Source organism: Silurus aristotelis (genome assembly GCF_946808225.1).
Source record: "Silurus aristotelis genome assembly, chromosome: 19".
Classification (NCBI taxonomy): Eukaryota; Metazoa; Chordata; class Actinopteri; order Siluriformes; family Siluridae; genus Silurus; species Silurus aristotelis.
Window position 1 is genome coordinate 11,937,493 of NC_139592.1, and position 72,089 is coordinate 12,009,581.

Consider the following 72,089-nt stretch of genomic DNA (forward strand, 5'->3'; position numbering starts at 1 on the left):
TGCTGAATTTCTTTTTGGTAAATTCTTATTTTTTCAGATCATAATTATTGCAAATTATGACAAATCTTCACTCTACTAAATGTGTGAGACATTTGGCACTAATATAATGAGATTTACCCTCAAGTCCTGTTTGTCTGCTTAGTCAATTTTGTTTGCAGATTATAGATCAGGGGTGTCAAACTCAATTGCACCTGAACAAATAAATAAAAATTGTGCTTTCAAGTAAACGTTAAAATAACAACAAATCAAAACAATCAGATTTCTTTGCTCTTATGCCATTTTATAAAAAATAATCTTAAACTTTAAATAACTTAAAATATTTTGCTCTCCATAAAAATATCTCCAGTCAAACACCAGACGTCTCACAGCTTCATCATGCAGCTCTTCAGAAACTCTCCCTCAGTTAATAACCGGCTGATGTGACTCTGATTTCTCCTCTGTTTTCTGACCACCTTCACTTTCTGATTTTGCTCTGGTGAAAAACGTCTGCTGAAATGTCAGATGCTTCTTTAACTCTTCTACTTTCTGGATCTTCTGCTCTTAATTCAGGTTTTTCAGCTTCTCCTGATGTTTTGTCTCGTAGTGGCGTCTTAGATTCATTTTCTTAATTACAGCTACATTCGCTCCACTAATAAGACACACGTGTTTACCAGCAGTGTCAGTAAACATCTACTCAGAATCCCATCGGTTTTGAAAGGCTCTGTTTTCAGAATCCACTTTTCTCTTGGTCATTGTGAGGAGCTTCAAAATAACTTTACAATAGGGTTAAATACATCAACAGAAGCTCGACTTGATTGACGCTGGAATGTTCCCAGGTGGTCTAGCGTTCGGTAACGCTTCATATCGCCGGGACATTAAAAACAATAATAATAGCTCTTTATAAAATCATCTCACGGGCCTTGAGTTTGACACGTGTTATAGATAAAACACCAGGTATGTGTTTTTCCTGCCTAATTTCAATATGCTCCAATTTCAAGATGATTGGGCAAAAGTTTTTGGAGATTGGAGCGGAAGAAATTTAATTGCTGAATTTTAACTTGGTCTACTTTCTATTTCCTATTTGGCAGATCATTAATTCCTAATGATTAAGAAAAAGAAGAATCATGATTGTGGCTTTTGTGACTTTGTCCCCTGGGTAAATGTTATATTTACAGCCACAGCTATTCATTGTAAACCCAACTTTAGATTATTCTAACATTTAAACTTAAAGGCCTTAAAAACAAAGGTATGCTTTCCTATGCTTTTGTAGTGTCTGCATGCTCTATTCCTCTTTTTGAATCTGTTCTGTAGTCTCTGTATTTCATCTGGTTTTGTAGTTGTTTATTGTTGAATTATTGTTCTGAAATAAAAAAAAAATTATAATAAGGCAGTTCAAAAGTGTTTTTGGTACCAATCATGTAGCGACAATGATTGCAGCAGTCAGATTAACTGTAGTATTTACTATTGTGTGAATTGTAGTGCCACCTAGTGGGAAGTTAACCAAATACTTTAAGTCACTAAATGACAAAGTCTGTCACACTGTTGCCCTAATTTCCTGTTTGGTGCCATTTATGTATGCATAAGTCCATCATATGAAAATAAAATCCAGATTTTCTACTTCACATTACCTCACACTTTTATTTTATTTGACCAAATACTATTTGTTGCTTCAGATTCTGGTTTAATGAGCTACATAAATCTCAGCTGTGAAGAAAGTACACATATAAAACTTTATTATTACTACTTAATGTTCACTAAACAGCAGGCAAAAGTTCAGCCAAGAAATACAGTGAGACACATAATATTTCTGTGAATGGAACATGTTTAGAGAGCGCCCTCAACTGTAATCCAATGCTACTGCAGATCCACTAATAACGTCTAACTCACTAACATACTTTTTCAATTAATATAAATATGAGACCTCTGGTCCCTTTGACATATGCATATGAGAATTAAAATGAGTGTGTGTGTGTGTGTGTGTGTGTGTGTGAGAGAGAGAGAGAGAGAGAGAGAGAGAGAGAGAGAGAGAGAGAGAGAGAGAGAGAGAGAGAGAGAGAGAGAGAGCTTTAAACTGAGAACAGCAGAGAAAATGTTAGGCTCTAACAACAGTAACACACCAAATCGACCCATTCATTGATTGATTACTTGTGTTTATTTATTTTATACAGTTAACTGTCAATAGATGAAGAGAAAAACACACGCACAGAGAGACACATGTACTCTTCATATACTTGTATTCTCCAATTGAGAATTCTTATTAAAATTTTTTGCATGAATATACTTCTTCTCATTATTATTATTATTATTATTATTAATAGTATTATTATTAGTAGTAGTAGTAGTAGTAGTAGTAGTAGTATTATTATTAGTAGTAGTAGTAGTAGTAGTAGAAATAGTCAAAGTTTTTAACCATCAACATAATAAATCCAGTAGAGGTGGACACCAGGGGCCAAATGAGGGACTTTTATTAATGCTAAACAGGTTGTATTTAAGATACATTTACCATTTTTCCACCATAACATTATTAAAAGGGTAAATGCCAGTTCAATTTTATTTGTATATGACTTTTAACAATGGACATTGTCATTTATAAATGGCATATTATTTCTTCCTTATAAGTTCATCTCTATTGAGTGCGACAGTGAAATAAAAAAACTAAATAAGATTGTTTGAGGAAGAAACCTTAAGAGGAACTAGACTTGGAAGGGAACCTACAAAGGTTCTGGAGGCCTGACAATGGATCTCAGCAAAACAATGCAAAAAAATAATAAAAAATTATTAAATTAAAAGGAAAAAAGATTTCACATACCTTTATCATGTTTTTCTTTGTTTAAAAAAAGTATATAAAGCAATCTTTTGAATATTTGTACTTCTTTATTTTATATTTAAAAGCATCCATTTCTGTGTAAAAAAAAAATAGTTGTAGAAGTTGAATTCCTGTGAATAGTAAAGGATATCTGGTAAAATCTCTAAAACAGAAAGATGGTTTACTGGTCACCGGATACTGTGTTGTTAAATTGGTAGTGTTACCAGTTTTGGCTTGTTACAACTATTTAAAAGTCTCAGATATATTTGGATTAAAATAAACCCAAACTTTGTTCTTTTTTTTTTTTTACATTTATGGACAAAAGTTTATCCTAATTTATCACTTTGTTCAGATTCAGAGTTAAACACAATCTTAGCAATACACTTGATAAAATCTCCATGAGGAACGAATAGTAAAGAAATTATATAGCAGTTAATATATATATTTTTGGAACTTGCCTCATGTTTTGTTCTCTGACAAAAAAAATTGAAGACCTCGAAAAGCAGGAATATGACTTTTGGAAATGATCAGGAAGCTCTCTCAGCTGAGGTGAAGCATTACCATGGAGCACTGATTTTCCGGGCTCTTGTTCTACACACTATTCCAAGCAGAGGTTCCTCTCACACAGTTCCTCCAAGGTCTGTGTGGTCAATGAAAAAATATTCTAAAATATGCTGCACGCTTTTCACTAGGCTCATAAATGGGACCAATGATTTTATAAGAACTGTAAGAGATTGGTTTAGTAATGAGACATGGTAAAGTAGTGCCAAATAAAACTCTTCACTTCCAGTCCTGCAAATTAACAATATTGCACATCAGCTTTCATTTGATTATCTGGATTTGAGATTTACATGTCAAGGTGACCCAAATGTATGTTGAACTGTAAAACATATAAAAATGTAAATATTTGAATTTATATTTTTTAAAAGTAATAATTGAATTGTTTATTTTAATCTTTAAACTGGGAATTTCACATGATAAGCACTTACATTCCTGACACTATAACTAATGATTTCTTCTGAGTTTCAGATGTACAGTACATAAACTGGTAAATAGTTGAAATGAGTGTAATTTTGATCTACATGATAATCATCACTGTACATGCACAAAAGTCATATAGATGTTTTTTTTGTTTTGTTACACAAAATTACTCCAGCTTTTGATCACTGTAGTTTTTTTTTACATCCTCGAAATTCAATCTTTGTGAATCTTGTAATGGTGTTCTAGATGTTGGTGTAATGTCTACAAAGTGTGTAATTTTTAATATTGATTGTCTGATGTAGCATACATTTTCTCATCCAACAAAGGCTGAAACCAACAAAACTCTGCATCTGTTTTTATTAATATTTAATTGTTTTTACTAGGTATTAGCACCTTGCATTAAGTGGGCACATTATGCACTGTCCATACAGTTGCCCAGCATTATCTGACTCCTTACAATAGTATTTAAAAAAGCAGTAATTTTTTTTATTAAACAGGGTAACATGCTTGAGATAAATTAAACATTTTCATTCACGTTTTGAAATTTTGTTCAAAATACGTGACTATATATATATATATATATATATATATATATGAAATAAAAAAAATTTTGCCTTACAATTTACAGTGCTATTGTTAAAGAAAGTTTCTGCACGCTGATTGCAGTTGATCTGAACACTCTTGTGAAGCATAGTGCTTATATGACTCCCCTTTTGGTTCATGGTGATCTGTCTACGATCTTAGTTTTATTTTTTATATTTTTTTAAAGAAAACCAGACACTGCTGCTGGATGGTAAAGGAACACTGATTTATGACACCACATGGCATTAATTGGCCAATTTATTTCATGTAGACCACTGTACAGCAAACACAGGAAACCAAGCAGTAGGAATTACAGAGTACAATTGTAAATGCAAAAAGAGCAGATCATATGCAGAGATGCAGAGCTGTATTTATCAATGAGGTGCTCAGCCTCTGTCTGTTAACAGATTACCTCTATGGCACATGATTAATAATTATTAGAAAAGGTAGAATGAGGTTATGAACCCTGAACTGGCATCGGAAGCGGCATCTGCACAATAGATGCCACCGGCTCTTTACCAAATCAACTCACTTTGTTCTCATTAACCCATCCTCAGTACAGGAAATGGAAGAGAAAACTACTATAAAACTAACAAGCAGGATATCTTATAGATAGAGTTAGCACACTGCTAAATCATTCATAAGCTTATGTTAGAGGACTTGTTTTGAGATGAAAGTCCGGGTTACAAAGCTGATGAATGACTTGGAATGAAGTTAGCAGCTTTCCATGGCACTTTTGTACTCTTATGAAGAAAATCGGGGGGTGGTTTTCCAGCCATGACTTTTTTTTACTGTTTTTGTTTAGGGGGGGTTGGAAGTGGTCTGGGTGGGGGTTAAATGGCAATAAACATCCAAATTGCCGAATGTTAAAACTATAATTCAGTGTAGGCTGCAATGCCTAATGCTATTTTATTTATTTATTTATTTATTTATTTATTTATTTATTTATTTATTTTTTAATGAAATTAAAGACAATGCTCAGCAATTCAGAGAATTCAAGAAATCAGAACTATCTTGGTTAAAAAAAAAATAATGGTTTATTTTGGCTACTGTTTTCTAATTAAAATTTTAACATAATTAAAAAAAAGCTTTATTTAATTAGATCTAAATATAAAGATCTAAATCTAGGAAGTTGAATAGCAGGAAATCCCTCTTTTCTTCTTCTAGGATTATGACATTAACATTTTCACCTTATCTGGAAAACCACTCCACTTAAGTCTGTAAATGTACTGCCTAAATGTTTGAATGCTCTAATTCTACCCATGACATCTTCAAGTTGAGAAAGGTGTGCCTAGATAAAACATTCACATGGTACAGTTCTTTGTTAAAGGTCCATAACACAATCCTCTACAAATCACTTTCAGCTTTCTAATGAAAATCAGAGCATGATATCCGTTGTCCTTACACAGTATCCCCAAGTATCATTTTTAAAGCACAGTAATGCAGGTACCATTTAAGGCCCGTTCACCTATAAAACACTACAACAGACAAATCTGCATCCATTCTTTTGGCTGTTTCCAGCACTAGTGTTACAGAGGGAAGAATTTAAGGAGAATCACTGCACAAAACGTCCACTGAAAAAAAGTGAAAAGAACGCTCATGACATCCACCACAGAGTAACCAATCATTATACTGAAACACTGTAAAATGTGAAGATATTTCTTTGTTGGACATGGTCAATTAGCATGGACGTTTTTTCTTTTCTTTTTTTTTAAGTACAAAAAGAAAAAGAGTGAGAGTTAAGTTAAATTGAAAAAAGCTAAATATCTGTATTTTCTTTAGTTTTTTTCTTCTTCTTAAAAGTAGTGGAACTAGTAATTGGGCAGTTTCTCATGCATATGACACAATTGTTCAACACACATTCTGCTTTGCTAGCATTGGGTTCTATCTAGGCCTTGACATCTTTTTCTTTGTTTTAAATATCTATAGAAAACAAAATATCATTGGTTCTTCAGTTCTTGTGCAAAACCATCTGTATAAAGATGTTCATATTACATTATTACCAGATTGTGTAAAGCCTGATTAGAGAGAAGTGGTGGGAATTTCCTGATAGAAAATTTTGAATTTTTTTACCTTAGTCATTAGCACCATATTTGTAAAATGTACATTTTTGTAACTTGAATCAGAGAAGATTAATTAAGGGGGTTTCCAAATAGAGCCAAATAGAAATTACGTACAACATAACACTATCCATGAAAAAGACCCTATAGAGATTCTTATAGAGTGCTTATAGAGTGTAACAATGGTTATCTTCGTTTTATGTTGAGTATTTGTATCATGTTTCAAAGCTGTTTTTTTTTTTTTTTCTCTTGGCAGAGATCCATGGCTTCTCAGAAGCGTTTTAATTTAATAACTGGCACGTGTTGTTGTCCTTGTGTCCAGAAATCTGTCCATGCCCAGTCAACGCCATATGTGCCTATATGATGAGTGCACTGATCCTCTCTAGTTGGTCCGATGGTAGGCATCTTTCAGATTTGTTGACTTACATTTGACTATAGTCACATTGCTTATCCAATAGATTTCCTTACACCAAGAGAAATTGTTAGTTTCAAATAGTTAAGTAGTCCAGCATGGCATGCACAATGCCACTTTTGGTGCCTGTTGTATTTGAGAACCAAACTGAGAAAGGTTTTCTTATTCAGGATGACCATATTAAATGTCAAGAACAGACAGATGGGTCCACAGATGTGAGATTTGAATTGTGACAAGAAGGATGTATATCTGTATGCTATCATGGATGTGCTGGATCCTGTGGGTTAGGATTGATGGGTGCTGGATAGTGGGCGTCCATGATCCACTGTCAGTGGGTGGTTTAAAATACAGTACTTCTCCTGTGAACAGTTCTGACAGCCTTAGAGATCAGGACTAAAAAGGAAAAAATAATAATATATTATTATCAACTTACAACAACATCAAATGCAATGATTAAAGCCTTAACACAATTGCCAGCTTGCATGTGATCTTAGAATCTCTAAAATCCTGAGTTTGTGTTGCTAAATAATGTATCTTCTAACCTAATATGGCACAGAAATAATATGTGAACAGAAATGACCTGTCTAAGCGTAAGCTATATATTAAATTCATTACAACTTTATATGCTTCTGTGAGACCTGTCAAGCTCAGTTTGCTTGTATAATTATGGTGATTTGCATCTTGTGCTGGACATAAACCTTTTTTTTTTTTTTTTTTTACCTTTTGTTCTTAGGTGCTATTTTTGTGTTCAAAACAAGTCTTTGCTCATGTGGGTGGAGCAACACTGCAGAGGATGTGACAGTTAAAATCTGAAAGAGCTGTGGTATTTGTTTGGTCTATAATTATTAAGAGTACTGTTAAAAGGTATAGAATGAAATACACAAAATGAATAGATTGCAGAATATATAATATCTGGGTTTTGTCCAACCTGTTATTTGTTGATGTTTATTAATTTATTTAGTATTTACGTCAAGCGCTTATAATCACCAATATGCCTAAAGCTCTAGTTTTCTGATCAGAAAATAAGCCAGACAACACAATTTATTCAGTATGTAGGTAATTATCCATAATTCAAATGTTAAAATAAGGTGAACAACAGGGCAAGTTTTAAAAGCATGTTTTTACTTTAGGAAAAGTTGCACAATTTGGAAAGTCCCACTGTGCTGGCGGATTTTGGATGTCACAGATGTTACTGCATTGCTACCTTCTACTCAGAAGGCCAGAATTTCAGTTCTGACCTCGAAAATAGCATATGATTGCAAATGAAAGTATAATACAGCTAAACAAATTAACAGTATTCCAGCGTTTTACCAAAAAATGGTGCTTGTGTCGGCATGAAAGGAGCCCCACATGTGAAAAAACAGAATTAGAAATAATTTGATGTAAAACCCTAAGAATTGATTTTCACAGAGGAGAGGATTATTTGGGTTCTTAGGGACGGATTATGACAAATACCTTGAACTGCTCATGTGTATCTTGTGTGGAAGATTCTGTTTCCCTGACAACTATGGCCTTGGTTACCAACATGTCAGGATGCTGCTGCTTGGCTTCTTTTATTGCCATGGCAAGTGCCTGCAAAAAAAGAAACTCTAATTTCAACAGAATACAGAGATTAAACAACACTTATCTTGTTGTAAGCATCTTTCTGTTACAGCCGTTTGCTGAACTTACTTGATCTTGATCAACATCATCATCTCCAGTAATGATAATCCTCTTCTCAATCCTTGTCTCGGAGTATCCTCCTTTTACCGTCTATAAACAAACATTGTTAAATCAGAATACTCACTCATTATTGAAAAAAATCTATTTTAGTATCATATGTGATGTAAGATATGTGGGGCTTTTTTCTTTTTAGCTGTAGTGCTGTTACTTTGGTGACATGCGTTGTGGCTGATGTCACATTCTCTGTTACAAATATTGGAGATCCAGATCCCTCTCTGGCCAAAGATCCAAAACTCACCTGCAAAAGAAAAGAAAAGAAAAGAAAAGAAAAGAAAAGAAAAGAAAAGAAAAGAAAAGAAAAGAAAAGAAAAGAAAAGAAAAGAAAAGAAAAGAAAAGAAAAGAAAAGAAAAGAAAAGAAAAGCCAACGTTTGAAATGATCATACTTAGTAAAACATAACTCTATTTTTAAATATTTTGTCACAGATTTACAGGTTGTTGTTTTTTTAGACATTAGATATTTATTTTTTAAGCACAGCTGCTATTGTTGAGGTGAGAAATTAATGTACAGGTTTTTCTGAATAGGCAGAACAGAAGGTGATTAAATCTAATTAAATCCAGTATAGCAATGAGAATTGTTAATATACATGAAAAAGTATAAGAATAAATTACTGTGTTGTGCCAAAATTCAATGTTTTTACACACAGAACATGATAAAAAAAAAAGAATATAATTTTAAACACTGATAAATAGAAACTGTATATTTTTTCTTAGTAGTCATCGAATCAGTAAAAGAAAATGTATGAGAAATTGAGTTAACATAAATCATTAAAGCATATCTTTGTATTTAGTTAAAAAAAAATCTGAATGCATATCCTACTATATTGTTTTTAACCAAAGTTTTTTAACCAAACCACTTTTACCCAGATGACAAATTGACAAAAATATTAAAAAAAAAAAATATTTGCCACAACAAAAGACCTTAATACCATGTTCTTGCATTTTTAATTTTACATCACGGTTATGTAAAAGTCCTCGGTCATTCATTCCAAGCACAAATATAATTATAATAATTATAATAATCATAATTATATACTTACAGGAGAGACCCTCTCTGCCACTGAGAATTGGGCTTCAGGAAGACCGCTCATACCATGATCCTATAACAGCAAAACACCTAAATATTCCATCCTTGAAAATCTTACAAATATCAGTATTATATGCCAATTAGGGAACAATATTATATAATATAATCCTACAATTAAAAGTACATTACTCTATAGACCAAGAAAATAAAAGTAAACCTAAAAAGTGTTGCCAATGTTAGCACCTTGTATTAGCTGATAACATTGGCAACACTTTTTAGGTTTACTTTTATTTTCTTCACAGTACTGTTTACAAGAAACGACATTTTATATTCTGTACTTAATAGCCAAACCTCCTGGTGTTATCTTGTTACAATGTTTAAACTAGTGTTACAGTGTCATAGTGTTATATAAGAGTTAACACTTTTAAAAACCCTGTTTGCATTACATCATATAAAGTAATTGTACCTGGTCTGCTATCTCCATAATGGTTGTGGTAACCTCTGACCCATTCGGCTGTGTCTCAATCTTGACTTCTGTTTTTCTTAGAGCTTGAGAGGCAATGATGTCACTGCTCTCTCGGCTATGGAGAGGTAAAGATGCTGTTTCTGAACCGTCTTGTCTTATTGACTGCATATGAACAAACTCTGCAGATTCCTTTTTTAAAGCCTGGGCAGCCTTCACTGACCGTGGAGCTTTTTTTGGCACAAAAGGCTTGAAAGCGAAAACAAGAGACAGTAACAAAACGTCAAGTCCTCGCTAGGACCAAGGTAGAAGGTGAATGTCAGCCAAAGTTTACTTCGCAGCATAAAAATGAGGCATGGTTCAAAAGAAAAGAAGAAGAAGCCATGATAAACACAACTGAATTTCAAAATTAAAGATACCAGACCTGGACAGACTGATATTCGATTATGGAAGACAGCATCATATGGAACAGAATGAGAATCAATCATGAACTGAAATTCCCAAGTAAATTCATGCTTTGGTTTGATGCCCTGTAGGATGCAAAAGAAATTAAAATGAAGTGATCGAAGACATTACGGCATCTGTCTAACAGGCTGTGATGTAGCTCCTATGCTAGTAAAGAAAAAGGACTACCTACCTCAGGTTTACGATGCTCCACAGGCCTCTGTTCTATGATGGGTTTCGTTTCTTCCACCGATCTTAATAGTTCTGCCGGTTTCTCCTGGGGAATGATGATGGGTTCGGACCCTAGCATGAAAGCTGGATGTGCTGGCCGGTCTGAAACACAAAGTTCAGGTGAGAGGTCCCTCTCTCCTAACTCCGTCATTCCTCTGGAGAACTCCTCCATCCCTGTTTGAAGGTCCATGAGGACAGTGAAGTCCACCTCGGCCTCTAAACTGGAAGTGGAGCTAACCGTGATGCTGGAGCATTTGCGTTCAATGCCTAGGTGAGTCTCCTTGAGATACAGATTGTCTGGATCAGGGTCATCCTCAGAAACAGATCCCAGACGCCGCTCCCATGGCTCTCTCTATAAAACAGAGGAGAAGTAGAACTAGAACGTAGAAGTAGAAAGAAAAAGTAGATTCTATACTTATATATATGTCTCTAAAAGAGAGAACTGAGACAGATGTATGCATGCATTATTCCTTACTCCATTAACAGAATTTTATTTTTTTGCAGAAATCGTTAGATTTAGCATTGTCAGAGGTATCAATAGACTGAAAGGTCTTAGCTCATTGCTCATTCTGTAAAGCTTAGTAGCCGTTATTATGAAGGAACATGATTACATGCAGTAAAACAAAAGTTACTTGCCCCATAGTTTCATCAAAGATAATAGGACAAATTACATTTTGTGATTATGAAGGGACTTTTGGGAGCCATGGATGTGAATGCATGCTATTAATGACAACAAAAAATGGGCCCAAATAGCTTGACACTGAGCTTAAACGTATGGAATAGCATGATGCTGCAAATAGGTAAGATGAGTGGAAAAATGAGGCACCTGGATTTCCTCCTGAGGTTCCGCATGAATTGCTGGGGTGGGAAGGGTTTCCTGGTGAGATTAAATAATAGGAAAAGGAGTCCAAGTTAGAGCAATGAGGTTTCAGTCAAAAGGGCTAGACGGCATAATGGACCTGAATCAATTAATGTGTATAAGCATGTCCCAGCTATGCACAATTATTTGGTCAAGTTTAAAAAAATTGACCTGAATTAAAAAAATTTAACTGGATAATTTTATAACATTCATCATAATACGTTGGAAACTAAGCACTTCATTGATATTCCACTATTCAATAAAATCTGTTGTAATAGCTTATTTTAACTAATTATATGTAATTAGATTCTAAGATTTACCCAAGGTTGAAAAAATCTGCTTATACAAGATCTTTGGAAATAGACTATTCTGCATTATCAGTAAAGCAAAACAGAAAGGGAATTAAAAACTAAAACTTCCAGATGGATGTATTTTTTAATTTACAATGAAAAAAGGTTAATACATCAGCACCCTATGCTCTCAATAAATAGGGATCCACTATCACAAAATAAAATCATAAGTCTTTTCCTTTTGTAACAGTATATGATTCAGTCCAAGGTGCAAAACCTAGCGCAAAACTGCGCAAATTACTCTCTACTAAATCTACTATGCTAAAACACGATTAGACATTTTTGGAAGTCCCAAATTACGAAAGACCCTTCTTTTTCAAAAATGCCGTTCTAGCATAATGTATGCTGCAATTAATTCCTATCAACAACTATTCTCCTTCAAAAATGGTCAGAGAGAAAAGCTGTTGGTAGGAAAGGCCAAATGTATAGTGGTTGATTAAAGGAAAGCAAGTGTAAAGCTTAAGCAATGAAAATTACATGGAGGAACCTATGGGCTGTCTTATATGTGCAAGCAGATGTTGAGCTGTGGAGAGAAGGGAAAGAAGTGGATCCTTATCCAATCAGTCGGTGTATTGCATTTTTTTTATCAGCCAATGGTTAACGTTAGAAATGGGCATTTCACCCATCTCTCCTCAGATACAGGTGATTATGCTGTACAAATGTATGCAGTTGAAACGGTTAAAACTATAACATAAGAATGTGCAGACTCATGCGATGCCTATAGTTCCAGTAAAAGAGACAAGCAGATGCCAAGCAGTTGTTACCGATGGTTTCTTTTGAGCTGATTCTAAGCTGGAGCTCTTGAGAAGGCTGTGGCTGTAGTCTGTAGGAGAAGACTGTTTTTGTTGCAGCTCTCTTGACTTCTGGGACTTTACGTGAGAAAAGAAAGGAGTCATTTGCTCAAAGCCAGAAAATAAATGGTTTGATGGGAAATCAGACGGTGGGGAAGTATCTTCAAAGCACATCTGGTCATCATCTGCAATAAATCTCTGATCAGTATTGTCTTCTGTATCCTGATAATGTTTCCTGTATGCTTGTGGGGGATAGATGCACTTTCGGATTTCTTTCACATAGCCATTAGTTGTGTTGTCTGTCTTCGGCGCTGTTGCGGTACTGTCAGTGACTGGCGACACAGCTGCCTGTGAGAAAAAAGCTGGTATTTTTTCAATTCCAGATGATTCATCTGACCGGGTTTCTTTTGTCTCATCAAATAAATTAGAATAAATTGTGTCCTTTCCACATTGATCCTTGACTCCATGTTTTCCTTTTAGTTTTTTGGACCTCTCAGGTTTCAAGGGAACAACTCGTTTCGGCTCTGGTTCAGCAGCATCACTCTTAACTGAATCACTCCTTGGAACTAGCTTGTTTTCAGTTGTTTTGGTTTTACTAATGGATTTGTTTTTGTCATCTGTACTTTCCACAGATTGTCTGTCCCGTCTGGCTCCAGTATACTGATCTCTCATATATTTGTCTATTACTGGATTGGGAGAAACCTCACCCTGGTTTCTCCCCTCATTGTTCCAAAATTCAAGGTTTCCACAATCTTCTGCATGAGTTGTTCCAACATGTCTCCTTTCAGTCCAATGAGTCTCTGTTGGATATTTATCATAGCCATTTGAGTGAATATTGTTCTGCAAATATTTCTCATGTGCAAGTCCATTGTCATTTATGTTTTCGCCAGAAGAGTGTGTTTCATACATGTGTTCATTCTTTAAAGCATACATCTTGGATCTTTGAGGTTTCTCTGGGGATGGAATTGAGTTCTTATTTGATTTCCTGTAATGGCTGCCCATTGAGCCACCATGGGTCATATAGATTTTGCCACTAATCACTTCATCTCCTTCATGTTGAGTGAGTGGTGGATCAGTTCTAGCAGGGTTCTTGTTCTTTTCCTTTTTTGAACTGAGGGTCAGGTCTGTTTGACAACCGTCTTGCATCTCAAAAAATATGTGCTCCTCAGAGGCCTATATATCAATATAGAGTGAACAAATTCAATGGCTTTTGCAGGTCACTTATACACTCTCTATCACTACAAATAAGATGTGATGTAAAGTAAATCTGATGCATGTATGTGATACTATGAAAGGCCAAAAATTCATTTATGTCATTATTTAATGGAATGTGCTGAAAACACCATTTGTGTTTCAAACATATTTGACCCTCTAAACAGTATAAACCATAAGACAGAATTCATGTTGTGTTCGATTAACACTCTAGAAAGTTTTGATTACAATTTTAAGCAGTCATGGTTTTTTGCTGTATCATCTGCACATGCTTCTTAAACTCACAGTTTTTTTCTCTGGAGTGCTGCCAGAAGAAGTCACAGACAGGCGTTTCTCTCTGTGGACTAGCTTGCTGTTGGGCTCCCTCAGTGCTCTCTTCAGTTCGTTGATACTTGCCTGGTGTTTTTGCAATACATCTTCAGGTTTATCCAGGAACTGCTACAAAGCAAACATTTATATTAATGACATTTGGCAGTTGTCCTTATCCATATATTTTGGCCCAAGAGCCCAGTCATGGCAGCCTAGTAGTGCTTGGATTTGACCTCCCCACCTTCTGATCAGTAGTCCAATGTTTAACCACTGAGCCACCACTGACAAAACCAATCAAGAATGAAAGATAAGTGTGTAAATAATATGTAAATAATATGCTAAAACATACAGTATATGCACTGCAAATAAATAATATCTTATATTGTACACATTTTTTGGTTGTTATTACAAAGCAGCCTCTGTATTAAATCTATCTGTATTAAATCTATCATTAAATCTATCTATTTTATACACACAGTCAGGTCTTCAAATAAACAACATTAATAGTAAACACAACATATGAACATATGTCACATGCTTTGGGAGTTAATGGATTTCTAAATATGCCCAGAACCTGCATTGACACAAAAGCTGTCTTTAAAAAAAAAATCCTTTTAGACAGACAATAACTCAGGCAATGAATGTGCCAGAAGTAGTACCTCCTGTTTAGGGCGAGGGGCCAAGTCCTGGTCCGACTGGGCAAAGGGATGAGTGGGTGAGATATGGTGCAAGGAGAGGCAAGGCGAGGCACAGCAAGGTAGAGGTGAAGGGGAAACAGTTTTAGGAGTGAAGACAAGTAGGCAGAGCATGGGTGAATTTACAGGGAAGGCAAGCAGCCAAACAGAGAACAAATCTTATATAAATACACTAAATTCAGCCATGGAACTAAAGAGAGTGTACAGGGTTGTGTCATTGTTCCTAGATACTTTAAGGCAAATGTACTTTTTTAAAACATGATTGATTACAAATGTCAAAAGCTATGTTCTCAGACCAATGACACAAATGACTAGGACTCTCTTTTGAGACGCAGTCTAGTGTTTTTAAAGTGACACCCCTAAAAGCAAGAACAGGAGCTGACATGTCACCCTTAAATATGTTAAATGGAATTAAAGTAAGCAACATGTATTATACACTTTGTGTTTTCTAAGTCGAAAAGGCATTATGTAATTTAGCACTATATATATATATATATATATATATATATATATATATATATATATATATATATATATATATATATATATATATATATATATATATATTAATTAAAGCACTTGGCTCACACCAAGACAATAGGAAAGCATCAAACTGATGCAGTTGTACGAGCCTTGTTATATTAAGTTGGATCAAATATTAAGACATCCTGTATATTTTAAGGGTGAACCAATTATAATGTTGCAAACATTACAAAACACAAGACACATTATAAACACTGATTCCACTACACACATATAGACTGCTCTGAGAGGCATGAAAAGACATGTATGAACCTTTTGCTAAAAATCATACTGCTCTTCGGAATGGACTTCTTTTTCTGCATTATCTATGTTAACAAAAAATTACTTAGACAGACAAATGGTAGACACCATAAAATACCTCAGCCTTAGAGTCTAGAGGAGAGCCTGGCTCCTCCCCCTGCCAGCAAAAGAAAAGAGGAAAAAGCTATTAGTAGAAAACAAGGAGGAAGGACAATAAAGAGAGGGGAAGTCAGGGGGAAAAAAGAGAGAAAATTCTACTGTAATACAAGCAAAAGACACAGGGAAGCTATACTCAGAAATAGAGAAAATGAAAAAGTAGCTGAATATAGATACATATTTAGAGCAGCGGGAGAAAGAGGAACGAGCAAGAAAAAGGCAAAGAGTAAGGTGAATAGAGGGGGCTAAGGAAGAAACCGAATGGGACAGAGGCAAAGGCGTAAGAGGAGATGGATTACATTTTAATCAGAAGATAATGCAAGGCCAGAGATGAGTCATAGTCTGCTGTTAATATAATGTGGATTGAACACCTGGCGTTAAATGCAAATGTATGTCTTTTAGGTTTAAATAGAATATTCACATCTACCTAAAATGCACACAGCAAAGGTTTTAAACTACTGGTACTGCAAAGCCATAAAATTAATTAGCAATATAGCATATATGCTTTAGAAATAGATTTTTTTTCAGTTGTCAGTCAATTTTGCATGTATTACTTATCTTATGCATTACATTCCTCTGACAATCAAATTTTATTAACTTGAATGAGATAAAGGTCTGCCGATTATCAATCAAACTACTGTACCATGGTCTTTGATGGAGTAGTATCTCTCTTATCTAAAATTTGCTTCTGCAGCTCGTCCAGATCCTGCTCCAGACTGGGCTCCATGTAATCACGGTCAAGATCGTCTCGGGAGAGGCTGTGTGCAGGATCACTAGATGTGTGCTGAGAGAGTCTGTCCATCGTATCGCCCAGAGCAGATGCTGACAGCAACAAACAACCCAAATATTCATCAAATATTATTGCTAATAATATTTTATATATATTTGGATATTTTATATATATATATATATATATATATATATATATATATATATATATATATATATATATATATATATATATATATACAAATTATTTACAGCAAAAAAATATGTATATTATAACAAGTGCAATTATATATAAAATATATTAAATATATATCAAATATGTGCAAATATGAGCAAAGTGCTTATTGCACTCTAATTTTGTCTTCTTTCTCGAATTAAATGCTCAAAAAAATATATAAAAATGATCAATCTGCTGAAGAATCTGGTGAATTTCTCTTCTCTAACATAGAATTAAAAGCAATTAAATTGTATGATAAAAAAGAACTAAACGTACATTTAACTGTTATATATCTAATTCCTGGTATCTCTTTAGGTATCTTGTAATGATTAATGGTTGCTCAGAGATGCACTAACATGTAAAAATGTGAAATTTTAAAAGTTGGTATGTATCAATGTTTCCAAATGTTCCAAATGAAAATGAAAAATTATAGAGATCAATAAGACATACCTCCTTCTAGACTGCGTGAGAGTAAGTACCTCCGGCTAGCCGATCGCTCAAACTGAGGGGCCGGCCTGTCAATCAATGCACTTGCCTGACGAGTCTGGGCCTGGGTCCGCCCACTATAGCGGAACTTTGATCCAATCACCAAAAAACCTTTGGGTGGGGGTTCAGGAGAGACCAACCTATGAGAATAACAGGGCAGTTCAAGCTACATTTTTTTACACAGGCTTATACAGTAAAAGGATTCAAATAAACCATTAAATAGTGAAAATACACAACAACTCTCTGAAATGTAGTCTTACTAGAGTGAGATGCCAAACAGCCCACAGTAAAATGTTTGTGTAGCAGAGGTGAAGCAGGAAAAGCCTACCTGAAAAAGGTGTGGTGTTCAATGCAGACCTTCCACAAGCGTTTGGAAGCTCGATGGTTGGGCAGTTTAAAGCCAATGGTGCTCTCAAACTGTTCATACTGTTGCAGGGGAGTGTGTGTATGTGTGGGAGGGGGTGAGGGGAGAAGGGGCAGTGTGTTACTATAAATGAGTTTGTGGAATTGGTGGAAGTAAGACTACAACATGCACACATTTATGCCTTGCACAAAATAATACACAGATCATAATCTGCCTAAATACTTCGTAAATCATTCCTGTACACTACAGCAAGCACTTTTACATATGACTATAAAGAACTATCCTTTAATATTATATAAAAATTCAGTATGTATCTCAACAACAAGAAACACGAAGACTCTGAAATATTCAGGTTCCAATAGAGGAAGTGTAAAGAATGAAGCAGCTGCATTTGCTCATGGCATTGCTGAAGTACTGCTTAAGACAGTATAGAGTTCTACCAGTTTCTATATCACTGTATCATCAAATTAAGGATTTCTTTCTATATATTTCAAATAGATCAGAAATCATATGAAAATAGTATATAATCTTTGAACCAGTTGGAAAGTAAGGGAAGAGGTTTGTAATTTCTCACACTAATTTAGTCCTTATACTACCTGATGTCAACTGATATGGGAGACCACACAGATGAAGAAAAATCCTCGTTCCTTATTTAAAAACCATTCAAACATCAAACATACTTTATGATTTATATGCTTGCTGCCTAAGCTATGGAATTGAGAAATAAAAATAAAGATGTTTTCTTTATTAAAGGTGAGGCTACATGAGTAATTAGTGAGGTGAATGTGGAGGCTGGTTACTGTAAATCTTGGATCACAAGATAAAAGACAATTGTTTAATATGAATTATTATAGAAACAGAAGCCTGAATTGAGCCTGACTATGATTTAGATGGCCACAGCAACCTTAGCAGACAGTTTATTAAGGTCATACATTTTTCTGGGCGTCTAAGTGTAGAAAATGAAATGCCCACAATTCAATCACAATACTGGTTGACTTCAACTTCAACCCTAGCACATTTACAACATTGCCAAATAATAAAGTCTATACAACATGCATTTATAAAATGAATGTCTTTAAAAAAAAAAACATTAAAAGAAAAATCAAAAGACCTTTTTCTCTACCTCTCCAGGGCGGATTTTGATGTAAAAGTTGCTTCTCTTATAGGAGATTTTAAGAATCTTGGGCCAGGCAAATCGATTAATGCGCAAACGGTCTCTGTAGATTAACAGTCCACTTGAACACACACCTAGCATTATGTCAATGCCCTCAGAGTCCTGTAAAATAGCATACATGATAGATAGATAGATAGATAGATAGATAGATAGATAGATAGATAGATAGATAGATAGATAGATAGATAGATAGATAGATAGATAGATAGATAGATAGATAGATAGAGAAAGAGAGAGAGAGAGAGAGAGAGAGAGAGAGTAGACAAAAATGTTGGTAATGATTTTCAATAACAATTAAAATCATTACCAATTGATTTAAGCAAATTTAGATAACTGCATAAATTGTTCATGAGGACATTTTCAGATGATGCGGTATATATATATATATATATATATATATATATATATATATATATATATATATATATATATATATATATATATATATATATATAGTTATAGTTATAGTTATAGTTAATATATATATATATATATATATATATATATATATATATATATATATATATATATAGTTATAGTTAATATATATATAGTTATAGTTATAGTTATAGTTATAGTTATTTAGGACAATGTTAATAAAAGGTTATTTATGAGCGTTCCTGAGTCTGTGTAAATTAATCATAAAGGACACTTAGTAAGGTGAATCTTGATGAAATGTCTTCAGATGACATAACTTGCCTGAGTTATTTTATATACAAATTGCACTGTCAAGTTTCAATCACTCATTTATTGCCCCGACTGCATGTTAAAATTAATGACTGGATAGCAAGACTTGTCATGTAATTTAGACAAAAAAAATGGCACTCTATAAAAGTAGCAAGAGAAACGCTACATTCACAGAGGCAACGATTTTATTGCTGCAAATGATCAGCCATTGTACTATTAAGTCATCAGTGATGCATTTCTACACTTATAAGTGCATGGCACAGCCATCATTCCACAAATCAGCATCCAGAGATGAAGGGTAGATAATTGAGTGGGTTTTGGTCATTATTTTGCAGCAGTGAACCTGGCTGTGATGTGGCAATGCACAAATAATTTACTAAATCATTGATGAAAGCAGCCTAACTTTTGTACATTTTTGGTCACCCAATTAATCTAGTTATTGTTTAACTTATATTTGGTTTGGGTCTCCTAGTTCAAGTGAAGAGAAAGTTTATTACAATATAATACAAATGGAAAAGTCAGATGTGCCAATACTTTTGCCCATATAGTGTATATAAACAATTTATATATTAAAAGTAGCTGTAGATGTGCACCTTGGCATGATGAAGATCAACTCCATACATTGAGAGTTTTTTAGCATTCTCAAGAAAATTCATCTCAGCTTCCGCAGGACTCATGCCCCTGCAGCAGAACATGACAATTATCATTACCATCAGTTACATGAAAATGTAATCACAATTATCAGCATAGTGATTCTAATCGTGGTAATCCCAGTCATTCTACAGGAACATGTCAATTAACAAAAATTGTATAAATAAGTAAAATCCGATACACTGAAAGACGTCTGACATAAGTTGCCCCTCAACAGTACTGACCTATACATCTTAGGCTCAAATAAATTTTTGGTTTGTAAATTAATGCTACATTTAGAATAAAAATATTTGGTGATAATTAATTAATATAATTATCCATATAAATATGGATTTACTTTCATTTCTTTCCACCGCATACATTGTGCTATTAGAATATTGGGTTGTTAGTTTAAAATTTAAATCAATTAATTAAAAACTATTATTTTAATAATACTAAAAAAGGTAAATGGATTCTATGTGCACAATTTTTTTTATCTTATTTTTATAATTATATTTTATAACATTGTTTATATTGCCTGAAACTTCATTCATTCATTTATTCATCTTCAGTAGCTGCTGAGTCACAGTGAATGTGGAATCTATACAAGGAACACTGGGTGAGCCCTGATGACACACACGCATAGACAAAGACTCAGCTTTACACACACACACACACACACACACACACACACACACACACACACACACACACACACACACACACACACACACACACAGCTTTATTCACCAATCCATTCAAAACTGAAAATGCAGATATCTACTGACATATCTAAAAGGTTATATGTTTGATCTATTCTAAAAGGACATGCTGGGGTGAATGTGTGGGATGTATTCCCTTGCCTGTAGGTGCGATGGAGTTCCATAACCCTCTCTTCTAGTTCACGTGTCTGGTTGGGAGCAAAGCGGAAGTCACTGATGTAGTCCAGTCCATGTTCATCTGGGTCAAAATCTCCCATTTCAGCCTGCACAGCATATGAGCCTAGCAAAGCGTGTGTGACAAATGAACATGGCAAGCGCCCGGACAGCATGTCCTCTCTTAACTGAAGACACAGGTAATACCTAAACAGATAAAAAGGCACCAAAACATTCAGCAAACAACCAGGGCCCAGGCTTTTGCCTCATATCTACTGGGTTACTGATGCGCTAATAGCACAAATAATATTTGAAAATCTAAGTAAGACACAACATGTCAGGAATGTGGGGATGTGGTAAACAATAGGGGAGTTTACACTCCAGTCAGGATTTGCCTTGATTCATTCTATAGGGTTCAAGATTTTTGGTTTTTGGTTTAACCTGATTCCCAGGATATTTTTGAGAAAACAAAATATGACTAAAAAGACTTTCTGAATTGTAAACAATGCTAAACAAATTGTGCCTGTGTAAAACCAAGAGTTGTTCTTTAATTGAAATTGTGAACAATAATGCACTACAAAGTCTCCAAATCTTAAAGTAAACACATTTATGAATTCTTCCAAAAATAAATACATTTCCTCTGTAGCAGAAATAAAACTTGAATTATGACCTAAAATGCCAGAATTCTGCAGCCTTTGGGTTTTTTTAACACCTCTTTTCAACCGTTATTTAGCAGTTGTGGTGATAGACAGAATAATGCATGTGCCATTGCAATTTGGCAACTATCAGATTTCTCTCCATGAACAAATGCTTTGGGGGTCGAGCAGATTAAGACATAGTAGTGTTACACCCTTAAAAATAGTGTAGGTTACATGGTCATGTCTAGAAGTTCTTCTTGTTTGTAAAAGCACAAAACGTTGGATGTGGTTAAGAGTTTAAGAGCAAACGTAGTGCACTTACCGAGTAATGTCTTCTATCAGCTGCGAGGGGTCAGGAGGATAGAATTTGACAGCAAATGAAAACTGCCATGAGCCTACTGCAACGGACAGGCAAAAACCATAGGTTAAGGCAAGGTCTTCAAACCTAAAAATATCATCTACAGCAGGAATGTAACTTTTTCATAACACTCTTTAATATATATATATATATATATATATATATATATATATATATATATATATATATATATATATATATATATATATACTTATTTTTAACTCGTAGCTTTCAACATGTAGTTATATGTGAGCATTTTATATCCCCAGCATAAATACTTATGAGAGTGTCTGGACCACCTTGATGAGTACATACTTTTTCTGCTAGCTGCTGACAAACTAGGACAAATAATTGAATGACAAGAAAAAAAAATTGTAAGAAATTTCAATAATTAGGGATTTTAAGTGTTTTAATTTTTTTTTAATTAATGTATGTGAAATAAACTTGCAAATTTCACTATAACATTTAAAGAATTATAATTATTCTACACATAATTCTTGATCAATACTATCTGTGCTTTATAATAGTACACATTGTCATTGTATGTAATAACAAAGAAATGTATATTCCGTTTTATAATTTTTTGTACATTTTTAAACATTTATTCCAAAAGTATTTATTCCAAAAGTATTATTATTATTATTATTATTATTATTATTATTATTATTATTATTATTATTATTATTATAAACAACAACAACAACAATAATAATAATAATAATAATAATAATAATAATAATAATAATAATAATAATAATAATAATAATAATAATAATAGGTGGTAGCTCAGTGTTTAAGGGTCATGCGTTTCTAAATCCCAGCACTAGCAAGCTACCACTACTGGGCCCTTGTGCAAGGCCCATGCTAAAAATGTAAATTGATTATTGTTAGTAGTATTAGTAGTGTGTTTTTGCTTGATGAATACACAAAGCACAGACATTTTTATGAGGTAAAGATGTACGGGTATATGATGTCTTTAAGAGAACAAAGAGTATTTTAAACTTACCTCGAATTTGTTTCTTTATCTCTTTAGATGGGTCCAGCCAGTTCTGAAAGGAAGGGGGGGTAAAAAACTTCCCATGAGATTACTGAGCACTTTACATCGTAGAGAGGCTAGCAAACCTTTCATAATAGTGACAATGTTTTTCTACCATGTCAAGAGCAATACAGTAAAATATTTCACTACATGATCAGTGTATTAATATACAACAGCACCTCAAATCCATTTTGAGATTTCCTGAAAGGTTTTAAAGGTTGAAGTCTTTCTTTGTATTTTCTCTATGGTTCATGTCACATATAAATCATATGCCCTAGAAGTTTTATTTGCAATAACATTGATTGGAACCAGGGCCTATATTACAGAAATGATTAGAAATTATTAGGCATTTAGTTAAGATATGGCAATAGCAATATATGATTCTTCACTAACATTTACATAATTTATAAAAGGAGATCCAGCATACAGAATGAACTGTGCAGCAGAAGTCAGCTAACAGTGAAAGTGTCAATAGTTACTACTGAAATAGGGAGTATTTTACCTACATTTATTTTTTTTTCGTGTATTTCTTTGTAGGGGGAGTGTCTCTCTCTGTTTATAGCACTTGCTGTTGTAGAATGTGGATTTGTAAGTAAATACTTTGTAGGCATTGCAGACCAAAAGTCTTAAGCAGATGAATGTTTTAATGAAGAATGTTCATTAGTATATCGAAACCATGTCTAAACAGTTCTTAGATCAGACAGACTTGATCAGCTTTATCAAGTCATTGAGCAGTTTTATTTTATGTTGATCTACATTTTAGCTTTGTGCTTTGCAATTTCAGGAAAATGTCAATAATGTATGAGCAATTTGTTGTTGCCTAAATTCAAGATATATTATGGTCAGCATAGTCATCTCTGCTTAGCTCATTATGTATGCATGATATTTATAGTAATAAGCTTATAAGTATAAACCTATAGGGATGAATCTATTTATTTTTGTAAAACTGCTTTGTACAATGTTCAATGTCCATTGTAATAGGACTATACTGTACATATAAATTGAATAGAATTGTTTTGAATAGGATTCCACTGTTCTATAATAGTTTTACTTGTTAACATGTAATATGTCAAATCAGATCCTGGTCTCTTTACTTGGAGGCAGAATTAGTGCAGAGGCGGTTCAAATCTCTGCCAGTTAAAGACATGCTTCATGTCATCAGCCTTTTTTACAATGCCTTCCATCTGTCATAGCTGTGAAAGTACTTTGGATGTGGAAGCAGCACTGTGTCAAAGATGTCTCAAAGATGTTCCATGCGCTGAGTCTTCTGACTTTGTCCCTAGATAAGTAAAACTGTTGTGTAAACTGTTAAAAAAGCTGAATATCATGCTGACAAACCTTAATCTAAAGCATTTTTGTAAAGGCAAATGTTTCGAGGTCAGCCAAACCAGATAGGCCCTGTTTGCTCTAGTTTTAACTTTAGAATGTCACCCAGTTTAACAGATATCTTCTCTTCGAGAAGCATGGTGAGAAAATGGCATCTGGAAATCGAGACATTGAGAAATGCTTGTTCTACCCGTGCTATAACCAATTTACTGCATTGTACTTACTTGGATTAAAACAATCATGGTCTCCATTTTCAGTAGGCACTGCCATAAATATAACTTCAGCAGATCTATTATTGAAGGATGTCATTTGACACTATAAAAGTCCTACCATCCAGTCTAAAGTGCTTTTCAACCACTATTATGGCTGTCCATTAAACAACCTCAGTATACCCTCAAAGTGTACAGGCCATTCACCAATAATCTGAAGTAATGCTATAAGTCATCTCAGGGGTAACAGGTGGACCAGACAAACCGGAAAATATGGATGGTTCTTCACAGATGGTGTAGTGAATAATCCACTAAATAGGCTCATTCTCTTGATAAGTCACAGCATGTACAAATTTGTTGCATCAATTTTCCACAGGCACACTTCAGCAGAGAGATAAACACCTTGCCTTTCCCACAGAATGATTCTCAAACTGCAGCTGCTAAAATTCATGAATGATTTCTGAATGAGGATAGAGTATCAAATGTGCCTACATGAAGAAACAGTATAAAACTGTCTACTGCAAAATACTTTATAGTGGGGCCAATATTCACTTAATGGCTGCTCACACTCATGAGCACAGCCCTATGTGCCAGTCCTGCAATCTTTAATAAAACACACACACAATTATACATTTTTGGGGCTGAATCTTAAAAGGTTTTTCTACTCTATTGAAGAGGAACTTTAGGTAGGGCATTATATTCCATGTAGGGCAGAATGAAAGAAGCATTTGGAATATGCCCCAACTAGAAGGCAGCAGACAAGAAGAAGAAGAAGAAGAAGAAGAAGAAGAAGAAGAAGAAGAAAAAGAAGAAGGAGAGGAAGAAGAAGAAGGTTAGGATTTTAAACTTCTGATCACACGGTTGTGAGTTCAAATCCCAGCATGACTAAGCTGCCACTGTTGGCCCCTATAGCAAGGCTCTTAACTCTTAGCTGCGTTAAAAATCTATAAATGACTGGATAAACGATCTGGATTAGGGCATCTGCAAAATGGCAGAAATGTCACTAAATCACATAAGAAAACTTTTGCTGCTGGAGCTGGTGTTTTTTTTTTCTTTTATTATTATTTACAAAATGAGTAAATTATTTTTAAAAGGCAAGAAACCTGACATGGATGCTAAAAGAGGGCACAGACTACTCAAGTTCATACAAAATAGTCTCTTAAAATAGTATACCCTTTAGTCTTCCAAGGATTTTGGCATACAGTACTTTGCTGGTATGTGGATTTTAAATTAGCTTAAATAAATAAATAAATAAAAATGCACACATTATGATTTGATCTTTGTATAAAAAAAAGATTTCTAGAACAACAAAGCAGGGCTGCATTACTTAGTGTACTTCCTAGCTGCTTTAAATAGAGCTGCCAAATGAAGTGCACTTCTGTTACAAAGCATTACACACCATGCTTAATATAAGAATTCACAACAGTTATTATAAGTGCACTTGGTTCCTTTACTGAGAAGACACAAAACATCTGCTAACACTAAAAGAATTAATAAAACAAAACAGTCTTCAACTGGGTCAGCATGATGAGGCTGCTACATATGACCACACCACAGAAGCAGGGCATATATATATATATATATATATATATATATATATATATATATATATATATATATATATATATATATATATATATATATGATTTATTTTAAGACCATCCCCATATGCTCAAATCATACCACAGGAGGCTTCTTATAAGTCACCCACAGACCCTTCACACAGGAAGAGACCAGTCTGTCCCAGGCTATCACAGAGGATAAGCTTTTCTATTCAGAAAGAGTACACAAACACTCCCTGAACAGCAACGATGCATAGGGAATATGTGGCATTAAGGTTACATCACATGTCTTGCTGGAAAGTTGTGTTGTCAAATACAGTATCAGTTCAGTGCAGTAACTGAAGGAGAGCAGAGCGTTATGAAAAGTTATTCTTATTATTTATACTTTTTCTACCCATCCCGAGGCATCCTGATGTTGCGCCAGCTCCAGTCACGTCCCACCTCATGAAGATTATGAACCTTTAAAGAAGTTGATGCCAACCCCGCAAACATCCCGAACTATCTAGAGACGTACCAGCGCCATTTGGATCCCACTTCATGTGGAGTTTTTAGACTGGACCTCTTTAAGTGGCATGGAGAAGCTGGTGTTAGATCTATGATCTCACTCTCCAGTGTTCTGTATTGTTTAAAGACTATAATCACATTTTTGATATCACCCAAATGAGGATGGGTTCCCCTTTTGAGTCTGGTTCCTCTCAAGGATTCTTCCTCATACCATCTAAGGGAGTTTTTCCTTGCCACAGTCGCCAAGGCTTGCTCATCAGGAATAAATACACATCGTTCTGTTAAACTAAACAGTCTGTAACTGTTAAATTCTGTGAAGCTTTTTTTAGACAATGTGAAAAGCTGTGAAAAGCTATATAGAAATAAACTTGACTTGACTTATTCTGAGATCCTGACCAGGCGATGGATCACCTGACAGGACCAGCAGTTTGTTTTTTGTGGGGTTGAGTAGCATCTTCTCATCCTGCTTTGTCTCCTATATTGAAAGTATCATTGGTATGTAAAGTCATGTTAAGAAGTTATTAATATCTGACAGCAATTGTGTTCAGTGAAAGAAATGAGGTGAAAGAACACATTTCCCTCATATACCTATAAATGTTTTATACACAAGCAAAGACCCTGTGTCACCGTGTCAGCAACCACTCTTGACTTCCACTCAAAACATATCTTTAAGTCTGGAGTTAATGTCAGGAAAACTGTCCAAAGTTAACCCACACAACCTGACAACATACTTGATTGGATGTGCAAGGAATGTGCTAATCATCTAGCAGATGTACAACACACATCTCGAAAATCAACTTGAGCCAAGTAGTTGTCCCTTTTGTCAAGACAAACACCACCATCCCTCTGCCAAATAAATGATGTGTCCTACCTCAGTGACTCCTAGACCGATATATGTCCCTATTATAACAGAGTGCTTTGAGTCACTAATCATAAAGCATATAATATATAAGATAATTTACTCCCAACATGCTGGACTGCATATTAATGTCAATTAATTATGTGACTGGATACAAATACTTTATTCAGATTAAACAGGTAACATCTTTTAAGCAAATATATAATAAAAAAAATAAGTGCTTAATTTTTTTAAGCATCCAGTAAAGAAATCGCGCATCTGGTTGAGACTAGTAAAACTGGGATCCAATGAGATACAACTAAAAGTTAGAGCAGTAGGTTTTTTACTTTTATGCAACGTAAATGAACAGTATGATGAACAAAGCGCACATGTATTAACACGAACTTAAAGCAATTTGCTATGTATTTATAGCTGTCAGGGATCACCCTGCTTCTTCTCCCGTGCGCGCCCCGCCTGCTCGGAGCACCTCGCCATCATACTGATTCCACACACCTATTCCTCATCACCCTCGCAACATACTTAAGCGCCTCACTCACCCCACTCCGTTGTCCGTTATTGTTCATGTTTGGACTCTGTGTGTGTGTTCCTGGCTCTGGCTTTTCTATTTTTTGTGCATTAAAGACTGTTTGCTGTGCCTCGGCTTCCGCCTCGCTCACTTACGCCTGACAGAATAACGGACCGAAAGAAAGGAAGGAAAAGAAGGAAACCAACGAAATATCTGCCCCGCGCTTACCTCGTGATGGAAGATCAGGCAGTCGCCGAGCCCACGGCGATACAGGATCTCATCGCCGCGCTCCAAGCCGCCTTCCCATCCACGGCGGCTCAGCCAAACCCCCAACAGTCCCATGGCGCTTCCGGCCGCGTTTTCCGGAAAGGCATCAGAATGCCGCGGCTTCCTGCTACAGGTAAATCTCTACATCGAGATGCAACAACAGCGTTTTCCCACGGAGCGGTCGAAAGTGGCGTTTTTCATCTCCCTCCTCTCCGGGAGAGCGCTGGCTTGGGCACAATCCCTGTGGGAAGCGGCCGGCCCGGTGACGCACTCAAATGCCCGGTTTACCGAACATTTCCTGGAAGTTTTCTGCGCCGCCTCCGGGACTCTTACCACAGCCGACCAGCTGCTCAGGTTACGTCAGGGGAACGAAAGCATCACCGATTACAGCCTCCGTTTCCGCACCCTGGCGGCATCTAGTGGCTGGAACGAGTCAGCGCTGCTGGGTGTGTATCGGATGGGATTAAATTCAGAGATACGGCAGGCGATGGCTATTCATGAGGATACAGTGGGGTTGGAGACCTTCATCCAAAAATCGATCGGGCTCTTTCAGCGCCTAGCGGTGGACAATCCTACTCATCACCCATTAAGCACTCCACAGGGCACATCAGCGGCCCTGGAAGGCGAGCCGATGCAGCTGGGATCGCAAAGGCTGTCTAGAAGGGAGAGGAACCGCCGTCTCGCTGCCGGCGAGTGTCTGTACTGCGGAGCCCAGGGGCATTCCATCTCACAGTGCCCCACACACCCTGCTCGTGCCGCGGTGAGTACAGTAGAGTTACCAACTGACATCTCCCCTCTATCTAAGCTCGATGTGTCTCTCATAACCCCCACTCTCTCCATCTCTGTGCGTGCCCTAGTCGATTCCGGCTCGGCGGGGAACTTCATCTCCCAGGCCTGCCTCGACCGACTACGCCTCCACCGAGAGCGGGGCTCCCAGGATCTAGCTGTCCAAACCATCCAGGGACGCCCGCTGGGTGAAGAATGGGTGAAGTACTGCACGCCGGATATAACGTTACAAGTGGGGCTATTCCATCGAGAGGTGATCCGGTTCCTGGTCCTGGAGAAATCCACGGTCAGTGTGATCCTGGGGAGGCCCTGGCTTCAGAAACACCGGCCTAGATGCTCTTGGGACCCCTGTGACATCCTGGAGTGGAGTCCCCGCTGTAAGGCACACTGCCTCTCCCATCTCCCCACGCGAACCCCAGGAGCCGTGATAGGAGCCACTCAGGTGGAGGAGGCCACCAACACGACCCCTGTGGAGATCCCGAGGGAGTATAGGTCGTTTGGAGATGTGTTCAGCGCGCAGGCCGCCACCCGTCTCCCCCCTCACCGACCTTGGGACTGCTGCATCAACCTACTGCCCGGGGCAAAGCTACCCAAGGGTCGTGTGTATCCCCTGTCCGTTCCTGAGCGTAAAGCCATGGAGGAGTACGTGCAACAGGCGCTTCGTCAGGGGTTCATCACGCACTCTTCCTCCCCCGCTGCGTCGAGCTTTTTCTTCGTGGGAAAGAAGGATGAAGGTCTGCGTCCCTGCATCGACTACCGTCAGCTAAACTCGCAGATCGCACCTCTTCCCTACCCCCTCCCACTTGTGCCCGCAGCTCTGGAGGACCTGAGGGAGGCACGGGTGTTCTCCAAGCTTGACCTCCGGAGCGCCTACAACCTGGTGCGCATCAGGAAGGGGGATGAGTGGAAAACGGCCTTCATCACCCCCTCGGGGCACTATGAGTACCGGGTCATGCCGTACGGCCTCTCCATCTCTCCCGCCGTCTTCCAGGGGTTCATGAACGAGGTACTCCGGCCTTTCCTCCAGAGATTCGTCATGGTCTACATCGACGACATACTGATCTATTCCCGGGATCTGGAGGAACACCGACGACACGTGCGAGCGGTGCTGAAGGTGCTTCGCTCACAGCGTCTCTATTTGAACCTCTCGAAGTGCGAGTTCCACCGCCATACCATCCACTTCTTGGGCTACATCATCAGTGCGGAGGGCATCCAGATGGAAAGTAAAAAAGTAAGGGCGGTGAGGGAGTGGCCGGTCCCGGAGTCAGTCAGGGAGCTCCAACGCTTTCTGGGGTTCGCTAACTTTTATCGCCGGTTTATCCAGGGCTACAGCAGGATCACTGCCCCACTCACCTCGCTCCTCAGGGGAAAGGCCCGCACCCTGAGGTGGAACAACGAGGCTCAGGAGGCCTTCGACGAGCTTCCCCGTCGTTTCTGTTGCGCCCCGGTCCTGTGTCACCCCGATCCCCGGAGGCCTTTCGTGGTCGAAGTAGATGCCTCCTCGACCGGGGTAGGGGCCACCCTTTCTCAGAGATCAGGATCTCCCCCCCAGCTCCACCTGTGCGCTTTCTTCTCGCACAAGCTCTCCACCACCGAGCAGAACTACGATATCGGAAACCGCGAGCTCCTGGGCATCAAGCTGGCCCTAGAGGAATGGAGACACTGGCTTGAGGGGGCCGAGCACCCATTCACGGTGGTCACCAACCACAAGAACCTCCAATACCTACGGGAGGCCCGGAGGCTAAACCCCCGACAGGCACGCTGGGCGCTGTTCTTCACAAGGTTCCGTTTCCAGATCACCTATCGAGCCGGGACACTGAATGGCAAGGCCGATGCCCTCTCCCGGATGTATGGACCGGACGAACCAGGTGAACCTGAACCCATCCTCCCTCCTGCACTCATCCTGGGGCCGATTGTCTGGGAGGTCGACCAGGAAATTGCCTCCGCTGCCCGCTGAGAGGCCGCTCCGGCCGGCCACACCTGCATTCTGGTGGTAGTAGATCGCTTTTCTAAGGCCTGTCGATTCATCCCCATGAAGGGCCTCTCCACCGCACTTGAGACTGCGGAGGCTTTGTTCCATTACGTCTTCCGGAACTTCGGTCTCCCGGAGGAGGTCGTGTCGGACCGGGGCCCACAGTTCGCGTCTCGGGTCTGGAGGGCTTTCTTTCAACTCCTGGGTGTCTCGGTGAATCTCACGTCGGGATACCACCCACAATCCAACAGCCTGGCGGAGCGGAAGATCCAGGAGTTGAGCCGCTACCTGAGGACCTATTGCGGTCAGGATCAGGAGGACTGGTGTAGGTTCCTGCCGTGGGCCGAATACGCCCAGAACTCGCTACGTCAGGACTCCACGGGGCTCACCCCGTTCCAGTGCATGCTGGGTTTTCAGCCGCCCCTGTTCCCTTGGTCGGACGAGCCCAGCAGCGTGCCATCCGTCGACTACTGGTTCCCGGGAGAGCAGTCGGGTCTGGGAGTCAGCGCACACCCAGCTGCGTCGAGCCCTCCGCAATACCCGCCGACACGCTGACGCACGGCGGCTGGACTCCCCCCGCTACCGTCCTGGAGACCTGGTATGGCTGTCCACCAGGGACCTGAAACTCAAACTGCCCTGTCGCAAGCTGAGCCCCCGGTTCATAGGGCCCTTCAGGATCACCGACCAAGTCAGCGCAGTGCTCCTACCGGCTCGCACTGCCGCCAAGGTACGGTATCCATCCCACGTTCCACGTGTCCCTATTGAAACCATGTGCCTCTTCTGTCTCTCGCCCTCCAGGTGGCCCCGTAGCGCCCGACCCGCCGGAAGTCGTGGACCAGCCCGGGGTCTAGGTGGTGAGAGAGGTCCTGGAGTCCAGACGGCGCCGGGGTCGCCTCGAATATCTAGTGGACTGGGAGGGATTTGGCCCGGAGGAACGGTCGTGGGTGGCCCGGCAGGACATTCTGGACCCGGCGTTGCTGGCTGAGTTCCACGCGGCTCATCCTCGCTGCCCGGCGCCTTGGTCGAGGGGCAGGCTGCGCCGCCGGTTCAGGGCATCTGGTGCCGCCCCTGGGGGAGGGGGTGGTGTCAGGGATCACCCTGCTTCTTCTCCCGTGCGCGCCCCGCCCGCTCGGAGCACCTCGCCATCATACTGATTCCACACACCTGTTCCTCATCACCCTCGCAGCATACTTAAGCGCCTCACTCACCCCACTCCGTTGTCCGTTATTGTTCATGTTTGGACTCTGTGTGTGTGTTCCTGGCTCTGGCTTTTCTATTTTTTGTGCATTAAAGACTGTTTGCTGTGCCTCGGCTTCCACCTCGCTCACTTACGCCTGACAATAGCATTCATTCATCTTTAATAGCAGCCTGACCAGGGCCATAGTCATTTTAATAAGGCTATTAGGTTTTTTTATTCATTGGGAAATTAAATTTACTTAGTCCAAAATATATAATAGGCAGGTGCAAGTGTAACACTACCCCCCACCCCCACCCCTCACACACTCACTCACACACACACACATATGTATAAATATCACCATGCTGATAAATGAAAAATAAATGCTTAGTGTCCTCTATAAATACTCTGGCAACACTTTAGCAACAACCACATGTAGCTCTTTTGGTGAGGCTTCTTGCTACCCCTAAAGCAAACGCCATATGGAAAGCTGTGCCCCTTCTCCTGCTGAAATTCCCTCTTAGTCCTTTTGGTTGTACCAGGCCCCGATATTGGCTTAGAATCTTCACCTAAAAGATTCATCTTTAACACAGAAAAGCATTATATTTGTCAGTTGCACTTCAGACCTAATTCAAGGCAGACTGAGAGATTTATAGTACTCCAGTTTATGCAGGTATTACTCAGGTCTAGGTTGAACAAGGGCCCTGCAAACAGAGTACACAAGAAAAGCATGACTAAGGACTCCAATATCCAAACTTCCTCTTATTCTAATGCCTCTTAAGTCCATCTAAAAACTAGACTGTACTGATCCCTGTTTTTTTTTCTGTGAATTAGAGGGTGGTTGCTGATCCTTTAGAGACTTATCATGACTAATCATTCCAGTATAATTTATTTACCTCCATTAAGGAATAGCATTACTCGTCCTCCCGATTCTAACAAGAATGACTCCATTGAGGACAACAAGGACCCTGCCAAGGACCTTGCCGATCCACCTCCTGACTCCACAGAAGGTGTCACCACTCCTCATTTCACAGGGGATGATGTTACCCAGTGTCCTGACTGCACAGAGGATGATGTTGCTTCACTCCCCAGCATTCACAGAGGATATTTCTGGCCTTTGCTGCACCTTAGTTCAATTACATTAATGTTTGATCCACCTTCTCAGAAGGCTTTGCTCTTTAGAGGATATCATCAAGGGCACAGTTCTGTTAACTATGTTTTTGCAATATTTTTTTTATTTTATACTTTTGCTTTGAAAAGAAGGAATGCAGATGCTTTTTATGTCAGACTGTCAGCAAGCTGCTCCTTGGTAGAAAACCAAAGGGTATAGTAAATACTGCTAGAGTGAAGAAGCTCCTGGTTATCCTCTTTGCTAATTTCCATATGGAGTTTTTATTATTCACAACCATCTTCAGAGGCTACAGTTTCCCCAGATAAGGTGCTCCAGATTGTTCCCCATATAGGCAAAAGATGGGTGCATCTTTTCTACCATCAGCACAATTATATGTCTGAAATTGATATAATCCTCTAAAACATTCTCTATTAAAGGCAATGCAATGCATTACTTTCAAAACCTTTCCCTGAGTTCCAAAAACTTAAAGCACTTGATTTCAAATCTGATTAGTTTGTTGGAGATTTTACACAGAAGGAGACGTTTACAAAAGTGCACTCTAGTTTTTAATAGTTGCTATAGTCCCTCTATTTAATGTATAAGCAAAATGATGACACCGTACAATTGGTTATAATGGCTCACTAATTAATTTGAGTTCATGGGTAGCTACAGTCTGTAGGTGTGGGTTATATATGTATGTATATATCAGAGTTTACAATCTCTCTCAGAGTTTAAATAAATTTTTATTACATAAGCAGTATTTGTCATCTATTAACTGGAATCAAGCCCTTGTAGTAGGACTTTTCTGATTCTGTTTTTGTTCCTTTACTGAACTGTTATCTGTTATAGCAAGAATACTGTAACTCTCTTTCCTCTGTATATTTTCATAAGGAAACCCCTTACTTATTATCTAATATCTCAAATGGTTACGTTACGACTTTGTCATTTTCAATGTTCAAGATTGCACCTGCTGCTTTCAGTGATAGCTGAATGCAGTCTAGTAGAAGATTTACAGTTTATATCTAACACACAGTCTGCCCTGTTGCTAAGATTACAACTTCCGTTGTTCAATGCAAAAGTCTTTCATTGCCAAACCTAAAAGCTTTTCCACTTTATTCATATTTAATTTTCAGTATTCTTCCCCTGACATAGCGATTAAGTAATTTCTTTCCTCAAACTGTTCTGGTACAAGCTGTGTCAATGATAGATGAACACAGTGCACACAATATTGCACTCTTACATCCTTTGTCAAGTCTGCATGTGCCTTTTTGTATGGGCAGTCTTTTGTTCAGTGATGTGGTTTGGCTGGGATTTTGATGATACCTATCTAAAGATTCTGTGCAAAGTATGTGACTTATTTTCTCCATTTACATCTAGCGCATCAACTGCCTGAAGAAGTTTGTCATTCCAACTCCAGTATATAATATATATATATATTACCTAAGGTAAACTATTTTAGAAATGTACCACTATTTACCATATTCATATTATATAAAACTGACTGCATGACTTGTTTACTAGTTAAGTCAATTATGCCAAAAATATTAAAGAAACATCATTAAAATTGCCCATCTTTAAGCAATTTTACAGAGTCCAAAGGTTATAGAGGCATCTATAGCAAACTATGGATGGAATACCCTGGAAAGAGGTAGGTTCACCATTATTCATACATGAAAAGCCATTTATAAATGCACACTGCATATAAGGCCATTTGATGCTCAGATTTCTGTCACAGTCAAACATTTGTGTATTGTGTATTAAGTCCAACCTTTTGACTGTCAGCATCACAGAAGGTCAGGCCAAAGTAGTCCTTCTCCAGCAGGTTCAGATGCTCACACACCATATCCAGCAAGACTTGACCTTTGCAGGATTTCTGCCCCCAGCCAACATGCAAAAAACACACAAAAAAAAAACCAACAACGTTTACAGCTTTAGATTAGCACATTTTTTAAATACAGTGGAACCCGGTTATGTCGATGTCCTAGGGGGTTGCCAAAAAGCATCGAGATAACCGATGATCGAGATAAACGAAAATCAAAATGGCGGCAATATATTAACCTGCTTGAAATTTCTTTATGTACATGATGTGCGTTAATAAATGAGAATGTGCATGCACGTGTTTTTGGAGGGTTTTTTACACATCAGCGTTGCCGCGATTTGTTTGATGAAGGCATGCTATAAAAATACATACAGTACATGTTTATCTGTTAGGAATCCACCTGCCACGCCCCCTTCGGCCCCTTTCAGCGTGTCAGGTGCTTTCTCGGCCGCTTTCTCTGAAGCTCCCGGCTTCAATCGTGCACATATGGTGCTCGTTTAGCATCATCACCAGCCCCTATTTAAACTTCCACACTCTCACTGTCCGTTATTGTTGGTATATGTTGGTTCACGGCGGTCGTTGTTATCTCTCATGCGTACGTGCCTTCCCACTGGCACTCTCTCAACGGCTGCGCTTTTCTTCCCAAAGCGCATCGTGGATCACCCCCGGTCCTGCCGGTGTTCATTCTATGCTTTTGCTGCTCATCCCACGTTCTCCCGTGTGCGCATAACATTTAACAACAAAAGGCATATGTGCACTAACTAACAGCAGAGATTCACCAGTATACAATACAACACCTGTAGCAGCTGTAAGGTTTGATTTTTCCGACACTTCCGCGAGTTCTTCTGCGGCTGCACCGAGATAACCGACGTTAAATGGCAAATTTTTCCCCCCTTGTGCTCGAGATATCATGGTTCGGCGACATAAAAAAGTCGACATAACCATTAAAAAATGCTAAGACAAAGCGAGAATTTGGCGGTTCGACTTCAAAAACGTCGACTTAATAGGGTTGTCGAGTTAACCGAGGTCGAGATAAGTGGGTTCCACTGTGCTTGGCACAAACTGTCCCCTTCCCATTTCAATCAACACCAAATACAAATTTCTATAAACAAACAAAAAATTAGCTAGAACATTCCAGAATTTTGGTGCCACGTACACATAAAGCTGTAATAATGTCAATCATTATTTCTACCATTTCTTCCACATGATATTAATTAGGACCCTTGGTCTATTTAATTGTAATCAATCCAGTCAATATTTATCTAAGGATAATTATTAGAAAAATAAAAAGTCTATACATTACATACTAACTTTTTTCAAATCTTAGGAGCATTTTAAACCCTTTGCGAAAGCTCTGTTTATTGTACTGTGAGATTGAAATGGTGAACAGAGTGGTGCTGAACTGCTCACAGCATGCCGAGCTAAAACACATACATATGTCACAAAAATATTTGAAGAATTCTAGCTATGCACTATAATGTTGTCGAGACCTCAAGGCCATATTGCAAAAAGAGTGGCAGAAGCAAAGTACTTAAGATGCCGGCTTTCAAAGTGGCACTCTACAAAGACACCAAGCATTCACCACCCAGGGAATGCAGTTCCCACAGCAACAGGGAGAAGAAGCAGCTGTTTCCATGGAAACAGAAGTGACAAAAAGGGCTTTTCTCCCTTTTGTGTCTCTGTGCCTCCTCCCTACACCTCTAAGAGCTCCATGACTGGATATTTTTACAGAGAAGTTGGGGGGTGGTGACCAGAGGTCCTAGTGCAAAAACTTCAATATACATGTTATAGTTATAGCAAAAGACAAACACATCTTGTATTATGAGGGAATTTTTAAGATACATTTAATATTCCTAGCTATGACAATCATATCAAAGCAGTCACTTCTAAAACCTTCAATTGCTGAAAAGACATCCAGAGAATTTTCCAGAGATTCCACAGAGATTTAAGCACACTTGTTGTTAAGGGTGATTTTTGAATAAAGTGTGCATTCTTATCAGAAAACATGTCACTTTAAGCAAAAATGTGTAGGATTTTGACCTAAAACAAATATAATGTGCACTACTAGAATTTGTTAAAATCATATGATATTTATTGATTCATATTTATGGTAAATATCAAGCATGTCTTTAAGGCATATATGCTAGCAATATGTTGAATATGACTTGAACTGCTGATACTACTTATATAGTAGCATCTTTATCATTAGCGTTAATCATATAATCTCCCTGATATCAACTCCATGTGCATGTCTATAGACATAAGGACTTTTTTTTTCTGCATGAGAGAGTTAGTTAGTATTATTGACATGTGAGCCCAGGAATCAAATTGGAATGAGGAGTCAATTTCCAGTGGGGGATTTTTTTTCCTAGGGAAAATAATTTGTCGCTTCAAGTACTGTACACGCATTCAGCACAGTCTAATAAAGCTAATCGGAATATGAATGAGCTTTTGCTTCACTTACTCCTAGTCAGTGAACTCACTTGAGATGCTGCCACACCTTACGCATATTAATGCAAACACGCACGCACACACACGCACACACACACACACACACACACACACACACACACACACACACACACACACACACAATATCCTGGTACCATGTCTATCATCTATTACTTTGATTAGAATAGATTAAACAAATCTATTCTTTGCCCTTTGACTGTGACAAAGTGGTCACTTTTTTAAAGGCTAACATTATATAGAAGATCTAGCCACAGGGCAGGACACGCTGACAATGCTTTAATCTATAGCTAGTGAATGTGCTTGTTTGAGATCAGACAGGAGATCTATAAATTTATCAGTATAAAAAATTCACCCTCTCCCCAGATGATTCCCAGGGCAGAGAATATGACACGTAGACTCGACTGTCACCACTGGGTAGAGTACATCCAGCTAATAGCACACCCAGGGCCTGAAATCATCCCCTGATGAGGGTTTTAAAACTAGGGGTCGTACGATTTATAAACAGGGTCGTGCGAGAAGCATACAATGAAATTTTTAGTTTGATTTATTTGTATTTTTTTACAAATTAATATTAGTAATATAAAATATAGATTTTGTGCTACTGAGAGTCACATTCAGACAAGCTATATTACAATGAAATTTTTGTTGTTTTTACAAACCTGACACAATACATCCACATAGGTTTGCAATAAAACAAAATATATGGGATTACTTTTACTTTTATGTTTTCCTTTGTTTGTTGGGTTTATCTAAAATCTCATATGTAAAACCTATACCTTTTTTTAAAAAGCAGAACAGCCTTTGTACTAGCACTAAGACTGTTACTGAGTATGAACACTATGCTATTATAATTAGTGCTTGCTTAATGAAACCCATTTAGACCTACTGAAAAGTGTTTCACATACCCACCTTATAAATATTTTAGTTCAGTTAGTAATTCTGAATATAATGTCACAACATTTAGCATTCGATTTGGAAACCTGGTGAACACTTGTTTTGCTCTAACCTGCCATTTAGCGAATGCTGTTTCCAGGTGTACATTTAATACACTGTAAGGGTGTGAAATATGCTGTTTACTGCCGCTACTTCTAAATAAGCATGTAATATCATGGGTCAAGTATAGAACAGTCCCCTCTGCATCTCATCGGTCCATACCGCACCTTGCATTTTCCTAGAACAACGAGCACTCACCATTGAACACTTACCACACCACATGCACCTCATGTAGATTAGTGCAAAGTATATTCCTTCAATTTTAAGTCATTTACCTTATTATTGATAATGATATCAAAAAGGTGTTGTAATTACAAAGTTTAAAAAAGAAATAAAGAAATTAAAAAAATGTCATTCATATGTTCATTTGGAGTGTTTTGCCCAAAAGTTTTGAAAATCTCTGTTCCAGAAAACAATCTACAAAAGCTATTATTGAAAAACTACAAGATGTACTAAAAGGTACCATAGTAATGGATACAAATGTATCCATAGTCCACAGACATCTTATCATGACCTGGTACATCCCTAAAAGCACCAGGCTCTAATAATAATACAACTTATGCATGTGTCCCTGTGTGAAAAAAATTAAAATTATTCAACTGACCTTGCATGTAGTGTTTTCACGTAGAACAAAGAAATATATACATAAAATGCAAAAGTTTGTTTGTCAATAAAGTGTCAATGAAGTGTCAATCAGGCACATTAGGCAACAACCGCCGTACCTCTAGTCCAGTTTCATATTCAGATCCATCCAACAGCATGACTTTCACGGGCACTGTCTTTGGTTTTTTGGAGGATTTCTGTGGGGATCTCGACATCCTGCTTGATGTTTTCTCAGATGAGTCATCTGTGTCCCGGTGTTCATCAGACATCTTTGAGTCACGATCCTATAAAAAATAAAGCACATGCATGATACACTAATTTGTAAAGTTCAAACCTGCGCATTAGGTTTCCTAAGTTTTTCCTTGGCATTATGTTTTCTAGTTTCCTAAGTTCTAGTTCACCATGGTCATTTCCATCAGAACTATTAGAGTCTGCACATATTCATTAATTTCCTTGCCAGGTAGAAATAGCAAAGATGTCATCTTATAACCGTAACCCCACACAGACAGCCTATAAAAGGTCCCTGCTACATCACATTTTCATCTTGCTAAACAAGGTCAGGCTGAATTAGGATGATGAACATACAGTAAGACATGGCTAAGTTTGTTTTAATTGCAACATATAGTAATGCTAATAGAAACATGTGGAGCATGCATCACTAACAACGGAAAGGCTGAAAGAAATAAAAACTACCTTCCTTCGTCAGAGTTGTTAGAGTAGGGAATGAAGTAAACATAAATGGCTGCTGAGCCTAGTATGGAGAAAAACAGCTCTTGCAGCAAGAACAGAAATAAGCAGCACATTTGCTGCATTGAAACGCAAGGCGTAACTGCCCAATCCATCATAGTGGTTGTTTCTGATTTTCTGAATTTGAGTAAAATTCAGAATGCAATGCAGGAATGTGGCTAAGTAGCAGCAACAATAAATATGCTACGGATAAGAATTAAGGCTGCTTAGACGAAACTAAAGCTGAAGCCTCCACTCCATATATGTGATCTAATCACTAGTAACAGAGTTTGTCCTTCAACTGGCACTGGGCTAATCTGCCTTGTACCACTTTTATTCAAGAGCTATATTGTGCATTTTAAACATGTTGGAAGTAGACTCATATTTCAGCCAGTAGCTAACAGAATGGGTGTGATTTGCAGTATGCTTCTGTAGAGACACTGGTGGCCTTATTAGTGGTAGAAGTTGATGTTCTGCCTGTGAATCTGTGCTACCTACCTTAAATAAAAGTGAGAAAAAGCTTCTGGCCATTATTGAGATGATGTTTATAGTACACAGTGTACCAAAAACCTACAGGCAGTACTGGATCTGCAAGATTATCACCTCTTTCTGTCAGTAATGAACTAGATATTTAAAGCTGCCGGAAACAGTAGCAACAGTAACTCGAAACAGCAACAGCAGATAGATAGATTTTTGCAGGATACAGCGTGGGCCATGCTGGGATTCCTTGCAAAGCCAGAACAATTAAAGAAGCATATGTGTCACATCAGCGTGTGACCACACTTCTTATGGCACAATTCACTAGAAGTGCTGCAGGATTACAGCATCATATCTGAAAATAAGTATTGGCTTGCAGATCTTTGGTCAACCACCACCAAACATAGGGATCCAAGTGAATTGGCAGTATAGCCTGAAGTACAGTCACTGCAACATTGTAGCGGGGACCTTTTTATATACAGCAAATGTGTATTTGTGTTACTTGTGCTACTTGTAAGAGCATTACAAAATCCACTAGTTCCCTAGGACCCTGCTCTGACAGTTCCCAAATAAGTTTTCGAACTACATTCACATACACACTATATTTTACCTTAAATGAAAATTAATCCATATCATTTAGACAACAACAAACAAACAATAATAATAATATTAATAATAATAATAATAATAATAATAATAACAATTATAATAATATTTACAGATAAAATGTAAAATGCAAAATATTTAATTATGAGAAAAGTGTCCAAACTTTTGATCAATCATTTGTATGATGCATTATATTGCATCAAATTTCATGTGAAGCATGCAACATTGCTGTATTGTCTTCTGGTCCTACCTGATCTCTTCTTTTGCTGTCTCCCTCCATGGAGTTCTTCACATCAGAAGTTGAACCCTTCTCTGACATTCTGAGTACTCACAGTCCTACAGAAAGACACACCAAGTTGAAAGATTTTTTTCAAAAATAAATGTACTTACATATAGCCAAACACATTGGGGTGTTTGGGCAATGTGTAATTGAGATAATCAGATATTTTTATTTAATGTCTCTGAAATTTGTCAGATAAGTACCTCAACTGAATTTTTAAATACTGAAGTTACTTTCAGTGAGAATAAAATCTAAATTGTAAACAAAGGCTACTGTACCAAATATTAACATTTACTTTCTCAGGTGTTCACATACTTATTTGCAGCTGTATCATACAAATAAATAGTTAAAAATTCATACATTGTGATTTCTGGATTGTTTTTTTTAGATTATGTCTCTCACAGTGGACATGCACCTACGATGACAATTTCAGACCCCTCCATGATTTCTAAGTGGGAGAACTTGCAAAATAGCAGGGTGTTCAAATACTTATTTTCCTCACTGTATATATATATATATATATATATATATATATATATATATATATATATATATATATATATATATATATATATATATATATAAACAAATAATTAAATAGAAAAAATTTATATTACGGTCAAATATTGCAGGGGCAAATGTTGCATATGTTGAGTTTATGGTTATACTATAAATTCATAAGTAAAAAAAATGCTTAATTAGTTTGATATGGACAGATGGTTTTAAATCATTAAATCAAACATTCAACAAATAAACTATTTCTGTTTTGGTGGAACCTGGGGGACCAGACAAACAGTCCAAAGTGCATTAGACATTATACAAATCCAGTATCCAGAAAATATCTCAAACAGACAGGAGATAAAAAATAAATAAATAAATCGAAAATAGTTTAAACTTATTGATTTAGTTAATTTTCTGGGAGAAGAATTAGCAATTACAAAAAAATATAATAATAATAATAATCATTTTTAAAGACAAAGTGGTTTTATTTCGCATGTGATATATGTTTAAATGAAATTCACATCTCTGTGGTTTAAACACTTTTCATGGCTTTCTACACCCACATGCACTACACAGTATTTAGGTTCTTCCACAAACCTACTTCCAACTGTTTCTAGTCTCGGAAATAACTCTGTGCTCCCTTTCTACCTACAGGACTGCAACTAATTTACTGATACACGAGCATATGCACTCACTGCTTTAATTCTCAGTGTGGTGAAAAACACTTAGCACAAAGCCATGCTGTGAATATTTCGCAGAAAGTTACGCCAATGGCACTCTACATATCTCTCTCTCTCTTCCACACACACTCTCTCTGATGCTATTACAAGAAATGTCATAAATTAAGCCCTCTGGTGTGACAACAGCAGTAACATGAAGCATGAGAGAAACTGAGACGAAAAGCAACACGTTGAGAGTGAAAATCTAATGACAGACAAAAACAGTTAAAAATGTCTAACAGTGTTACAGACTCAATATGAAATTCTCATCTATAGTTTAATGAGAAAATGTTTAAAAAATGTCTGTCATTTCAACATCAAATCTCAGAAGCCTGTTTCAGCATCTGTTGTGCACAAATTACAAATTATGATTTAAGTACTACATGTTGCAGATTATTAAGAGTAGAACTACACAATGAAATAATAAGAGACTTCTGGCTCAGACTGAAATATACTGTCTGAAAGTATATTCTTCAGCTGGTACCTGGCACTGGCAAAATCTTTTCAAACCCATTGCTCTTTCAAGAGTTTTTTTAAACTATACATAGTCTTGTTATTACTTGGAATGTACCAATCTTCAAAACATTTTGCTGGAATCATGTAAAGGCAAAAAACATTGAACTTATATAAACATTACATTGAAAAACACATTGACTGAAAATGGCCTGCACTTCATACAATCTCTCACTCATATAAAGTATATAGTGATTAATTCTAGTTTCTGTCCAGCCTCTTTACGCAATGACAGGTTTTGTAGCTGTATGTCAAAGAGGTTTGGAATATAAATTACTTTATTATAATCTCAGCTGAGTGGGGTTTTTTTCTTGAAAATTGGCTATAATCAGTTTAAAGTATGCTCAGAATTCTTAATACAGTGATTAAAGTAATGATAATGAACAATGAGGACAATCATCCAGATGAAATGAAGATTTTGCAAAATGAGATTGTGCCTCTTGAGAATTACTAGTATTAAATAATGACAGCTTAGATATCAAATATGTTTTTTTTTACTGCTTTTTTCCATTTCATTCACAAGGTTTTATTTCTTTAACTGTTATTAAACCCAATGGTATAAATCACCAGTGTTGGGCAATAACGCATTACTAGTAACTTTTGACAGTAACTAATACTGTAACGCATTACTTTTTTAATAAATTAACTCCATTACTGTATGGTGCGTTGTTTTTTAAATTAATTAATTTCGGCTGAAGTGTAGCCTAACAGTCTAACCTGTTTACAATAAAGACGCATTGTAGGATTGGTGGATGAACCACTGTAAACACGAAGAAGACGCACTGTTAGCGTGTCTCCGTTTATTCAGGTCTGTGCAGCAGTAATGGCGAGTCGAGGCGAGAGCAAGACGAGTTTCTCAAAGTTCAAATATGTTATTATTTCACATATTACTTTAGTTGAGTATAAAGATAAAAACTTTTTAGTCAAATGTAAGCTGTGTTTTTCTGGTTCGAAGGTCGTATCTACTGCAATAGCAGCAACTCCAATCTGTCGAAGCTCCTCCAGAAACTCCATGCCTCGACGAAGCTAGAAGCTAGAAGCTAATCCGGTGTTGTTTTGTACATTGTTGATAGTTTTTATACTTCAGCTGTGATGGGAACATTTTTAGGGCTCAACACAACAGCTTTTATAATGCAGAAGCCACTTTAGTTTTTTATTGTGAATATATTATTCAGCTTGTTTTGTTATTTATTTCAGAAATCCTTGTGATATATTCAGTTTGTTCTGGTCTGACTTAAATAAAATAGCGTTTAAAAATTACTTTGTGTTTAAGTCAGTTTTGTGTTTGTATAGACCATAATGCATTAATAAATTAATTAATTAACGCATTAATGGGAACATTAAAGAACGTTCTTTTAAAAAGTAACTAAAAAGTTACTTTTTACAGTAACGCAATACTTTTTGGTGTAAGTAATCAACAAAGTAATTGAGTTACTTTTTGAATGAAGTAACTAGTATCTGTAACTTGTTACTATTTCTTAGTAACTAGCACAACACTGTGAATTACATATCAAAATTCTGTATATAGCTAAAAAAAGAACCGTCCTGCAAGAAGTAAAAGTAGTTTCAACAACATTAGGCGTGTGCTTAAAATCACAAGCAGCATGACAAATATTTAGGTAATATACTCATTTTGTACTTTAATAACTGCTCCGTTTTTATAGCCAGAACTGATGATGCACAAAAATACAGACAATATACAATTATGATATTATGCCTTATTATTGCACTTGTGACATGATCATGGAAACCAGGTCTAAGAGTTACCAATAGTCCAGTACATTCCGCAATCAATGTGTACAGTAATAAATAGTTGGGTGGATTTTAGTGTGTCAAAAACAGCTACATTTATATATATAGTAACAATTGTGAACACTGTACTAATGCTTTTTATTTCCAAGAAACACTGCAAAAATGAAAACTAAACTTGTAAATACTTAACAATGAGCCATTGATGAGCTCACAATAACTGTAATTCAGAATGCCTGTTGGCACAAAAGTTAAATGTTTGCATACATTTGCATTATATCACTCTTACTGCCTGCTATACTCAACTGTTTTTTTGTTTGTTTGATTTTACAGTAAACCCATGTAAAACCATGTACACAAACTAAATAGATAACTGATGAGCTTGCAAATTATTTAGGTTTTAGAATCATGTTTAATTGATTATACTTTATATCAATAAGTTTCATTGTTTCCACCACACTCATTTGAGGACATCTAGCTTAAATAAAATGCATATGATCCAGAGCCTAGCTTGGGAACACTGAATACAAACTGTGAGAATTCACTCTAAATGAGACACCAGTCCATCACAGTGCACCATGCATTTAAATTTACAAACTCATTCAGAATTCTTTACCAATCTGCCCACCTGCAGGTTTTTGAGCATGGGAAACATATGGGGAATATGGAAATGGTGAATCCTGAGGTAAAAACTCCACACAGACATTCAATCGAACTCAAGATCAAACTGAAGACCCTGGAGTTATGAGATTCCAGAATTCAACATGCAAAATACTGCTTTAATACTGTTTTACCCAACAGGACTAGTGATACAGAATACAAGGCAAGCAATCACAGATTTTGATGCTATAAAGCCAAAACCTGTTCGCTAAACCATGAGATAAATAAAAAGTCTTTAAAGATTGAAAAATCAGACAGATTATAATACATACGTAGTCAACATGCAGTTATATAAACAGCCAATCATTTCAGCACAAAGCATTAAAATCATGCAGAACAAGCACTTCAGTTAATATATGTTAGGAAAACTGTAATCTCTGTGATGTTTCGCATGGCATGACTCTTGATCTGTATCTGTATGATTTTATGCAATGCGTTGCTGCCACTTGATTGGCTAATTAGATAACCGCATAAACATACAGGAGTTCCTTTTAAAGTGGACAATAAGTACATGTCTAGTGAAGACAACCTCCAGGAATATAAAAGAAAGAGTGAGCAGGTACACTTCTGTTTCAGGCAGATGCGTGTGAGCCCAAAATGTACATAACAATACAATTATTTTCTCAGCATGGATATTGAAATGGATGATGGATCTAATATTAGTATCCAAATATTTTTCCCCAACCCAATGATATATTCAGTTTAAATCAATTATATTTCAATTGCACGTACACATACATTATGACATTATAACATTATAATCCGTTCTCGGTCTGCAGTGGTCAGTATCTATTAAAAGTGGTCCAAGAAAAGAACAATTGTGAACAAGCAACATGGTAATGGGTGGCCAAGGCTTATCGATGCGCATGTGGAGGGATGGCTGGCCCATGTGGTCCGACAGACGGGCTACTATAGCTGAAATTGCTGAAGAAGTTAATGCTGTTAATGCTTGAATTGTCAGTGTTTTGTCAGCAAAACGGGGACCAATGCACTATTAGGAAGGGGGTCATAATGTTATGCCTGATCGGTGTCTGACATTAGAGATTGTCAAAAGACATCTTTAGAGAAATGCATACATTTCAAATATAAATTTTTAAATGTATCCCTAATGCATGTATCCATTATGCTGTAGGTAATTGACATTCCACTTCTATGTGGTTAGTCTTTTATTACTCTATTCAATAAAGGAGATTTAAATGCAAACTGTTCTTTTTAATTGTATTCATAAGGATGTATATATTTACTGAAATAAAAGTATTTAGGAAAACTATATATCCACCACATATAATGCCACAGAAAGAAACACAAAAACAAGGTTTAAAAATTAGACCAGCATCCATCCAGCTTTTTTTCATAAGAAACATAAAGACATGTATGGCTTACTGTCCTGTGAAATATTAAACACCATGCTAAAATGGCCATGAAAGATGTGTCTCTCTCACTGGAGCTGAATGTTTGCTCAGATTCCTGCAGATTAAATCACACATCAGACCGAGATAACAGGCAGTCAGATGCGAGACACACTACTTTTATCTCATGTTAGGAAAAAGACTTCTTGTTGTTTTTTTAACAGCGATAAGAAAATTGTTAGCATTACTTTTTAAACGGTAGCTTGAGGAGCTATTAAATCCTAAATGTTCTATTTGGCTAAATAAGGTTGTTCACATTGTAATGAATTCATATGATATTGCAATAGAAAAAGAATGTAGTGCAATACTCTTCTAAACACACCATTATTAAGTTTCCCTTCCTATTTCTCCTTAGGGAAAAGTGTGTCATCATTTCAGAGGAGTCAATATTACTTTAGATTTTTTTTGGAAACATCTGTAAATGGCAGGTAAAAATGTTCACACATGATTTGAAACAAAAAAAGAACTCGTGCTACATTTAAACTAAAGCTGCTAACTGCTCCATCTCTATGTATAGAAATATCAGCTGACAAAACTCTAATTTATTATTCTACTAATTAGCAAAACAAACAACAAACAAACAAATTCCCATGGAAAGCAGCATAGTGGAGCAGAACCCCCAGTTCAGTCTTGTTGCAGTCTGTTTGGCGTTTCTGTGCATGTTGTTTTTTTTTCCTGTGTATGTGTGGATATTCCCAGTGGTCTCTGATTTCCTCCCACCTCCCTAAAACATGTTGGCTGGTGAATTGGTTAAGCTAAATTCCCCCTAGGTATAAATGTCATTACTGAAAACCCTCCCATAATTGTATTTTGAAAAAAAAAAATACCCACCAGCCCCTAAGTTTTAGCCTGAGTCATTCATGTCATCTGTGAAGGACTACAGTGATATTGAAATACAGGTAAAACTTCAAGTCCTTCACAGGACTTTAGGATACAACAAGTAAAAAAAAAAAAAAGGTTATTTCCTTCACTGCACTGTGCTTGAATGATTATAGGGTTCAAGGTTCTGAATAGTACATAAGCAAGTTAAAAGAGTCTTTGAACAATTAATGAATAACAAAAATATTCAGGGATATGATTATATTCAGAAGGCAGGGGTTATTTTAGACATCAGACACTATGAAAGAAATCAGTTTACCATCTTATGCTGTGACATTTATCCAGAACCTTGCACTTATGTATGGTCTCAACCATTTATATCCAACCTTTGAGGCTGCTGATGATAACCTGCCTGCAGTCAATAGTATGGTTCAGTGAACAGCAAAATCAAAATGCCTTTTTTTAAGAGAAAATAAGTTATTAAAATGTTCGAAAACAGGCGTATTATGTGCTATAATTGCTGCTTTCTGAGAAAGGATTGCTTAGCTACAATCTTGATGTCCCTGGTTGTTCTGGCTGCCCTAATGTGCCTTTATCTATAAATGTTCTTTTCAGAAGTCAGTGTCATTGTAGATAATCCTGCAAGGAGTCAATGTGCCTTCAATGCTGATGACAAATGAGAGTGAGTGTGGATGTCTTGGGAAAGGATTAGATATGTTGTATAAAAACTGAAAATACAAAACACAACCTTTAGGGTTACTGCAGTGGCCTAGGAATTATGAAGTGCATATACTGTGAAACAGAACTTCAGGTACCCCTATCTAGCTTTGCCATACTGAGCATTGAGGACACAGTAGGATCCTGGCACACTGTCAGTCCATATGGACATAAAGGCAGTGACAGTCCAAAGGGAGCAGCCTTTTTCTTTCTGACACTCTTGAGCCAGAAAAGTGTGGCAATTCTCAAGAAAGTGATGCCATATCCACACTGGATGATGAAACCAACATGTTGGGCATTACGTATTACCAGAGCAATAGGTGTAGGTGCTTTCACCTTCATTGCTAGTCCAGTTTGGCCCATCTTGTCAGATATAGACATTTCTCCATATATTTTATATGGAGAAATACTTATAGCTATACTGGTTCAGTTTGTTACTGGTGGTAGCAGCTTTACCATCGAAATAACAGCTTTAACTTTTTGCTACACTTTGGTAAGCATTATTTGTTTACATACAGCATTTGCAGCAATACAAGCACAGAGATGAAGGCATGCCAACTGTTTTGTGTGGTCTAATTCAGTGAGTCCATGTGTATCAGACACATCACCCTCGCAGCTAGCATTACTCACTAACAGTTGTTTGCCTACTGAAAAAATAGGTCTGTGAAAAAACACTTAGCATTTGACCTACATCTTTCATCCATCAAACAGAAATACAAACACTGGTCACTCATCCCAATTTCAACATACTTCTGTCGCTCCGTTACATAAAAAGCCATGCACAAAAGTTCTTTTCAATCTTAGAATCAACAAGCACAGGAATAAAGCGACCGAATGCAGCTATGTTAGTGTCCTTTAAATGGCAACAATATAGTTGAAAATACTGGCTTGCTTAGATAAATGCCCTAAGAGGCAGAAAAATTGTGGGAATTATTTCTCATAAAATGACAGCCACACTATGCCATTTGTTAGGAACGATCTTTCCCTGTGTGCCCTCCCTGCAGCATTGCTGTTGGGAGAAAAAGGGAGCCGTGTTTGCAAGTGGCCCACTGTCACTCTGAGTGCAATCGCTCATCTGCGGTGCAATCTGTTAAAGGAATCCATCGTTCATGGCGCAAAGTCATGGCCGCAGAGCAAAAAAGCTGCAGGACGGCATCTGAGAAACTTCATGCAATACTTCGAGAACAGATATTTATAAATAAATAAAGCCTCCGAATTTGTTTTCCCCTGCAGAAAAACGATACGAGAAAATTTATTTTAGCAGAATACACATTTTTCTAAAATGGGTGATAAAAACTTCATATAGTATTTGACACATGCATTAAATCCAAAAAGCCAAATATGGTAGCCATTGCAGTAAGCAATAATGGCTCGACCCATTTTAATTTGCAGACCTAAGCACATCAATATTCAAACGCTTGCTAAAAAAAAAGAGGCAATGACCTCATCCCACTCTGTTTAATCAGCTGCTGGCACTGGATGAGTAGGTCCTTCTTATTCAAACCTTTTAATTGGATTTGTTGAGAAAAAATTCTTCAGCGGACAAGCACTATACACTTCCTTAGGCAAACATTTTTTAATATGGCTACCTGCTCTCACAAAGAGCTCTAGATGATCATTTCTTTTATGAATACTTTTTGTTGGGCATCAAACACCCTGCTTTTTTGCACAGCACAGTGCTTTAAAAGAAAATTCTCTTTCTGCAGAAAAACCTTTTTCTATTGCAACCCTACGGATCTTCATTCATATTTATAGTACCACTCTCTTGAACCCAGTCACTGCACAAATTCTATTCCTTATTCACAGCTATTATAATGTAATAAGAAAGTAATGCATGATGCCGTGGACCTTGGTATCACTTCTGAGAAAACAGATGCAATAACTTATAAACCAACCACTTTTAAGAAAGAGTGAATTCCTTCATATGTCCTCATAATAAAGGAATTTAAATTACACTCTATCATAATGATTCCGCATATCCTCTGGGCCTACAGGACAAAAACACAACACCATGAGTGAATTAAATGTTCAGCCCTATAATAAATGTTAAAACATTTTTTCAGGTGGCGCATTCAGGGATAATGTTCAGGCATTAAGTAATTTTTTTTATTTTTTATTCCCAGGCTCTAATGGATACTTTCTTTGGCTATTTCATCCATCAGATAAGGTTTCAACCATATGCCATCAAATATGGCCCCAGTTGGCATATTGAAATTAAATAGCTGGATTTGTGTGTCAATTAGCAAATTACCTCATTACACTTGAACAACAACTGTTCCTTCTTATTAGTTGTATTATAAATGAGATAGTTGCTGAATCAAAACATCATGTATTCTGCTGTTGTTTTTAATCTTGTTGGCATGTTTTAATGGCACCAACTTGGAAAACAAACCATCTTGGATGCACTGACACATTTGGTGATAGTTCAATATTACATGGATGATGTATCTCCAGATATAATCTGATACTCAAGGCACATAAAATGACCAGGACCTTTACTTCACTGTTTACTCTCTTGCTACTTTGGACTTTTATTCATTTTTATACTAGATAAAGTTTAGTTATCATTTTGCACTGTGCCTGGGAACAAGTGTATAATTGTCACACAAACCTTACATTATATATGTTTCATATGTGGGACAATGAAGCTGAAATTTGAAACTTTTAAGTTATCAAAATCAAATAATAAAATAATTATATATGAATATAAACACATCATATATCACATTTTAATAAATACTCAAAGGTCAATTGGAGCCAGCTATGTAAAAAAAAAAAGGTAATCAGATTTGTCTAAACATATCCCCGGAGATTAAATAAACAACGTGTGGTCAAAAATCCTGACTGTGTACATTCAAAGGACACTGAGATAACTCCATTAAATAGACAATATCCAAGGGCATCTTAAATGAAGCAACCCATCCTGCAAGCATTTCCATAGACAACAATAATTAGATTGTGAGAATTCATGATAATTCACAGATTTTGAAAATTGCAAACACCCATAATGATTATCATCTGTTAATTTATTTTTATTTTTTTGCACACCACCTTCATCCTGATGGCATTAATGCAACAAAAAGTATTTTCCTTCTATTGTCTTCGCAGATTTCACAGACGGTTATTATCACAAAACCATCGCAAAGCTTCAGGTCTCTCACAATGACAGGCTTTCAATATGACATCTAAACAAAGTAAAATGACAGCAAATACACATACACACACACACACACACTTTTCTGATGGGATAATGGAAAATTAAACAGTGCGATGCATGCTTTTTGTAGAATACAGTTGCCATAGTGACTAAAAATGAACTGGCATTGCATAACTGCATAACTTTTAACTGTTTGGCAGGGGACCTTACATTTCTGGCTCACAGAGAATAATGATTTATTTAAGTCAATGTAGAGCCATCTTTATTAGCTCTAGAACTGGAAATGGCTATAAATATGTTAAATAACAGAATAACATTCCAATATATATATATAAAACAGTTCAATAATTAAATAATTTTGATAATAAATTATCTAATGAGACCTATTAATGCAATATAGTTATGTTTGTTTTACCTGCATGACTTGACATGTAGTCCATGCTGCATACAACTGCAGAAACACTTCTAAAAACAAGACTTTTTCATTTTAAAGAAAAACCTAACTAAGAGAACAATTGCACAGCATATTCACTTATGTTCTAGTCAATTATATGTAGTTTGCTTTGCGGTTCAAGCAGAACTAAAAAAGTGTTGAAGCAGGAAAAATCATTCAACCTGATTTCTGTAGATCTGTTATGATTATACCTGAAAATGGTCTTGACATGATCACAATAGTTCTGACTGGAACATTTCTGCAAAAACAATATTCTCTAATTGTAGTACTAACTTGATCTATGACTAAGTAAGTCACAGTACTAACAGGACTACTGTTTTTAACCTAATCTCCATTTACAGTATCTATATAAAGGTGCACCTCAATAAATTAGAATATCATTAAAAAGTTTATTTATTTTAGTAATTCAATACAAAGAGTGAAACTCGTATATTATACAGAATCATCACATTTTCAACACAGTTCAACACAGTTCATTTTTCTTCATGTTGATGATTATGGCTTACAGCTAATGAAAACCCAAAATTCAGTATCTCGGAAAATTTTAACATTGTGAAAAAGTTCAATATTGGAGACGTATGGTGTCACACTCTAATCAGCTCATTGAATCCAAACACCTGCAAAGGTTTCCTGAGCATTTAAATGCTGTCATAGTCTGGTTCAGGCTACACAATCATGGGGGAAGACTGCTGACTTGACAGTTGTCCAGAAGACTATCATTGACACCCTGCACATAGAGGGTAAGACACAAAAGGTCATTGCTAAACAAGCTGCTGTTCACAGAGACCTGTATCCAAGCACATTAATGGAAAGTTAAATGTAAGGCAAAATGTGTTAGGAAAAAGGTGAAACAAAGCCCTTTCAAAAATTTGGGAGATTCACAAACAGGGGACTGCAGCTGGAGTCAGTGCTTCAAGAGCCACCACGTACCGACGTATCCATGGGCTACAACTGATGCTTTTCCTGTGTCAAGCCACTCATGAACCAGAGACAATGTCAGAGGTGTCTTACCTGGGCAAAGGACAAAAAGGACTGGACTGTTGCTCAGTGGGCCAAAGTCGTCTTTTCAGATGAAAGGAAAGAAAATTTGGCATTTCATTTGGAAATCAAGATACTAGATTCTGGTTTAAGGATCATATGTACATATAAATTCATCACACAGCACTGCAAAAGCTGAAACACAGCTCCAAGATGTAGTCAATTTTAGAAATGTCATAATAAGATAACAAGCCCCCAGAAAGATGCCATTTTTGGTTTTCATTGTATTCCTTTTTTGTTCATTCTTGGCTCACATGAAGTTGCTGGGAAGCAGTAGCTCACTGGTTAAGGCATTGGGCTTTGAAATAGAAGGTCACAAATTCAGTTTCCAGCACCATTATGCTGCCCTGTTTGGCCATTGATAAATGCCCTTTAACTGCTTAGTTATCAATAACTGTAAGTCAAGATAAGAAGGTCTGTTATAAATGTACATGAGAATAATAAAAGAACATTGCTATATACACTTATATACATTGCTATTTACTTTGCAAATAGCCAAAAATGCAACTTTGGAAATAGCCAGTTCACCAAATTTAGTTGATGAGATCCACACCATTCACTAAACATGTTTACAAGATGCTAATCTAATATAAATAAAACTAATATATAGCTTAATCTTACTATTGCATTTCAAGTAGCTGAATATCGAATACTTGCACCTTCTCAGAACTGTTGCTTTAATCATAAAAACTTCTCCATGTAATAGAACCAACACATTTGGTACTATTTGCCTTTATGACTGTATGCTGTAATGAAAATAAAACTCAGCACAGTTTTAGCACTTCCTTGGTCACCTATATCTTATATGATCGCGTATCTAGAGCATCATCTAAATGTCTGTATAGTTATTTAAAAATGTCGATTAGTTTAAAGACTGGATATAAATGTAAAAATTACTGATACTATTAAAATTTAATTGAACTGTGATTTTGTATCAATAATGTAAACTTTTATAACAACAAAAAGTCTGAGAATTTGTTATGTATAATACACAAATAATTAACTGATCTCACTAATCTTAAGAAAAAGATTATCAAATATGTTAATAAGTTTTAGTATGTTTACAAAATGTATTGGTTTTAAAATTGTTATTTCACTTTACAATCCCATGAGCAATAAATTCTTGGAATATGAGAGCCATAACATCACCCACAACTTGAATAAATCTGCAACAAATCAATTCCACTGGCACATGCATTCTATTTCGCATCCTATCTGATACAGGAGTGGATCGATGCTCTGCTCTGAGGAGCATAGAAAAAGGGCAGCAATGGTATATTATTAGCCGCATCGGCATAATTATTAGAAACGCAATTACATGTTGGTATATATTTTAATGGTCAGTTCTACATTTTGCCTCTGTGCCATATTTTGGCCATAACGATGACCATCACTGGTATTGATCAATTACTAAAACTGTCCATACAGATGTAATAGAGCAGTGCCAATTAGATTCACTGACTTAAGTTTTAGTATATTTTTTTCATGAATATGTATTGAATTATTGCCAAAAGTCTATTCTTTTCATTTCATAGCTTTAATCTCGAGTGCGCTGCAAGCAGTGTCTGTTTACGTTGAGCTTTCTATCCGAACAGGTTTCAGCCGTCACATCACATGTTTCTGAGATCAAAGGAAATCTGCCATGAGCCTTTTGAATAAGCAGTGCAGGTTCCAGCAGCATATAGTACATGCTGCTTGAAGCTGTTGCTTTAACCAATCAGATTGCTAGTTGTCGGCACGGGGGCCATCTGGCAGGAATTGGTCGGCATTTTCACCTCCTTTGATTAAATAGTCAGAGCTCTCAAATTGCATCTGTAGCAAACTGCATAAGCTCAAAAATATTTGTTTGGATTTGATCACAGTTTTTTCATTCAACAATTTCTGACAGAGGAGAAGAAATGGATTTGGCCGCAAGATGGAATTTTCCAGAAAAGCTGGACAAAGGTCAGCCAATACAGCTGAAAGCAGTTGTTTAGCTTTTCATCAACCATTTATACTTTTACTATAGATGTGATGTCATAATAGTAGCATTAAAATTGGTTGAAGTTGGACACTACTGAAGGCGTTAGTGTGAAATGCATGGCATCTATTTAAACATCCAGTTTCTAGAAGACAAGAAGATTCCCTTTATTCGTGAACTAGAACAACATGCAACTTGACATTGCAATTAATCAGTTTGTGAAATTAATTCGCAGTATACACTATACAAGTCCTGACATCAAGTTAATGTGGTGTGTTGGGTGTTTAATGCAAAGTATTTTACTAACTGCATATGATACTTTTATGATAATTGATATTTTAGAACTTTAAAACTAACCAATCCATTGTCACTATAATCAACCATGTTAGTAAATAGGAGTTAAGAGTTAATTAATTCAGAGTTAAGTGCCAACGTTTTTTTTTTTTTTTTTTACAAAAGCAATATTCAAGACAGTTCAAAAGAAAACCAGTCCAACTTCTGGTCCAAATCATCAAATCTTTGCCTTATAATTTACAGTTTTTTCCTTATTTTTTAGCAGTCTTTGAACAGTCTGCCTTTCATTTCAAAAAGGAAATTACACTCACTGCACTGAAATCAAATTATGCTGTCAGAATGCTGTTTGAATGCTGCATGGGCTCAATTCAGGAAACTTGCAACAGCCACTGCGAAAGCCATCGTGTGATATATCCTTCCATCTATAGAGCATATAAAACACCTCAAACCCTGACCCATATCTTATTCATGCGCACTCCCTCCAATGTGCCTTCCCATGGGTCGCCATGCACAGGATACAGAAAACCATTAAAAATCCGGTGTGTATGAAGTTAGTTACCTATCCAGGGAGAGGAAAATTAAAAGGAAATGTTTTCTCTGTGTGTCAGACCTGAAGGCATTAGTAGGCACACTGAGTAGAGCAGATGAACACTGAGGGGAGCAGAACCCCAGATATCCTTGTTAAGAGCTTAGAGTGTTGAGAAATAATAAAATAAAAGCTAGGAAATTAAAAATGAAACTACCATTCTTCAAAGAATTTCTTAATTTCAAATTCCTGCAATTTATTAACTTTTTACAATAACTACTGATTTTTATAAATGCTAAAAACTGACATTGTTTGCAATTTTAACATTGCCACTGCATTTTATTAACTATTAAATACTTCTGAATAAATGTACAATTAATTTAGAGGTATTTATAGAAGAAATAAATATTTACAATTATATAAAAGAGACAGAATTCACTACAATTCTTACACCAGAGATGTTTTATTATTATTATTATTGAACAATACATTGTGCTAAACTGTTACAGTTAATGTCATGTAAAAGTGAGAGACGCACATTTTCAGGACAGAAAAGTGAAGCAAGAGAAAGCAAGAGAAAGAGAGAGATAGAAAAAGAGAGAGAGAGAGAAAGAGAAAGAGATGGAGAGAGAGAGGAGACAGGAAAGGTATTATATATAGCTGCTATAATGTAAGTAATTACAGGAAATAACTCTCATGTGAGGAAATATCCTGACTGACAGCCAAGACATCTTCCATACATATATGAAAATAAATGTCTCCTAACAACTGCTAATCAACACCTTTTGATTTGAGAATGCAGCCATGGCATGGTGAAATTATTGTAATCAAGACACATTCTCTGTTAAAAGAAAAAAAATGATTTGACGATCATTTTGGTGTGATGTTTTATCACATGCCACAATTATACTGCTTAGAATTCCAGTGACCCCCAATGTAAAATGCTTTACTGTGTGTCTGTTTGCTCCTCCCATAATCAATAATGCTAAGACTTCCAGGCCTCCAGTGCTCAATTATTAGTGTCCTTAATGTTACAGCTCTAATTGTGGTCAAAATGCACACAATCTTTTTTTAATCAATCTTTCACATTTGTGCCATCTTTAGTTTGTCCCAGGATCCAACAGCAAATTAAGATCATGAAGAAATCCTCTGCTACATCCTAAATCCTTGTGCAATATGATGTTACATATTCACTTTTACATAATCTTCCAATTAACCATACAAATAACGATAATTGTATTATTATTATTTTTTATTCCTTTCAAGTAAGTTCTTTAACAGGGTTCGACTAACAGTGACATCGTGTTAAGCCTTCTTTCACCCACTTTATTTCCTCTTTACCCCACAATAATATGACTGCTACGCTGCAGATAAAATGAAGGATAACACCTGCTTTCTTCAAGATTTATGAAGCCAAACAATCTTATATTTTATTACAGATGCTCATGCTGCATCTTAGGGCAGTGCAATACCCTCAGATACAAATGAGACCTGGCCTTTTTTTGTTATATATATGACAGTGATTGTCTAGTGTCAATGTGATTGACAGCAGAGACAGAAGGTTTCCCAGTCATAGACGTCATTGGCATCAGCAGGATTTTGACACAATCTCCTGACAAAAGGGCAAGACCCATTTTGGGATTGAATTCATTTTTATAATTGATCGTTCTCCATTATCTCGCTACAATACCAAAAACAGTTATCACCTAGCTGAATTAGTAAATGTTTTGGTTACAAATTTAAATCTATACATGACATTTCAAAACAGATATAAGAATCTGTATCTGGTGTTGTGCATGACTTAATGGTTAATTGGCTCCGAATCTGCCCATTAACGCTTCACTAACACGTGCTGAACTGTCTCAATCTTTTAACATCAAATCTTCTAGCATGGCCATATTAGATAAATTTAAATCCAATATGTAAAAATAAACCAAATAAAATAAACAACTGCAATAAAAAAAATGGGAAATCCCTAAGTGTAGTACTTATTCATAGAGTTGCAGTGCTACACTTTTTATTGTAAATCATTATTATAAATATTAATATTATCTGAATTGCCTGTTTCTCACCTATACATTGCGTTAATAGCCAGCCTTCCGAATTGCTGTGTTAAATCAGTAGTGTTTCCTATGTGCGGTTCTGCCCCTGTGGAGTCCACACTCGGGTTATTTCTTGGAATCTCTCCATCATCTATTATTTGTTTCCCAGTGCCACGCCCTCTCCTTCATTAACACAGCAAACCTCTTACAACTTACAATCAGTGCCTTCAATCCGACAAATCACACCTATAAAAATAGACTCGCACATCTACATTTGCGCTTGCATTTTTATTTTTTGTTAAATGAAGGTTTATCACACTAAACAGATTTTGTTTAACTCCCTTTTAGAAGATGAAATGAAAAATCAGTAATGTCCTTCCTAAAGCATCAAGAAAGCAATTAGAGACATATCCTGTGTCCTATAGAAGTGGAAAGCTATGATCTGGGTTCTGTCCAGTTAGTTTAATAATAGGTTGCAAGAATATGTGTGTGTGTGTGTGTGTGTGTGTGTGTGTGTGTGTGTGTGTGTGTGTGTGTGGGAAGGGAGGGGGATGCCAAATTTGTTAGATTATTGTCCGAAATAAGGAATCACTAGCAAAAAATAAAAGAAATCTGCATATATTTAAATATAGTAAAACACATTGTTTATTATGCATAAACGATCAAATAAGTATTAAAATAATAAAATAAAAGAGACCGGTGACAGCAATAAATCTCTGCTGTGCCGCACCGGCCTGGTGCCGAAAAATGTCACCCTCGGAATAGTGTAAGATGAAAACCTTGGAGCACACATGCAGAAAAGCCAAAACTGAAATCCAAGGACATTACATTGCTTTATCACAATGCCGATGTGCTAATATGAGGACATTAGATAAACCACATTGAACATCGTATCACGGAAACACACACACACACACACATACACACACACACACACGATTCACAGCAGCGCACAGAAATAAACAATAGAAAGAATTACCTCGATTTCCAAGTCGGCTTTTCGTCCGGAAGACAAGCATGGAGGTCACGGGACTGCAAATGTGTTGAGTCAATCCCACGTCTTTCCGTGCGCTTTGGTGAGACAAAGCGGTCTGAGAGAGAGAGAGAGAGAGAGAGAGAGAGAGAGAGAGAGAGAGAGAGAGAGAGAGAGAGAGAGAGAGATGGATGAGAAGAGGGGCGGGTGCGCGCACGCCAATACACCTATAGGGGGAGCTTTGGACAGGCGCTAGTTTCTGTTTGTCAGTCAATCAGACAGACAGAATCAAAACCGGATCCAACCGCACAATAAAATGATCCCATCTTTAGCCACAGAGTTACTCACACACGCTCTCAAATGTTTCCTATTTTCTTTTCCATCTCCTGTTATGAACAATAAGCCAAAGATATAGCAGCTAATCACTTAAAGCATTAAAAGATTAAAAAGGCAGTTAAGTACAGAGTTGGAGTGCAGTTAGAACTGAGAAAGACCATGCCAAAACCAACTTCTTAATCCTAACAACATAACACAGTTCAGAAGAGCAGTTTTAAGAATATAAAATATGGAGGGGAAGCAATTTGACCATAAGGATTTGTCACTTTCAGTGTCTATTGCAGTCTATTAACCCAGCCATTAGGGGGGCACAAGCCAGTGCACTCTTAGTGCCGGTCCCAAGCCCGGGTAAATGGGGAGGGTTGCGTTAGGAAGGGCATCCAGCGTAAAACATGTGCCAAATCAAATATGCGGATCACAAATAAGAATTTCATACCGGATCGGTCGAGGCCCGGGTTAACAACGACCGCCACAGGTATCGTTAGCCGACAGGGTACCGGTGGAAATTTGGCTACTGTTGGCCGAAGGAGGAGAAGGAGAGGAGGAAGACGTCTACAGAGACGGCAGGAAAAGGAGCAGTGTAGGAGAGTAGAGGTTCGGGTTGGTACTTTAAATGTTGGTACTATGACGGGTAAAGGGAGAGAGGTAGCTGATATGATGGAGAGGAGAAAGGTAGATATGCTGTGTGTTCAGGAGACCAAGTGGAAAGGGAGTAAGGCCAGGAACATTGGAGGTGGGTTTAAACTGTTTTATCATGGTGTGGATGGAAAGAGAAATGGTGTAGGGGTGATTCTGAAGGAAGAGTACGGTAAAAGTGTAGTGGAGGTAAAGAGAGTTTCTGATGATCATGAAGCTGGGAGTTGAAGGGGCAATGATAAATGTCATCAGCGCTTATGCTCCACAAGTGGGTTGTGAGATGGAGGAGAAGGAAAAATTCTGGAGTGAGTTGGATGAAGTGGTAGAAGGTGTACCTAAGAATGAAAGATTGGTGATTGGGGCAGATTTCAATGGCCATGTAGGTGAAGGGAACAGAGCTAATGGGGGGGTGATAGGTAGGTTTAAGGAGAGGAATGTGGAAGGGCAGATGGTGGCAGATTTTGCTAAAAGGATGGAAATGGCAGTGGTGAATACTTATTTAAAAAAGAAGGAGGATCATAGGGTGACATATAAGAGTGGAGGAAGGTGCACACAGGTGGACTATGTTTTATGTAGGAGATGCAACCTGAAGGAGATTGGAGACTGTAAGGTGTTGGCAGGGGACAGTGTAGCTAGACAGCATTGGATGGTGGTCTGTAGGATGGTTTTGGAGGCAAAGAAGAAGAGGAGGAAAGTAAGGTTTGAAAGAAGAATAAGATGGTGGAAACTGAAGGAGGAAGAGTGTAGTGTGAGGTTCAGGGAAGAGGTCAGACAGGGGCTTGGTGGTGGTGAAGAGGTGCCGGATAAATGGGCAACTACTGCAGGAGTGATGAGGGAGGCAGCTAGAAAAGTACTTAGTGTGACATCTGGAAATAGAAAGCAAGACAAGGAGACATTATGGTGGAATGAGGAAGTGCAGGAGAGCATTAGGGGAAAGAGGTTGGCAAAACAGAAGTGGGATCGACAGAGTGATGAGAAAAGTAGGCAGGAGTACAAGGAGATGCGGCAGCAGGTAAAAAGGGATGTGGCGAAAGCCAAGGAAAAGGCATATGAGGAGTTGTATAAGAGGTTGGACACTAAGGAAGGAGAAAAGGATTTATACCGATTGGCCAGGCAGAGGGACCGAGCTGGGAAGGATGTACTGCAAGTTAGAGCAATAAAGGATGGAGAGGGAAATGTGTTGACTAATGAGGAGAGTGTGTTGAGAAGATGGAGGGAGTATTTTGAGCAGCTGATGAATGAGGAAAATCAGAGAGAGAGAAGGTTGGAGGATGTGGAGTTGGTGAAGCAGGATGTAGATAGGATTAGTAAGGAGGAAGTGAGAGCAGCGATTAAGAGGATGAAGAATGGAAAGTCGGTTGGACCAGATGACATACCGGTAGAAGCGTGGAGATGTTTAGGAGAGATGGCAGTGGAGTTTTTAACCAGATTGTTTAACAGGATTCTGGAAGGGGAGAGGATGCCTGAGGAATGGAGAAGGAGTGTGCTGGTACCGATCTTTAAGCATAAGGGAGATGTGCAGACCTGCAGTAACTACAGGGGAATTAAGTTGATCAGTCACACCATGAAGTTATGGGAAAGAGTAGTGGAAGCCAGGCTGAGAGAAGAGGTGACCATCTGTGAGCAACAGTATGGTTTCATGCCGAGGAAGAGCACCACGGATGCCTTATTTGCTTTGAGGATGTTGATGGAGAAGTATAGAGAAGGACAGAAGGAGCTGCATTGTGTATTTGTGGATTTAGAGAAAGCGTACGACAGGGTGCCGAGAGAGGAGTTGTGGTATTGTATGAGGAAGTCAGGTGTGTCAGAGAAGTATGTGAGGGTGGTGCAGGACATGTATGAGGACAGTGTGACGGCAGTGAAGTGTGCAGTAGGTACGACAGACTGGTTCAGGGTGAAGGTTGGACTGCATCAAGGATCGGCCCTGAGCCCTTTCCTGTTTGCAGTGGTGATGGACAGGTTGACGGACGAGGTCAGACAGGAGTCTCCCTGGACTATGATGTTTGCAGATGATATTGTGATTTGTGGTGAGAGTAGAGAGCAGGTTGAGAAGAGCCTGGAGAGGTGGAGATATGCGCTTGAGAGAAGGGGAATGAAAGTCAGTAGGAGTAAGACAGAGTACATGTGTGTGAATGAGAGGGAGGGCAGTGGAGTGATGCGGTTGCAGGTAGAAGAGGTGGAGAAGGTGGAGGAGTTCAGGTACCTGGGGTCAACAGTGCAAAGTAATGGAGAGTGTGTTAGAGAAGTAAAGAAAAGAGTGCAGGCAGGGTGGAGTGGGTGGAGAAGAGTGACAGGAGTGATTTGTGATAGTAGGGTATCTGCAAGAATGAAAGGGAAAGTTTATAGGACTGTGGTGAGACCTGCGATGTTGTATGGATTAGAGACAGTGGCATTGAGTAAAAGACAGGAGGTGGAGCTGGAGGTAGCAGAGCTGAAGATGTTAAGGTTTTCGTTGGGAGTGACGAGGATGGACAAGATTAGAAATGAGTTTATAAGAAGCACAGCACATGTAGGATGTTTTGATGACAAGGTGAGGGAGGCGAGATTGAGATGGTTTGGACATGTGCAGAGAAGGGACATGAATTATATTGGTATAAAAATGCTGAAGATGGAGCCACCAGGTAGGAGGAAAAGAGGAAGGCCAAGGAGGAGGTTCATGGATGTGGTGAGGGAAGACATGCAGGTAGTTGGTGTGAAAGAGGCAGATGTAGAGGACAGGGTGGTATGGAGACGGATGATCCGCTGTGGTGACCCCTAATGGGAGCAGCCGAAAGAAGAAGAAGAAGAAGAAGAAGTGTCTATTGCAGTAGGAGAATGCTGAGGATGGAGCCACCAGGAAGGAGGAAAAGAGGAAGACCAAGAAGGAGGAGGTTTATGGATGTAGTGAGGGAAAACTTGCAGGTAGTTGGTTTGAAAGAGGCAGATGACAGGGGGTATTGTGACGGATGATTCACTGTGGCGACCCCTAAGCGGAGCAGCCAAAATAAGAAGAAGAAGAAGAAGAAGAAGAAGAAGAAGAAGAAGAAGAGTGTATATTGCAGTTATGGCCTTGATGTGGTCATGTGTGCTGTACCGTTAGAATCAGTGTATTGTATGTTCCCAAAATGATGTTGAATTGAAATTAGTTATGTGTATTATCTATTTGTTTTTGACATGAGAAATAGATGCATGTTAAAACATGGGATGTGTCCTTCTTGCAAAGACCACTTTGTGCTGCCTTAGACAAGTGTCAGAGGGAAAGTGAGGACTTGGCTTGGTTCTAAATGTGAATAATTATTGATGCTTTGGCCAACTCCAGGTGTAAAACCAGCAGCTGTGAAACCAGTGACAAAAAGAGAGAGAATGTGGATTGTGTTATACATTTTCAGTGTCTCTTAACATTGTCTTATAGCATGTTGTAATTTCAGGTGAGGTAGGAGTTTAAAACTAGTTTAAAACCAAATGACTTATTAACAAGTCCTTGTATTTTTGTTTGTGGCAGATGCAGTTTTGTCGGTTTGCTTTGCTATGTTATACATCTGTTTTAAATACTGATGCTGCATAATAATGAAATTATTGGGAGGTTATATTATTTGTTTGCCAATACAGACTGCTTGTTTTGAAACAAAATATACTGTATATGCCAACACAAAACACACTTTGTTTACAGAATATATCTGTGCAAACTGTTGCTGCATTTTTTTTATTAATTTCTATTTCCAACAATTTAATAGGAATTTTAGTTGTTTCTAAGTACAGTAAAGCATCATTATGCAAAGCTTACATTTGTAATTTTCTTGAACTGATAAAGGGAGTCAGTGCATTGTCCCATAAAAATATTTTTAAGAGCCTTCCTCAGCTTATGGCCTCTGCCATCTAACCCCCAGGGGTTCACCCCTCGACATTTTGTCTTATTTTTTTTTTTCTTTTCAAAATATGTGTGGCTCCAAAATACTAAATCAGATGTTTTTTGAATATCTGATCTGAAATTAAATTAATAAAAAATAAAGTGAACTATGTTTCTCTAATAATTTCACTGGTGTCCAAATGTCTGTTAATACACTCTAAATCTATTCATGCATAATGAAAAAAATTTATTAAACAGAACTTTTATAATATTTTAAAATGGTAATACAAAAATAATGTTCCATGTTTGTGCATGTGTTTGGATATCACTGATTTGATAGATTTTAAGTGTATTTCAGATCAAGTGAAAACTTAATACATGTAAATATATCTCAATGTACAAGTTTTTACACATCATCGTCATTTGTAAATACAACATTTTTCTTGAAGTAATGTAGTTTTAGGAGTCTATAATGTCCAGCAAGTAAATATGGCAGATGCCTTTTGTGTCCAGAATGCAATGGATATTACTGAATAGTGAACTAAATATAGACTGAATACAGGGAACCGAGATGTTCTCATACAAAATAACCTGTTGTTAGTTCTAATTGTAATAAAATATACTTCCCCTATCCAGCCCCAAACACTCTACCCTGCTTTTCCTGTGTACAATTACATTTCTGTGTGATTTTGCATGCAAAATTCATAGTAATGGTTCAAATGTTTGATGTTAAATTAACACACAAAATACTACCATATCTTGGTGTACAAATCTTCCAAAAATATCTTCAGGGATGTTTTATTATATATAATTTTTATATATGCCGCACTGAATGCAGCCCATCAAAAACCTGATAACAAGCTCATAACCGGAACCAAGATAAATAGCGCAGTGGAAGAGAGCGTTATGGTGTTTGTACAATTCTTGCTAATTTCCTTTCCAAATATTTGCTGTTAAGACCATTAAAAGCCATCAAAATTTTACCATTGTGAGCTATTGGGCTGTTTTTCTTTTGCCCAGGAGAGTACATGAGTTGAAGTCATGAAGCAAAAGCCAAAAACAGAAACAGACAAGAAGTCAGGAAATTAGCCGAAAAAAAACATAAAAAAAAAACACTGGGCAAGATGCAAAAACAGAATATCTAAACATCACATAGACTTATAAATCCAGGTAAAGGCACACTAAGTGTTACTCGCCAAGGAGTCTTTGCTGCAATCCTATATTCAAACTGATTGGCCATAACATTGAAACCATCTGCATGCTATTGCATAAGTCTTTACCTTCTTGCAATTGTGCATACTGGTGCCGTCTATTTCCCAGATAAACACAAGCACACAGCCTTTCAAATGTAAAAGAAAACACGATTTATCAAACCAGGCCATCTTCTTTATTTGGTCTATGGTCCAGTTCTGCTAACTACATGCCCATTGTAACAAAAGACAGGGGTCAACATGAGCACTGTGACAATTCTGCACCATATGTTGTTCTGCAGCATACGCTGTGTGTTCTGATATGTTTGTATCATAGGCAACATTAACTTTTTTTTGCAATTCGTGCTTCAGTTACTTTTTGATAGTAATGAACCAGACTGGTGATCTTAAAAACAATCTGAAAGCCTGTGGTGTGCAATGGGGATATTGCAGTGTGTGGTTTCATGTGTGGAGGCCATGATGTGTTTTGGGAAGTGGAGTTTTTGCTGGTAACCCTGTTAAAATCAGAAGTACTGTCTACACCTGTTTAATATGACTAGAAACATAGGTACAAAACAAGATGTCAGTCACACACACACAAATAATGGCATTTGCTACAAACTGCTACTTTAGTTCTATGCTTTACATACTGTAGCAAAACATACTGTAGCATTAAATGCACATTTTTACAGGTCTTTAATAGTGGCATTTAAATACACTGCAATAAATGACATGATTCAAAACATTAATCTCTCCCTGAATGTCAACGGACAAAAACGATGATTGTCGACTTCATATTTACCAAAGCTCCTCATTGCCTGATATTGATCAATAGTACAGTAGTTAAAACAATGCTGAACTTAACATCCCTTGGTCTTTACATCTCCCATGGTCCGACAGCATCACTGAACACTAATTCCTTAGTAAAGAATGCCCAACAGCACCTTTATTTTCTTAAAAGGCTGAAGAGGCAGCATGACCCCTCCATCCTCCATGAATTGCACAGATGTGTCTTTGACATTGTAGTCTTCAACTGCTTCACCAACTGATGGTGAAAATCAGTTGAGCCTTCCTGCCTCAGAGGATATATATACCATCTGGAGGGGCCTATCTCAACCATCCTACTGCTGATTTCAATATTACCAATCTGAAGAGAGAATAAGTATTCAGACCATAACATCTAGACTTGGGAACAGCTTCTTTCCACAAGCAGTCAGACTTCGGAACAACCCCACCACTAGACTTAAAAGTGTACTGGCTTAAAGTTTCTTAAAACTTATGATAGTTTGGTCTCCATGTTTATTTAATGTTACAATTCCAGAGTAAGCTGGTGAGTTGTGGCACTCTTAGAAACAAAATAACCTCAGAAAGCAAAGATACTGTATGTAATTGGAAAGGTCCAGTGGTGGACAGGGTGGTGTTCCCACACAACTTATGGTATGTACGTTATTTTCATCTGCTTAAAAAAGCTGTATTAGGGCCCTGCCATATGCCATTGTTTTTCAATTTTCTTCAGTTTTCTGCTATCACATTTTCTTTCTACACAGACACTGTCTTGTAGTAAGTAGGAAGAAGGAAATCCCATAAATAATTTGAGCATGTTTATCAAAGAGATTGAACCAAAGTGTCTACATATCTAAATCACCAAAAGGTATAACTATTACAAATCTTAATTGTGTGAGTTTCAATCTTCATAGGTTTTAAGGGTTAAGCCAAATGATTAATTTTTAAGGCATGAGTGTTACTTGGCTTTTAGTGACTGGAGTGAAAAATGTTTACGTTTTAATTTGAGTTAAACAAAAACTTTTTCCTATTTTGTAAGACTTTCTGGTTCACTACTATGTTTGTAAGCATACGGTTAAATATCACATGTCAAGCTCTTGGTGAATCAAACGCTCCAGTTGGACTTTCGGTGCTGGAGGTTCGGTGCTGTACATTCACAATCAAGAATGACATGTTTTCTGTGAAAATGTGAAGATTTTTTCAGGTAAATGATATATGAAATATAGTATAAAAAGTATATGAAATGATATATTTAATATACTGCACTACTATTCTACATATTTCATATTAAATGTTTTATTTTAATAAAATGCCAGAGGCAGACAGTGAAGCCTTTGGAGATCTTTCAGTTTAGAGACCCCATTGCATCTGAAATGTCTTTTTGACTGACCTGCTCTCCCATGGTTTAGTTGACCTTTTTTTCAGCAGAAGAAAATTCTGATGGCTGTCCATTCTTAAATGGACAGGACCTGAACCTGTAATTTGAGCCCTGGAACATGTAATAGACTGTCATTATTTCAAGTGCGCTGAAGTGTTCCAGGAAAATGTGAGCCCCAGAATTTCCAGATTTTTTTTTTTTACATGAAAAATCTAAAGAGAATACTAAACACACTTTCAAAGTGCATAATTGAGTTTTTCAAGAAACTTTAATGTCGTTTTTGTTCAATAAAACTTCTCCACCTTTCAATCATGAAAATGTATTTGTGGGGGAATTGTTTTTTTGTTTGTTTTTTGTTTTTTTTACACTGCTTGAGAATGACAGTCAGTTATATATGAAACTCTTCCATTTGAACAAAATATTAATAGACCTTAAATATTGTATTGTTAACTGGAAATTAACACATATTTCTAACATTCCTAATTTTCTTTCCAAAAACGTATAAACAGTTTAACAGGCTGCATTAAATTAAATATAAAAATATGAACATTTACATAAATATTCTATGTAAGGAAATTAGAACTGAATTGGAAATGAATTGACATTTTTTGAGCATCCTTGTGATGTTTCTGTACCTTGTATAGAAAAAAGTTAACATGGTGAAATTAATTTAAGGGGGCTGCTCATGAGCTGAATAATTTCATTCCTGTGGTGAAGCTTCATGCTGTGGGGATGTCTTTCAAGAGCAGAGATAAAAATGGATAAAAGTACAAAGCTTAAGAAAAGGTTCACATGAAAGTGAATTGAAACACAGCCAACATGCAGAAGTGGCTTTGGGACAAATCTTCATTGTTCTTTATGGTCTCAGAAAGACAGTAGACTTTGCAGGATCTGCAATGGGAATTGGAGAAAACTTGTTGTGCCAAAATGTAACCATCTTAATCACTGCCTGAAGATCATCAACAAAATACTGAGGAAAAGATCTGAATAGTTTTGCAATTGCTCTCAGTTCTTTTTTTATATATTGTACGTTACATGTGGGGAAACATAAAACATTTTAAATAAAAAATAAAAAAGCCTGAATATGCAATTATATATATATATCACTGCTGCAATAATTGTCTTGACAAATATCTAATTAGCAGTGGTCCTTTCGTAGATTTTGATTTAGAATTATTTTTTTAATTTATAATTAATATCCAGTAAAGCCTGCATCATGCCCCCTCTACAACAGTTATAAACTAAAGATTTTGTCTCCATCTAGTGGTAGTGGTGAGTGCACACATGTAAATTCATTCATGTAAATCAGAGGTACCCAAACGTTTTCCTATGAAGACCCAAAAAATCTAAATGGGCTGAAAATAAATGATGATTTATACCAAATATTGTTTTAAAATGCAAATATTCTTATTTATGGCATAGCATCCAAATCAATAGATAGATACTATAAGCGCAAAGATGAAGTGCAGGATTAGAAATAAAAACGAATAATCTGTGAATACAGTAGAAGATATAAAATAATTCTAATTCTGAAATCGTTTATTTATTTATTTGTTTGTTTGTTTGTTTATTAAAGGCGGCTGCTGCGAGAAGGCGTGTCTACTAGGCGTCATGTTAAAGACGTTTTCAAGATACAAATATACAGCACATTCTCAGAAAACATAATTACTTTATTCTGTAAATAAAGTAGGAGAACTACTTTTCGTATTATTTGCTTGTTTGTTTGTTATACAGGCGCCGACTTCCGCTTAATGACTTCAGCATCTCGGTATCATGATCCCATATTCGGCTCAAGTCCAAAAAAAAAAAATTATAATATCAGGGGTATGAGAAATATATATATATATTTTTTATTATTATTATTAATATTAATATTTTATTATTATTATTATTATTATTATTATTATTTATTTATTTATTTTTGTTTGTTTTTTGTTTTTAGAAATATTCACAGCAGAGATGAAGATCCGATTCATCCTCGGCTCAGACTCAGTGCTCATTACTCCGCCCCATACAGTGCTTATTACACGATAATGGGCGTGGCTATTTGTTTCGTCACACCCCCGGATTGCTTGTCGTTTGTTGTTGCTGTGACAACGGAACGCCTGCCATTAAAGCAAGGTGGCGCAGACATTTGGTAGAAGCTTCGAAACAAACCAAGCCATATGTGGAAAAACAAAGTAAGTTAGTTAATTAGGATTCATTTTACACACTTACATGGTATTTTTATTAGGTTTATTAGATTTTTCTCCAACTAAATGTTTATCTTCAAAGTTACTAAAGCAAACGTGTCATTGTCTGCAGGCAGTAGGGTACAGGGGTGTTTCCACTTACCAGAAGAGAAGAGAAGGGTGAGTGTGTTTATGCTTACAGACTGGAAAGCATTATATTATTTCTGTCTATCTATTCTTTCTATCTATTTGTTTAAAGTTTGGGCTCAGATTGTCACATCACAATACTGCCAAATCAGAAATATGTAAGGTATCGCAAGGATCATATAAAAAAAAAATGTGCATCATACAAAAATGGGAACAGATTTGTGTGGGATATGCAAGTCATCCTGTGAACACAGGCCTGGAGGAAAGAATACACCCTGGATGGGTCTGCCTTGGCAGTAAGAAGAAATCCATGTGAACACAGAAAGAACAGAGTCGGTTCTTGCTGTGAAGCACAGAAAAGCAAAACTAGTGCACTAAAATAAAGCTTGCGTCATTTGTCTTTAAGATGACGACAAGATACCACAAATTTGGCTGCAGGTAGAAAACACGGTATTGTTCCACAAACTCCTGATGTGTGAATTCTAACCTGAGTCAGTGTGTTTTGGGAAATGCTGACATGATGCTGATAGAATAAAGGTTTTGGGACATTTTGCTTGTAACTGAAGCTTTGTCTATTTTAATTCAATTTTATTTAAATAGCAATTTTAACAATGACATTGTCCCAAAGCAGTTTTACAAAAATAAATAGAATGTGACCAGAGATTTTAGCATGATCTATTAGTCCCTAATAGTAAAACTCCCTGAGATGATATATTGCAGAAACCTTAAATGCAAAAATGCAAAAATGTTCATTACAGTAGACCTAAACCATTGTAGCAAACTGTTTATATTAATTACAGTCCAAATCATCCTTTATGGTTTTGAGTTTAACCTTCCACAGGATCCACTTGGATGTTTAGGTTGTTCATGTTGTCTCTGTGTGTGTGTGTGTGTGTGTGTGTGTGTGTGTGTGTGTGTGTGTGTGTGTGTGTGTGTGTGTGTGTGAACACTTTATTAAACTTTGGCTTCCCATCACAGAGACTTGAGGAGTTGTGTGCGCTTCAGATGTAGCCTGACCAACACAATCCTGAATGTTCTTCGCCAAAGACCAGGCTGGGTTGAGGTTAAAGAGTGAGTCTTACAAAGTAGTGGTGTGAACCTGTACTTTGAGGCCAAACCACTGAGAATGCTACACTGTGCCATCTAAATCATATGCCTTTAATCTCCACTGAAGCACTTCATTTTTTTCTCAACTATATAGGGATGGAGAATGGGACTTCAACTGGTGTGAGGTGGGGTGGCTCAGAGAGAACTTTGACCGCGCGTACATGGAGGAGCATGTTCGAATCTGTCACTTCCGAAACCACTATGAGGTTAGCATGAGCAGCAATGCTAGTAATAACAACTGATTATCTTTGTTCATTGAAATAGAATGGATGTTTAAGACTGAAAATGCTTTTGTTGAAGCTAATAGTAGTGTTTTTATTTCTTTTTTTGCAGCTGACACGCAAGAACCTGATGGTGAAGAATTTAAAGCGTTATAGAAAAACAGTTGAGCGTGAAGCTGGACAAATTGAGGCAGCTAAATGTGACTTTTTTCCACGTACTTTTGAATTACCTAATGATTACCACCTTTTTGTTGAGGAGTTTAAAAGAAGTCCAGGAAACATCTGGATTATGAAGCCTGTAAGTACCAACAACGCCTTGCATTTCTACACCAAGATACATGTTATTTTACATTGACTGGGGAAAGCATTCTGAAAGAAATTGACTATCATGGTAAACTGAGTGAATGTCATTCACAGCCGAAACATTAAATACTATTTTTTAACTAATTAGATAAGGTGTAAATTTTTGTGAAAAGTTAAAATAGCTTGTATCATCCTATACAGGTGGCTCGCTCACAGGGGAAGGGGATATTTCTTTTTCGAAAACTAAAAGATATCATTGAATGGAGAAAAGTATGAATCACACACACACACACACACACACACACACACACACACACACACACCCATGCACACAAAAACATATACAGTTTGTGTACATAAGAAAAATTATTAGGGACATGCAACAAGGGAAGTTCATTCATTCAGCATTAATAAATTAATAATTTTGTTCTTTTAATCAAGGACAGAATTCGCTCTGAGGAACAAAAAGATGAAGCTCAGGTTGAGACCCACGTGGCCCAACGTTACATTGAGAACCCCTATCTCATAAATGGTGTGTCAGTCAGTTAACATTTCTATATTTTTTAACCTAAATTGCATTGTCATAGCGTTTTAAATATATTTATAGTTATATTAAATATAACTATAGAGTTCCCCTTCAGGAACTCGACCTTCTTTCGGGGAACTAGGGTTACGTTCGTAACCTAGAGATGTTATATTTATTCACAGGCAGAAAATTTGACCTCAGAATCTACGTTCTTGTAACATCAGTAAGTGAACTTCTAGAATTGTGCTTGGTTAAGAAGGATTTATTTACAGCATAAATTGATTTATATATAGTGTGTGTGTGTGTGTGTGTATTTATAGTGTGTATTTATAAAAATAGTATGAAAATTCATACATTAACTCGTATATTATATTTCTATAGTATCTTCCACTCAAGGCTTGGCTGTATAGAGATGGCTTTGCCAGATTCTCCAACACCAGATTCTCCCTCAGCAGTATTGATGATCATTGTATCCTTTCTTTGAGTTGATTCTGTGTTCTGAGTTTGCACATATACAAACATAATTTATAGATATAAAATATCAATGAGCCACCTTTAACTTAAATTTGCAAACAGATGTCCATCTCACTAATGTGGCGATACAGAAAACAGCCCCAGACTATGAT

The 72,089-nt window shown here is 37.1% G+C and overlaps 2 protein-coding genes across 22 annotated transcripts in view; one reads left to right on the forward strand and one right to left on the reverse strand.

Annotated features, from left to right (window-relative positions):
* Nucleotides 1-4,588: 4,588 nt before the first annotated feature.
* LOC310741820 (band 4.1-like protein 1) lies at nucleotides 4,589-59,070 on the reverse strand. Of its 21 annotated transcripts, XR_014538067.1 has the most exons (24): nucleotides 58,846-58,999; nucleotides 41,279-41,364; nucleotides 39,339-39,503; nucleotides 35,101-35,205; nucleotides 23,025-23,067; nucleotides 21,983-22,058; nucleotides 21,011-21,229; nucleotides 20,111-20,198; nucleotides 18,768-18,932; nucleotides 17,621-17,718; nucleotides 17,257-17,432; nucleotides 16,504-16,682; nucleotides 15,823-15,861; nucleotides 14,886-14,921; nucleotides 14,203-14,355; nucleotides 11,532-11,582; nucleotides 10,668-11,057; nucleotides 10,455-10,560; nucleotides 10,034-10,279; nucleotides 9,581-9,640; nucleotides 8,691-8,780; nucleotides 8,492-8,572; nucleotides 8,276-8,392; nucleotides 4,589-7,213 (listed from the first exon to the last, which is right to left on the reverse strand). XR_014538067.1 is itself a non-coding variant. In XM_083570137.1 (23 exons), the coding sequence occupies exons 2-23, from the start codon at nucleotides 41,345-41,347 to the stop codon at nucleotides 7,208-7,210; spliced, it is 2,640 nt and encodes an 879-aa protein (XP_083426263.1). In that variant the 5' UTR covers nucleotides 41,348-41,364; nucleotides 58,846-59,068; the 3' UTR covers nucleotides 4,589-7,207. The 21 variants fall into 21 exon arrangements, 17 of the variants coding, with proteins under 17 accessions (XP_083426263.1, XP_083426277.1, XP_083426264.1 ...); XR_014538066.1 differs by lacking the exon at nucleotides 14,886-14,921 and having other exon boundaries at nucleotides 14,203-14,352; XM_083570137.1 differs by lacking the exon at nucleotides 10,455-10,560 and having other exon boundaries at nucleotides 18,780-18,932; nucleotides 58,846-59,068.
* A 10,009-nt stretch (nucleotides 59,071-69,079) lies between these two features.
* The window catches only part of ttll9 (tubulin tyrosine ligase-like family, member 9), an 8,522-nt gene continuing 5,512 nt past the window's right edge, over nucleotides 69,080-72,089 (forward strand). Inside the window, exons 1-10 of the mRNA XM_083570212.1 lie at nucleotides 69,080-69,168; nucleotides 69,293-69,339; nucleotides 70,285-70,377; nucleotides 70,508-70,619; nucleotides 70,747-70,932; nucleotides 71,139-71,207; nucleotides 71,379-71,469; nucleotides 71,646-71,686; nucleotides 71,845-71,932; nucleotides 72,040-72,089. The exon at nucleotides 72,040-72,089 is cut by the window's right edge and continues 9 nt beyond it. Of these exons, the coding sequence (XP_083426338.1) occupies nucleotides 69,154-69,168; nucleotides 69,293-69,339; nucleotides 70,285-70,377; nucleotides 70,508-70,619; nucleotides 70,747-70,932; nucleotides 71,139-71,207; nucleotides 71,379-71,469; nucleotides 71,646-71,686; nucleotides 71,845-71,932; nucleotides 72,040-72,089 (792 nt within the window). The 5' untranslated portion in view covers nucleotides 69,080-69,153. The remainder of the gene's footprint in view (nucleotides 69,169-69,292; nucleotides 69,340-70,284; nucleotides 70,378-70,507; nucleotides 70,620-70,746; nucleotides 70,933-71,138; nucleotides 71,208-71,378; nucleotides 71,470-71,645; nucleotides 71,687-71,844; nucleotides 71,933-72,039) is intronic.

Excerpts from the sequence above, each read along its gene's own strand:
- LOC310741820 (XM_083570136.1), bottom strand. The coding sequence starts at position 41,347 with ATGTCAGAGAAGGGTTCAACTTCTGATGTGAAGAACTCCATGGAGGGA. Across the intron at positions 23,068-35,100 it reads GTGATGCTGACAGTCAAAAG|AACTGGCTGGACCCATCTAA; the intron begins GTTGGACTTAAT and ends CCTTCCTTTCAG. Across the intron at positions 13,879-14,202 it reads GCACTCCAGAGAAAAAAACT|GCCTCTGAGGAGCACATATT; the intron begins GTGAGTTTAAGA and ends ATTGATATATAG.